Here is a 71,280-nt window from a genome sequence, read left to right as displayed (position 1 = left end):
TGCGTCTCAGTAGGAGGGGATTTTCCCAGGGTAAAAGAGACATTTCCAGGAGTGCGAACACCCAGCTGGAGTGGGGAGCTGCTAAATATACTGGGAATCTGCCTTCTCCATCCTCCAGGCTGGGGTTTAAACCAGGAAAGCCTCTATTCCCAAAGGATTTCCCTCTGCCCTGGGGACTTTACCCCAGAGCTGTGCTGTGCCTCTCCCCACAGCGCTGCTGGAGGTCACTTGGCTGAGAAACATCATCCCCCCAAGACTCCCGCGCTGAATTTATGGTAGAAAGGCACTTGGCAGAGAAAGCGAGAAAGTAGTGAACTAGCAGTGGGGAAAGACCCTCCAAATACTTTAAACCTGCCAAATTGAAGGGATTGAGGAGGTAGGTCTTGGTGGGAGTTTCGGGGACCAGAGCAGCAGTTTCCCTCGCATGGTGAGGGAACGATGAACGATGTGTGGCCTTGGCAGAAACATGATGCGTGGCATGGGCAGAAACAGGGCTCATGGCATGGACAGGAACATGATGCATGGCACAGACAGAAGCAGGGTGCACGGCACAGGTCGTGCCTGGCCCCAGGGACGTGTCACCCCATGGTCACTGATGTCCTGCACCCACCGCCCGCCGGCAGAGAGCCACAGGGGATTTCACTTCGCAGTGCCGGTCCCACCGCCAGCACCAAGCCACAAGGGATTCACGCTTCGCAGCGCAGAGGCTGTTTGCATCTGATCTGCCTTTTTATTTACCACCTGGGAGTCCCCAAGCAGGGCAAGAGTGGTGGGACAGATGGGAAGGATGAGACATGGGACTGCACCTTCCCATCCAGTTTTGAGCTATTTGCCTTATTTTTAATTTTTTTTTTCTCCTGAAACTCAGCTCTCTTGTCAGAGCTAGAAGTCACAATCATCTTCCCTGATACCAGTGTAATCACGTTTGATGAGTCACTTGTTTAACGGGAAGAGGCTGCTGGTTGCTATAGGGATGGCACCAGAGGGGAGAGGATCCCTTCGTTACCCTAATCACTGCTTGTGACAGAAAAAACACAACTCCAAACAATTCCCGGCCAAACTCCCCTTCACTCTTAACTTTTTGACACAGTTTGATATGCCCGGTTATTTCCCCAGCCGTGGAGGTGCAGGGATGCCCGGGCAGATCCCCGAGTGTGGGACAAGCTTGAGTTTGGGGACATCACAGGGCTGGGAGGTGGCGGGGACCAGGGAGGGATACAGATGAGTGCAGTGCTTGACATTGGGCTTGGGTACCACGGGGAAATGGGGAGCTGCAGGGGCTGTGGTGGCTTTGCAGTGATGGAAGGAGACACTGATGAGCTCCCTGCCACCAGCTCGTTAAATACCCATCCCTCCCGGGGCCCTCTATATCCTAGGAAAACATGCGGCTCCTGGGAGTGCCAGGGCTGATCCCTTTGCAACGCAGCCGGTGCCCTCACTTGCAAAAGTGCGATATTGGCAGCGCCGGGGGAGCTGTGGCTTTGTCCCCTTTGGAAATGAGGCCACCGGGTCACCAAGGCCAGCTGCCAAGGTCCCTGGGACCCATCTCCTCCCGGCTCGGTGCTTGCCAGCCTTTCTCCCCGCTGCATGTCATTGCTGAGGGGCATCCCCGTCCCACAGTCAGGCACCTCCCAGGGGTGCCCGCTCGGACCCTTGGCCCTTTGCTTCACCTTCCTCTCTCCCGTGCTGGATGGGGGGATTTATTCCCTGGTTCAGTCCCAGAGGAGGCTCCCGGCCACTTCTACAGGGGTGATGGGGGGAATTCTGCCAGGCCCATCCCTGCAGACCCCTGCTGCCATCGGTAACCCCCCACCATTTGCACAATGCTTGGCAGAGGCGCTGCTCTCCCCCGGGACACCCCCTGCTTTCCCAGTTCTTCATTAGGGAACTGCTAATTACCACCATAGCGCTCATCGATGCTGTTTCACCGCAACGCTCTCATTCTGTGTAAATGGGCTATATTTAGCCCCGCGGCTCCTGCTGGGGATGCAGCTTGCCCACTCACACTTTTTCCTTTGAATCAAGAGAATTTGGTGCCTCTTAATGGTGGGAAGGAGAGAGGGGAGAAACCTCCGGCCCTCAGCCATGCTCTCCAGAAAGGGTCGTACTTGTTCTCTCCTGCAAGAGTGGGGTTTGAAGAGCTCCTTAATGGGCTCCCAGCAGCGCTGGGTTTCAGAAAGGAGCATCCTTTCCCCTTCACAAATCCCACCGTGAAATATAAAAGGAGGATGGCACCGGGGGAGCCCCGAATCTGCTGGGTACCAGCCTGCCGCCTCTCGGCAGGCATTGCAGAAGAGCATGGTTTTGGGTGCCCTCCTGCCACCGTTGCACTGACAGCACCAGGAAGGCTCCCTCCTGCCATCCCTGTGCCCTCCAAGCAGCCATGGCTCCATCAAGCCCAACCACACAAGCTCCCCAAGTGTTTGGGAATTATTCATGCTGGCAACACTATGCCCTTGAAGAGGGAATTACGGGGCCATCGCGCCCTCTGCTCCGTCGGCCGCTTGGCACAAGCCTTGTGGGTCCCACGGCTTCCTCCATGCCAGAAACCCTCTAACACAGCTGGTCCTGGAGCAGCTCCAGGGACATCGGGGGGCACGGCTGTCACCGGAGGAGATGCAATGGGGAAAACCTGCATGAGGCAACATGCTGGCCCCACGGTCACAGCGATGTGGCTCTGCCCCACCACCCCCACGCCCAGGTGTGACACAGGGGCCAGCGCAGACACCCCCATTTTGCTGTCATCCTCAGCGTGTTGGTCTCTGGTGGCACGGCTCTGGCTTCAGGAGGAGACCCCAGACCCTGCGCCACTGCTGGGGGGGCTTCCTGGGGCCCCCATCCCGCCGACCCCCGCGGTGCCGCTTCCCAGGCAGCGGCTCTCAGCCTCTCTGTTTGCAAACAGGCTGACGGGGATGGCAGCGTGTGCTGAGCTGCAGCATGACTCACGATGGCTCGGTGGCTCGGGGACCCGGTGATGCTGCTGGTGCAATACGGCACCTGGGAGCAGGGATGGGCACTGCTCCGCTTGCTCTGGGGCTCAGCAGGGAGCTGGGGCTGGCTGTCCTGGGCATGACCGCCCCACACAGGGGGGACACCCATCCCACCTGCACTGAGCGATGAGGGGTACAAGGGGCAAACCTGGGACATCCCCTTTGCTTGGGAGACATCCCTTTCCTCCCACACTTGCTGCCTCTGACCCAGCAGAAACAACCGGGAGGTATTAAGGAGGCAGGAAGAGGCTAAGCCGGCGTCACGGCTGTGCAGCAGCCTGGAGCCCACAATTTATTTATTTCCAGGCACAGTTTACACGGGTGAAAACTGCTGCAGAGATGACGGCAGAGAGCACGGGCTGGGGGTGAGCTGCAGAGCCGTAAGCAGCAGCGCTGGGCACCCCGCAGCACCCAGCACCTGGTGCCAGCAGCCCCAGCACGGTTTGTCCTCATGAAACCCACACCGGGCATTGCAGGGTGGCCATGTGCCAGAGCAGCTACCTGCTGTCTCAACTGCAGAAACCAGTGCCAAGGTCATTTTTATGTTTTACACACTACATATGCCTTAGTGCTACACACAACCTCCCGGCAATGTTTCCAGACAGCTTGGGGAGGAGGATGCAGGCCAATCCCCTTAACTCGGCCTGATGCGGTGCTGCTCCTGCATCCATGCTCCTCCTCTGCAGACCCCACTGTCCCCGGGGCCGGGAGGGCTGCTGTGGGTGAAACTGCCCCAGAGAGCCCAAACCTCTGCCCTTTGGGAAGGGATCAGGGTTTCCCCATCTGCTTCATGGGGTGTCCACCCCCAAATCCTGCCCTGTTGGGTGTCTGCATCCCAAATCCTGCCTCAATGCGTTTCTTCCCCCCTAATCCCACCTTGTTGAGACTCAGCCCCTCAGATCCTGCCTCAGCCAGCCCCTGACCCCAAATCCTGCCTTGCTGGGTCCCTGCACCCTGAGGCACACGACCCCAGAGGGGCCAGCCATGCCCACCCCCCTCTGTCCAATGACAAGGGGGAGATGTTATATGGCCATGCGGCCAAATGATCATTATAGCCTGGTGCATAATTAAATCTGATCCAAAATCGCCAGGCTTGGGATAATCTGTGGCCAGGTGGCTGTATCAGCAAGGGAAAAAAAATCACCCTGTTTTCCCCGTCAGGTGTTTCTTGAGACACACAAGAGGCAAAATAGCTGCTTTAAATAGCCGAGCAGAGGCAGCTGGCAGAGGTGGGAGCGGGAGGGAGCCGCTGCTGGAGCTTCGGCTCTGAAGGTCGGCTCCACGCACAGCCTGCGCCGGCTCCATGCTGGGATACCGCAGGCGAGCGAGCAGAGGGCTATTTTTAGCTGCTTGGCTTTTTAAGAAAACAAAACCCCATCCAGGAAAAACACCGCTGATACACTGGGAAAAATAAACCGAGCCCTGATCCCGGTCCTCGGGAGCAAGCTGTGCCCTGCAGGAAGCATCCCTGCAGCCTCCTGCACTCCCAGGTGCTGCGCTGGGGGTTGGAGACTGGACCCCCAGGCCTGGCTTGCTGCAAATGTAGGGACATAGGGGGGATCTCACCCCACGGCACAGGCTGTGTGGATTGCCTGTCTCTGTTTAACTGGAAATAGGGAGGTGAACGCTCTGACCGGGGCCAGAGCTGCTACTCGCTGCGCACTCCAGGTGCCAGGTGGATGCTGCACCATTAACTGGTGCCTCGGCTCATACCTGGGGTGAGTTTCGGGGACCAGAAGAGGAAGGGCAGCAGACAGCAGCAAGGGTTCGTTTGCAAAGCACCCAAGGTCCAGGCATGCCCAGGGCACGGCAAGAGCCCCACCACGGCAGCCTGGCTCAGCCCTTTGGGGCCATTTTGGATTTGGAGCCGTCCCTCGCAGGCTGGACACCCACCTGGCATCTCCGTGCCAGTCTGGCAGCCACGGCGGAGGCACCCCAAGGCATCCCACCCCTGGGCTGCTCACGAGCACCTTCCCCCCTGCTGCTGTACTTACATGACCATGAAAAACCAAGGGCATATTTCTTCCCCCAAATGGCAGTATTTTCATCCTCGAAACCTTCCAAGGTGAGCTTGAACCTGGTGCCCCCAGCAGCATATGGAGTGTGACACAGCCCTGGGGCCAAGTCCTTGCTTTCCCAGTGCCCTGTAGTGGGATGGGGACTGGCCCCTGGTCCCTGCTACCTGGCTCTGGGGGATGGGAAGGAGCATCTTAGGAGAAATGTCCCCAAAACAGGGCATTTTGGCTACCCCAGATGCCCCAGCAGGGGACAAAACCCTGGCAGGGGAGCAGGCTGTGTCTGGACAGCGCAACCCACTCGGCAGGATAAATAAAAGAAAATTAATACACAACAAGAGTTGGCTGGACATCCTCAGCCAGCCCATCCTGCTCATCTCCCCATCTACTGCTCCTGACTCATCGGCAGCTCCACGGCGGCTGCCAACAGCTTCTGAGAGAGCCCCGAGCAATGCTGCAGTGAGGGCAACAGGAGAAAAGGAAAATGTCCGGCTTGTCCCAGCACCCGGGGAAGAGGCGATGCCACTCGAGTGGTGCCGGGGAAAGCAGTGGCTGACGGTGCTGACTGGAGAGCGTTGGCTGCTGAGGGGGCGAGCGGCAGTTTGAATCCATCAAGGATGCACAAGTCAAAGGGAGACCTCCCTAAACGCTTCATCACCAGGCTTGGAGGAAAATCAGGATGGAAATGGATGGGATGAAACCCAAAGCAAGGTGGCATTAATCATGCCTAAACCTACAGAGGCGAGAGGGAGAAGGGGTCTGGGCGCCAGAAGAGTGCCTGCTAGGCCATTTAGGGGCTTCCCAGCCACTCGCAGGGTCGCTCAGAGCAGAGCCAGCTCCCTCCCAGCAGGACTCGTCAGCTCAGTGCGTTATTTTCTTCAGTGCTGAGATATAATTAGTGCCAGTTCTTCAGGAGCTGTCACTCACCATCACGCAAAGTTTGCTTTTCTTAGGAATATGACTAACTGGCAAATAATTAAACATGCTCAGGGAAGGAGGAGGGGGAAGTGAATTTTTTTTTTCCTCCCTGGGAAGATTAAAAAAAAAAAAAAAATCAACTTCAAGAGCCACTTTGCAGTCCCAGAGAATAAACTTTGAGAGTGCTCGAGGAGGGATGCATGAGCCACCCACCAGTCACGCCGGGCAGCACAAGGATGCTCAGAGCCACGGCCGGGGTGGTGCGAGTCACCAAGATGCTCGTAACCACAGCTGCTCTGCAGGGACACAACCACAACAAAAAGTCAAGCCACCTTCCTGCCAACCTCCTGGTTTTCCCTTCCCGTTTCCCTCACCGCTCACACCTACACGGTGCGGCAGGGGATGCTCTCGTTCGCGCTGCCTCCCAGCAGAGCCCTTTGAACACAGCGGGTTTTTCGAAGCTCATCTCATCACCAGCATTGCTTTGAAGAAGGATGCAGCTCCCAGGGACCGAAAGCAGCACCGCTTTAATTACTGCCCTTTAGCCATGACCCGCAGCCTGCGCTGCAGCCGAGAGCTCAGCTGCGGCCCCCGGAGAGCCCAAAATTGGATCCCGCTCTTTCAGATGGGTTATTTCGGAGAGGTTTTATGTTTTGTTGGGAGGTATTTTTAGAAGAAGATAATGCGGTTGCCAGCTCTCACGGGAATCCTCCTGTCCCCGAGTCATTACTGTTGAAGCACGTGGCTCAAATTGTGGAGAAACAGTGCGGAGAAACTGGTTTTCCCAAATCCACTAACCTCCTCCTGTTGGGGGGTGAATGGGAAAACCAGCAAAGCCAAAGCTTGGCCTTACTGCCGGGTCTGAGGCTCAAGAAACTGAGAAGCCCCAAAAAATTAAACCGAAGTTTATATCCAGTTTTATATCACCCACGAGAAACCACGCAAATAAGGGTAAAATCTCTGTTCAACTCTCAACTGCACCTTAGGGATAAGGTAATGAAAATATTTCCATTTTGCTCTGTCTGGTGGCTTCAGACATCCCTTAATGCTCCTTCCTGGCCTGAAGACTCACTCTCTGATCTTCACCACTTGTCCCCACATTTCAGGGGACACCCTGAGCACCTGGCAGGAGGCTTTGAAAGGTGCCAGCGAGCGCCTGCGGCACAGGGGCATGGAGGTGTTGGGGCCGTTCCTCCATCCGCATCGGCAGCAGGTACCACTGTGGTTTGGCTCTTCTATGCTGAAGTGTTGGCAAAGAATTTTGAAGGAATAAACTGGATTTTTTCCAAACTCGTGGCCTTTTGCTTGGAGAAATATTGTGACTCAAAATCTGAAAATGAACAGTTTAACATTAAAAAGAAAAAAAAAAATTCAAAAGGAGGACTTGGAGAGGGTTGCCAAGAATAACACTTCTTTCCCCATCACCACCATGTGCTCTCTCATGCAGTTCACTGGGCCCTTGCCGGGGAGGAGCTGAGGGCTCGCTGGCGCGAGGGTGGGAGCAAAGAGACTGGCAGCAGTTTTGTAACAGAGCAGCCTTTTGGCACTGATGTGTTTTACCTCGGCTTGTCCAGGTAACGGGGAAGGGGGGCCCACTGGTGTGGTTTGGACTTGGAAAACACACGGCAACTCTATGGTGCTCCAGTTTCAGCCAAACAGCCACCCACACGGGCTTCCTCACCCCGGGACCATCCGTGACATGGAGACGTGCTGCTGTGATGACCTGCCGAACACACGGCGCCCCCGCCACCTGCAGAGACACGGCCACACACCTGATGCTTTCAAAACATCAAACGTATTTCACGTTGCCCATCGCTAAGAGAAAAAGGAAGAACAGACCCAATCACAGGGGATGCAAACGAGCGAAGCCAAGGAGGTCTAGCAAGGTCGAAACCTGTGCTGGCGTCGACACGAGGTTCCTGGCCAAATACATCTTTCCTGCTGACTTTGACTGGGGTCTATCACACAAAGACCTCCAAGACACCGACCCTCTGGTCCCAGCTGCCTCCAGGCACAGACCACAGCTGCCAGACGTGGTTTCCCTTCCTTCGGTCCATCCCTTCATGGCACAGTCCCTTCACATCACAGTAGATGCAGGCTGCTTCTCATGGAAGGTAATAAATGCACCAAGAGTGCTAATTAGGATACTTAATTACAAAGTTATTCAGCTCCTGCTGAAAACCGCCTGCTATTTTCTTGTGTGTCTACACCTAGGGGTAGACAGAAGAAATAGCTTCAGCTGCATTTGACTTTGACCTTATCTTCATCCATGGCCACGGTCTGGCGGCCGGTAGCAGCTGAGTTCGCTCGAGCTGGTCAGCTGCAGCTCCTGTCAGTTTGTCCCTCCTCAGTCCAGGCCTTAAAGCCAAGTAAATGTCTCTTTCCAGCTCTCTATTCCTCACACAATATATTTTGCTAAAAGCAGCTACACTCCAGATAAAAATCTCCTTGAAAAGATGAACTCTGGATAGAGCTGGGGCCGCTCCTGACACTGAACACAGCCCTCAGCCCCATCCTTGCCCTCCTCCCCTTCCCTCGCAGGCTTGTACACTGCCCGTGACTTGGACACCACCAGGGCAGACCCAGCTGGGACAATGTGGATGTTTTGGGATACAAATTGCAGCATAACCTGCACCTGCACTGCAGGCCCCAGCTTCGGCGCAGTTCCTGGGGCTGGATCCAGGTGCAGGGGATGCTTCTCAGCAGCGTGGCACCAAACGCGTTTTGCCCTCAATAAATCTGGGCCAGCGAACCTGGAATAATACTTTGGGGGGTCTGATATTATAAGGTTTTATGAAAGCCTTTCTTAGCGTTGCCCCTCAGGTCCAACTCCCCTCTCGGGGTTTCTAAGCTACTCTGCATCCGAAGGCTTCACTCCCTGCCCAAGCTGACACTGGCTCAGGGGCCCAGACCCCATCATGCCACAGGGGTCCCGGAGAGCATCTGCTCCCATCCACACCCATCACCTCCCACATTCCAGATCCACCTCCCCAGACAAACACATCCTGGCATGGCATGAGGTGCCCTGACGAAGGGACAAGTCGCCAACCACAGCTGCCAGGGACTCCTCATCTCCGTCCAGAGCTGGCACGTCCCACGCCAAGGCAGCGCAGCAGCTCACGATCTCCCTCGCCGGAGCCCCCCACAGCTCACTCTTCATCTCCTTCGGGAAGCAGCCAACACACCAGCCTCTAAACAGCATCCAGCAGCTCTGCTGCTCCCTCCGTCATCCCGTTCTTTCCAGGGACCACAGCAGGTCAGATGCCGCCTTCCACCTCGCCAGGCCCAGCTGATCTCTTTACATTTTCTTTTCAAGAAAAAGCTTTGCAGGGTGTAAGCAATTATCTTACAACAAGGTCCTAAAGTCGGACTTCCATAACCTGACACAGTTTTTAGTAGTTTCTGCATGAAAATCCAGCAGATTGTACTGTTTCTGATGAAGGGAGAAACCAGTTACGTACAGTTACTGAAGGACTGACCGCCGCTGCAGCGTTTGTATTTGCATTTGTTGTTTGTCTTAAGGAGCTTTTAAAACAACTGACAACCGCTAAATGTGCTCATTATTCGCAACTCAAATTAACGTGCTGCTACCGTGCAATTCATCCTGCCCTTTCAGGGCTTCCTCCCTCCTGCAGGCGCCGCGCAGCAGCACTGCCCACACCACGACAGCTTCACACCAGCCAGATGGGGCGACAGCTCGGGCCCCTCCGACCCCCGCACGCCGGCTCCAGCGCTGCTACGGGCGCTGCCATGCACGCAGCCTCCAGCAGCGAGACCCTCACCCCAGCCTGGGGCTGCTGGCTCTGCTCAGACACTAAAGCAGCTTCCCCGATGCGCCAGAAGCCAGCACGCGTCCCCCCAACACAGCACACATCCCCCCAACACAGCACGCGTGCCCCAAACACAGCACACATCCCCCCAACACAGCACGCGTCCCCCCAACACAGCACACATCCCCCAAACACAGCACGCGTCCCCCAAACACAGCACACGTCCCCCCAACACAGCACGCGTCCCCCCAACACAGCACGCGTCCCCCAAACACAGCACACGTCCCCCCAACACAGCACGCGTCCCCCCCAAACACAGCACGCATCCCCCCAACACAGCACACATCCCCCAAACACAGCACACATCCCCCCAACACAGCACGCGTCCCCCCAACACAGCACGCGTCCCCCAAACACAGCACACGTCCCCCCAACACAGCACGCGTCCCCCCCAAACACAGCACGCATCCCCCCAAACACAGCACGCATCCCCCCAACACAGCACGCATCCCCTAAACACAGCACGCATCCCCCCCAAACACAGCATGCGTCCCCTAAACACAGCACGCGTCCCCCCAAACACAGCACACGCCCCCCCAACACAGCACGTGTCCCCCCAACACAGCACGCGTCCCCCCAACACAGCACACGTCCCCCCAAACACAGCACGCGTCCCCCCAAACACAGCACGCGTCCCCCCAAACACAGCACGCGTCCCCCCCAACACAGCACACGTTCCCCTGAATGCACGCTGACACAAAGGCGAGCTCAATGAGCAGCCAGATGGCAGAAAGGATCAATCCACTCTCCTTCGCCAACACGTTGTCTTCAGAATAAAAGGACAAGATGACCCCCACGCTGCCCCGCCGATGCGGGTTCAGTTTCAATTTCACACACTCCCAACTCTCACTTACAGACACCGACCCCGCTGCTGCTGCAGGAGCACACAAAGCCGGCTGGCTGGCTCGGGGGGGACAAATTCTGCAGATAGGACTGATTTTGCAGGAGCAGGAGGGAAGCAAACAGAAGTAGCCCAAAGGTTAATTAGTGCAACAACAGCAAATGCTAGCAGGACTTTACACGTAGAGAATTAATTATGTTTCAGGGGATTGTTTCCTTTTGATGAATGCCCAGGACTACAATGGGAAGGTTTTACTTGTCTCAGGGGCTTTTGTTAGTCTATTTTCTTTCTTGTACCAATCACATGCGATTTGTTTTAAACATATACTAAACTGAGCTGGCATGGTGACTTTAAAGCTCCTGCTGGTAAGCAGAACATGCCAAGCACAAACACAGATTCATAAACAACCTCTGTTCCTCCCAAGTCTTCAGGGCAGAGCCTCTCCACAAACAAACTAGGATCTGCCGAATTAGAAGCAAAGCAGCAAAGCGGGGTGCATCCTGCTTGAGCTGCTGCTTAGCAGAGACAAGTAATAATCTCGGAACGGCCTCCCCCCTCCCTCCAGCGCTAGGTTCTGGAGAAGACCTGAAGTGACAAGACCAGCCCCCACACACCAGTCCCACGTTACTGGTTCTCAAAGCTAAACCCGCATTGCTTTCGGACAGTCTGATTTTGGTGGTTTGCCCTCACCAAAATTAATTCTGGGGAATGCTCTTTCTAAAGTGACTGAAAGTCAAACTCACGGTCGGTAGAGTCAAAATTAGCTCCGTTTATTTACTGCTAATGTGTGACCCAGCAGGGCAAGGGCCAGGATTTTGGATTTAAAAACGTGTTTTTACAGAGCAGCCGTCATTCTCGGATCTCATTTGCTTCTATTGCATTCTGACCTAGTCCCATGAAGTCCTGCTCACGGGAGCGGCTGCTGATCACATTTTCCCCCTATAAAAGTGAACTCCAGTGAACCACACAGAAACAAAGACCTGCCCCACAATGAACCTGAAAAGCTCCACGCATACGGTACTATTTTTGCTTTTATGTGTCTCTGTTCCAGATCAGTCAGATAATATCTGCAACAAAGTCTTACAGAGTCCGACAGTAAGGGGTGAAAGAGGGAGAAGGAAAAAGGCAGTCACAGAAAAAGGCAACGGCAGAGCTACAGGGGATGCAGAAGTGATTAAGGAATACCAGAGTGTCAGGCCGAAAGGCCCTGGGTGACCTCTCCTCTATTTACCAGCACACCAGTTATCATCTATGACACCAAATTAATTTCACTGGGTTTAAACCGCTTAAGCACAGGTTATATGCATGCAAACACAAGGCGGGGGGGCAGGGGGCAGAGCCCCTCAGCCAGCCAGCACAGAGGGTGAAGCGCAGGAGAGCAAGGAACTAAGCAACGACTTTCATTTCTGCCTCGGACAGAAATTCAAGGAAAAGCATTTGGGCCATGTGCATTTGATCATACATGACCTTTATTGGAGACAGGTGGGGTCATTTATTATACAGAAGTAACATCACACCATTCTCTTCCAATTTAATTCCTTTTAGTCTCCTTATAAATCTGTAGCAAAAGTGCACTTTTAACAGCTTTTAATCTATAGTATATATCTTTCAATATTATCTCTCAGTCAGGTATTTTATTTGTAAAAATGTATCACCAGATATACAAAATACATGTCTAGTGTACTACATTATTTTTTGTATTTTCTGTTTAGATCATTTTTAACTCAGTGCTCTCTTTTTTTTTTTAATTTTTTGCAAGACCTAGTGATGACAGTCTTCTGGTAGTGCCATCAGGAGAGGACTCACAGCTTGTGTGTGAACAAGGGGAGAAGACTCTTAGCCAGGAACGATTTTTACACAATAGGAACAAGATGACAAGAATGTTTGCTGTTATTGAATATGTCTCTTAAAATGACAGTACTCTGTATAATAAAAAATAATTAAAAAACCCGATGTCCGTATTTTATCTTCTGGAAGAGGAGATGTGCCAGGAGAATGAAAGCTGTACTCAGTTGGAATACAATGGTAATGATTAATTTGCTTTTTGAAGACAGGAGTTAATCGCTAACATTATGTTTCTGGTCATGGTAAGAAGAAACATACATACAGCCACCACTAGAAACTGTTTGTGAAACGCTGCTTTCCTGAGGACAGTATTTTGGTAAAGTATTTTATATCCTGTACAAGCCACAGAATTGCATAAGTTAAATGTCCTCAAGAACAACAAGCGCTGGTTTATACCATGAACGGCTGCGCTGGGAACAACACACGGAGGACAGCTCTTGTGTTGCCTAACAAGACGAGGAAAGGAAAATAGTCATTTCCACTGGTAGTTTAGAGCCAGCTGGGACAAGCTTTGGCACGGCAACAGGACTTTCCAAAAAGAAAATTACAGAAGGTTTTCTGAGATTTCTTACAAACTTCCTTAAGTTTTTCTTTCTAGTTATCCTTGAGATTATAATATATACACAACATAACGGATAATTACTTAATTTCAGTCTTCAAAAGACTAACAATTTCCCCTGTTAAGCAAGGCCTATAGAGGTAAAACAATCAGAAGCATTTTTGGGGGGTGTGTGGGGGGTGTGTGTGTTATGATTCCCGGATCAATACAAACATTACCAACAGATGAGGAGAAACACTTAGCAAGGTAATGCCTGGGTGGGTTGGTTGGTTTTCCTTCTTAAATGTTCGTTATCTTGAAGCTTAAGAACAACTGAATTAGTTACATAAATAATGCTTCCCTTGGTTAACCCTTCACAATTAGTGCTGTTTCTGTGTATTAGCATAGATTCAGAATGCTAGTTGCATCAGTTTACTATGTATCGAATGAAATGTTGAACAGATCCTGTTTCAGAATGAGGGCACTTTTGGTTTATGCAATAGCTCCAAGAAATGCTGTAGCTTCAAACTTTCTACAGCAACTGGTTGCCAGACACGTTCTTCAAAAGGTAAGGGCTTTTCTGCTCCCCTTACATCTGCAGCAATGTGGCTCTGAGTCAAAACATCTGCTTCAAAAGAAATACGCACAATGGACTAGGCTGAATATGCATAAAAGTTCCATACCTTCTGAAGAAGAAACAGAACAGTAAAAATAATATAAAAAAGAAGCAGTGCTGTTAGTGTTATCTAAAACCAAGATAATGCATAATGGCGAAATTTACAATGCTGCAGAGAGAGGTTTTTTTGTCTGGTTTTTTTTTAATAAAAATTACAGACTTGACATTTCCAATATGTCTTAGCTTTGTACTGCTTCTCAAGTCTGAGTCACCAAAAATATCCAGCAACCAGCTGCTGTTCATATCTTAAAATATGCCTTCAGCTGACACTGAATATTGAAATCATTCTGCTAAAATACAGAAAAACGACGATGGTAGAAACCAAGGTATAGCCTCAGGCCAACATTAAATGGTAAAAATTCTACAATGCTACTTTTAAATCTCTTCTTCAGTTCATGAACAAATAAGCAGCCAGGTTTCAAGTAGAGGTAACACAGATTTTGGAAGATAGCACGTAAAAAAAGCCCAGAAAGAAAACTGGAACAAAAGCTCTTCTTGTTACGGCAGTCAGCACTAATCCTCCACAAAACAGCAGGGAGAAACCTTTATTCGCCCTGCGGCATCTGTCCTGGTCCTACAGCAACAATGAGGAACTGCTTCTGCTGTCACAAATATGTTCCATTTGGACATATCTTGATCCCTTTTTTCTTTTATTTGTATACATGTATCTTTTGTCTTAGTCTCTTGACTGGTAGAAGAGGATATATCCAGATTCTGAGTTTTTGGAAATGTCTGATGTTAACCCATAGAATTCTTCAATGGCCTGGGCATCAATTTTCTGAAAATTAATGAGAATTATAATTAGCCTCAGTCAGAACACCACCCTAAGAATCCCTTTCCCAATCAACGCATTATTTTCAGTTCTTGGAGGTGATGCTGGAAAGCCACGCAGTATTAATACAGCGGTATTTCAGTATCACTGAATGCAACCAAATACAACAAAATATTATTTTTTTTCCACTCAAAACCTTATTCACTATTGAAAATAAAAGGAAATCAAGATGAAATAATAAACACCTCAGAAGTGGTGCCCTCTTAAGCTGGGCTACAAAAACACAAGGGATCCATGAAAACATATCCTTAAAAGAGTACAGGATGTTTTTATATTTGCTTTCTCGTTCAGACCAGTGTTATATTACAGACCTCTAGTCAGGAAAGGTAAATGATAAAAAAGCAGTCACTGCTCATCAAAGAATATTTTTGTACAGTTGGGAGTAATAAGGGCATCCTGAGCAGATTTAACATACAGCTAAAATATCTGCAGATTTTGAAGTTCTTGTGACCCTCTTACACAGAGAAGTCCCCCAAGTGCTACTGGTAATCACACCGTGAAACCTGTGGATCTCATCCGATTATGATCTTCTGATCTTAGGAGAGCTTTGTTTCCTTAGGATTTGCTGGTACAATGCATACTGGAATATTATCACAAGGTTTGTGTTTTGAGAGAAGTAAATTATTTGCCATATTAATAGAATTAAATGGTCTGCTTGTATTTAAAGTTGTGAACTATGTGCAGAAGAGCAGTTTTTCATTTTATACTCCAACCAGCAAAGCCTGGCGGGCATTTTAAAGGGCTTTTAAGATGCAAGTGCCACAGTCTTGATCCCGCTCCTGAGAACTGGCTTCACATTACTGAATTTGATTCTGCTGTCAGTGGAGAGCAAGTGTAGAGTCCAAAACACCGAAATAAAATACTCACAATGACCTGTGTTGCTCAGCACTCCACTGTCACTGTGGTTTAGTATTTTAGAATACTTTTAGGAGTCCTGATCCACAGAGACGAGAAACTGAAGTAGCCTGAATTTGTTGTGGAGGACCAAAGGGAGACTAGGCTGAAATCTCCCTCTATTCCCCAAGGAAAAAAAGATGAGAAAGCATAGAAATGCTCAGAATACAAGAAGCTCTGGGTTGAACGTCTGCTTTGATCATGAGAAGGAGTAGCAGAGACCAACTTGCGCTTACATCTTAAGAGAAAGGGACCACACTATACCTCATCAAAGAGCCTCCTCAGCTACAGAATCTATTTGGCAATGTGATCCATCACTGCTCACTGAACAGACTTCAGCATCATGGGCAAACACAAAAGCACTGGTTTCTCTAAGCGGCACTGTCAAACGCCCTGCAAGCCTAGGCCATCCTTTTCCCAGACGTTTTGAAGCACAGGAAAAACAGACACGATCAGTAAGTTTCCAGAAGATGCATCAAGGGCAGGACAGAGCTGCAGAAATTCTCTCTTGAATAGATTTGTTAAACGCTTTTCTGTTAAAAAAAATAATAGAGGGGGAGAGGAAACTCCAAATAGATGTTTCATCTTTCTTCTCCATTCAAGGACTTCAGAGAAGCTGAAATACTGTACTGAGAGCTTTTGCATTTGCACACAATTTATTAACATAATGTCTACTACAAACCGTTAGATACACATTTTAACAGAATAAACAGCAAAAGAACATTCTTCAGTCCTTGTAATATATTTAGCAGAGAACTCAAACATGTTTTATTTTAAGCGCCAACTAACTTGCCATGCAATCAAGTCTATTTCCACTACTCATTTTGAATGCAACTCAAACATTCGATACAGATTAATTCATTCCACAGATATTTTTAGTTTTATCACAGCAAAACTGACTTCCTTTTTTAATTTCACTATACACAGAAAACACAGTGGAACTGAAAAAGGATTATATAGGCTCTATTCCTCCCATTGTTAGCTGACCACATATATTGTGGATAGCAAAGTTTTACCCAGTTGCAGCTTTAAAGCAACAACCAATAATCGATGGTTTCACAACTACTTTTAGGATTCTGCAGCCTCACCTGGCATGAAGATGATTTTTCCTGTTAACTGATCTTAAATATCCTCGGCTCGTTTCCAGACAACTATTCTGGCTCCCCAAACCAAATCCTTTTCTTGCTTACCATTCATAGCATTTAACTGAATGCTGCAAATCTCCAAACAAAACATTTGACATACAACCATGCTCCCCCTCTTCTCGATTTGGAGAACTCCCTGGAAGAACACTTTTCCCTCTCTGTTTCAGACAAACATTGTCACTGTGATGTCACCTAGCTGCTCTAATGACAACGTGTCAAATTAGCCAGAGATAATTTACTTAGGTTTCTCAATTAATTTTGCTTGGTGCAGTATCCCATTTGGACTGATCTGCCTGCTGGATTTGATGCAGTTGCTTTTCACATATGTTGTAGTATGTTTGATTATCATCTATCTTCAATTTAATTGAAAGTTGGCCTTCCAACCAAATCCAAATAGATAAATAAATATGACCTCACTGCTTCTGACATTTAGTGAGCAATAAGGATGAACTACTTCCCACTGACAGTTCAGAGCTATTAATTCATACCTACCACTTGCCAAAAATGCATCACACCTTTTCAAATGTATTTAAGGGAGGAAAGCTCTCTCCTGTGCTCTTTCAGTTGCAGTTATCTGCACACAGGTACAAGGGCTCTGGAGTCACCTTGGGAAGGCTGCTGACTAATATCTGTTTTGTTATGTAGACAGTTCACACCTAGAATGGTAAGTCTCCAAAGCTTAAAAAAAAAATATTTTAAAAAAATCTGCTTTCAGGTTTTTAAGTGTCTCTGAAGAGTAGAAGGCTCCTGTGGTTAGCCCTAAAACCAAAAACTTATGTAGAGTTGCCATTTCAGGGGATTTGGGGCTTTAGGGTTGGTTTTTTTTTTGGCCACTCCATTTTTGAGGACAGGCTCTGTAATGTCATACATACAACATATATTTCCTGTAGTGTCACCTTATGGCCAACCACAAGCGGTTTGAAAATAGCACTTGGTCAAGTTCAGAGTAGAGATTTAAATCTCTTTAGGCAGCAGATGGAACTGACAAAAGTAGTTGCGGCTTTGCTTTACTTTTTCAGTGAATAGCCTAGAGCACTACTAAGGCACTAATCCTCAAGAGCTGATGACTGAGGAGAGAGACCAGAGCAGTAAAACTGCCTACTTCCCCCAGCAGCCCGCAGAAAGCAGAGCAGCAGCAGGAGAGGAAGAGCAGTCTCAGCTATCCTGTTCTCCTTGATCACCGAGCTGCCAAAAATTCAGGCGAGTTCTAGAAGGCTGAGGAAAGAGAAAGGGTGGCAAGTCCTAGACAGAGGGAGGTGAGAGGTAAGCTTCATGTTCATCACGCACTCAGAAGGCAGGAGCAGCTACAATAGATAGTGAAGAGATCCTCCGGGACAAAGCCAGCAGGAAACCCTGTGCTACACTCCTCAAAGCAGGTCAAGCGGCAACTGTTCATCTGAAAGGGGCAACGATCTCAAATGACTTGTGCAAAACTCCCATGTGCAGTTTTTCATGCCCTCCACTCCACCGGTAGGAAAAACAAAGCATAAATTTAACAGAAACCAAACACCACGTGCAGACACCAGCCAGGGAGAATCTTCTAGCAGGAAAAGGAATCTTAAACTTCCGGATCCGCAGCTGCGGCAGAGGTAGGCTACAGGACGGGGCTACATTGCTAATCCTGATCAAGACAGTGAAAACTCAAAGAACCAGGGAAAACACAAAAAGTAGACATTTCAGATCAAAGAGTTTTATTTTTACAGCATTTTAGATAAACTCTGTAAAAGAAGATGAACTTAAAAAGAGAAAGCCATGATTAAAGTTAGAAAAGCAACTTAAAGGAAAAAAGAAAAAGCATCCCTCCAGGAGAGAGGAGCTACATTCTAGCTTCCTTGTGACAGCTGCTTGAATTTACTGTCCAATAACAGACAGTGCATATTTAAAAGCTATGTTTTGGCACACCTATAAAAGTGCCAACAGTGTTTGCAGATAAAAAGAAATTCTGCTTTGACCTAAAAACTAAGATACAACATAGAAGTGACTGATAGAAAACAAATATAGAACAACAAGATGGTTATTTTACATCTACTTTTAAAATGTAAAGTTTATGTCCTGGATGGAAAAGACAGTGAATACTTGCATCTAAAAATATTGAAGTGATCCCTATTTCCAAAACTAGCTGACACAGCAACGTACTTCGTCCACGACAGAAACAGAAGAAAACAACCCTCAAAATATGATAATGGGAGAAAGGCACCTGTTCATATTGTCACCTCTGATATTCAACACTAACCAAAAATTAAAAGAGGAAAAAAAAAAAAAAAACCTGGAGAATGTATTGCATCTTTATTTCAACACCAGCAAGGATTTGGTGGTACCGATTTAGGCACTTAGCATCAAGCTTTAACCTTGACATCTCAGATGCAAGCAGTACATTTTCATCTTTACAAAAAGCAGTTCTACTGTGGTATTTGCTGTTTGATATTTGCTTAATAATCATGTGAAATACATGGATATAGAAATATTTTGGATATTAGCCTTTACAGATAGGTTAGTAGAAAAGTTAAGGAAAAATTTGCCTGGTGAGACTGTCTAAACATTACCACAAACAAACCAAATGTCTTTGTATACTCTCAGGACCTTACTACAGTCTCCCAGATTTTTTGTACAGATTTTCTACACTTCAATTTGTTGAGGAAAACTGCCTACAGGAAAAAAATAAAAATAAAAAAAAGGTTGGAAGTTCTTAAATGCAACAATGAAACGCAGCTAGCACAAAGCAAGTCAGCAACAAAAAGGAGCGCAGAAAGGTGGGTGGAATAAGAGCATTTCAGACCTCAAATAAGACCATTATGGTATTTCAGCCCAAGCAGGTGCACACCACCTGAGGTGTCAACACAGCCCTCGTGGCTTTTGCCCTTCTCCATACTCCTTCTATAACGAAGACACACAAACATGCTGAAGTTTACTTTTGAAACTTCCAGAATGATTCTGTGCACAAGTTTTGCTGAGATACTTTCACAGATGCAAAAGCGAAATCTTGGACATAAAAACAGAGCTGGAGAGTGATTGCTGCCTACACTTGTTTTCGCCACGTAACAGCATACCTACCTCCACAATGTCATCATCAAACAGCAACCAAAAGCCATGGCTCTTCACAATGGTGATATAATGTCCACGATTTGGACCACTGTCAGAAAAACAGGATTGAAGACTTATTACTCTTGAGCCTACCAAGGCAGGACCACTGCTCTCCCATGTGATTCTAGCTATCACCAGCAGAGTTACATTTCCCAGCTCTTAATACTCTCTAATATTATTCATAACATTGTTTAGGTTCTTAAGACTTTGCCAAATTGCTTGAATTAAAATTTCTGTCTTTGCTACTTGCCAAATACAATATATTCAAAATACACAATTTTGTAAATATTTCATATAGTCTCATATGTTTCACAAAACAAAATTAAAAGCCAGTTAATTTTAATCAGTGTTTTATTGCATTCACCACTACTGAGTGTTTTGACCACTCTTCCAAAAATCGTAATAACCGTTTGAAATATTTTATTTGCACGGGAAGTATTTTTTTAATTCTTAGTGTGGTTTAGCCTATGGCTGGCTGCAGACTAGCTGGCTGCTGCTGCTGTTCCCACTTTTCTGGTGCCAGTTTCCCAGTTGATTCTATCACCTATATCCCGAACGCTTACCTTGAAGGGAAGGGACAACAAAACGACCTAGTTCAAAGGGAGACAGATCTGCAGAGTGAGCAAGGGCAGGCAGACTGCCCTGAAAAGGTAGTGGTTTGAGACAATAAACTATACGGATGGAAACCTATGGTTGGAAATCTACTAATCTCAAATTCTGAGAACAGTCCAGAGACACAGTAAAAAAAAAAATAAAAAATAGCCCCCCCTCCCTTTAATTTTCACTTAGGATCTACATAAGGCTTTAAACCAACCTATATTCATATCAGCTTTAGGCAAAAGAAAGTACTTCTCCAGTCCTTCCAGAACTACTGATACACTTAAACACATTACCTGTATCACAGAATGAAACTTTGTTTAGAGCAACTAAGCGAAAAGTAAAACTATAAGGGCAAAATATTTAAAAAAGTTCTGAGAACTCAAATATTTAGAAAATAATAGTTTATCTTAAGCCTTTGGCAAGGTCCTAGTAAGAAGTGAAACCAGAAGAGTCACAGGACTCCTAAAAACCCCATGTGAGACAACAGGTTTGAGAAAAAAAAGCAAAGCCATTTAATATATCTGAATTATTAGTCACCATTGTTAAAACATTTAAGTGTAGTTACAGGTATAACGAATTAATAATCTACAGAAGAAAATGCATAAAACGAGAACCTAAAAAGATAAAAATAAATAAAAAAAATAGCACAACTGTACCACAACAGAAATCACCTAGAATTCCGTGTGGTTTCTTTATACTGAATCTATGCAGTATTATTGTGTTAATTACATTGTCTTGCTCCTCACACTGCCTTATGAATTCAAACTTCACACTTCCAAAAGGCAGTTTTAAATACTTATTTTGCCTTCCATGGCTGCTTTTTTCCTAAAAGTGCTTAAATTTTTTCCTCTTTCCTTTTAAAAACAGAATTAAAGCCACAACAACAAAAATATAAAAGAGTAAGGACCTTTCAAAAAAACAGCAGTACAAAGTTGATTCCACATGGTGGCACCAGCTTCTAAAAAAACTTCAATGGTTTAAGCAAGTAGCAACGCGAGAACTGTAACTTAATTGTATTTTAGTAAGTGGTTTTCCAAGTTTTGTTTTTATTTCATTTAGCTTTCCTGGAAAGTAGGGGTGGGGTTTTTTTGTTGTTTCTGTTTTTCAAAAGACTGCTCTTACATTGCTACAGTTCAAAGAAACAACTTGTCTGAATAGCTACCACATTTGAAAGCTGATAAAAGATCAAACTTCTGTACTCAGAAAGCAAGATCTGTAACAGTAGAAGTAGTAGTAAAAAGACTGAAACACTTTTTTAAAAAAATACTTTGATAGCTAGCTCTGACGCTGCTTAGCATGCTCCCATACTGTCAGCTGCAGTACTGCTACAAAAGGGCACAGAGATGACACTTTATATTTAAAATACGAATTTTAAATCTAAATTTCAAGGAAAGGCATTTAAGGTTGAGAAAGCACAATACCAACATACCTGCCACAGTGAACAACTACAGCCACCAGGTCATACATTCTGTCAGGATTTGTAGCGTCTCCTGAAGTGTTAAAGAGCCGGAGCTCCAAGGGAAAGACTACACGGTAGGAGAGTTTGGTGTATCGATGCAGCTGGTCCATGTATTTGAACCTTTTTAAGTGCAGAGCTAGAATCATGGGCAACTTTTTCACTCTCATTCTGAGCCACAAAAATATGTTAAACAAAGAACAAGGTATTAGCAGATCACCTAAACCAAACCTTTGTTCAAGAACAATTTCAATACGGAGAAGCCTCTTAAATGATGAATACCTTCAAAAGGCTGCTTTTCTCATGTATATTCCAACAAGAACAGACAATATTTATTCTGAATGATTAACTACACAACTGACATTTGAATGCAGGAGAACTGTCTATGCTGAAAGCATCATATTTTTTATCACATCGACGGGAAAAAGAAGAGATGGAATAAATCTGTCTTGCTACTCTGGCTAGGACCGAGTATGAGGTGAGAAATAAGATTTTTGTATATAGTATTCATAGTGAAAGCAGATGGGATGGTTTTCAGTGGCTTTAAGCTGATTAATGCTAACTGGGGAAAATGTGAATATCTGGAAGCACCAGATATAAGCTCTTCTGGGAGGAATACAAAATTAATCTCTTAATGTCCCTCTGATAAGGTTGCCACAAAGTTATTTGGTCTCTCCACTCTTCCTCACTCCCCCGCCAAACACAAACCTAAACGGTCTTACATTTTCTTTTTACTGAATCCACAAGGTGTAATTTTCCCACAGCTACCCATTTTAAGAGAACATTTACATTAGCCTGAATATTTGAACCTCACCTCTTCTGTGCTTCCTGTTTACTGCGGCACTGCTCACAATAGTATTTATATTCACTGCATAGAGTTTCAGTATTACTAAATCCTCTGTGGAAATGAAAGAAAAGTCAGATAAGCAGGGATATTCAGTCAGACCACACAGTTAAAAGTTACTGCTAATAATGCTGAAAAAACCCAATGTACACACAGAAGATGAAATTCCTCTTATTCGTATTGCTCATAGCTCCCCAACACATTTTGGGTGTATTTGTCCCAGTCTTCAGATGTAGTATCAATGTTCAGCTGGAAAATTCTGGAAATTACACCCTCAAGTATTAACTGCATACTTTCTGGGCAGGAATCAAACACAATAGGTAATAAACAGCAATAAGGTGACTGCGTTTTGTTTCCAGAGGTAGACACTCCATCTTTTCTTTTGTGGCAAACTGCATGTTAAGAATTACAGCCACTAGCCACCGACTAGCCAAAGTCTGGATCATCTTCCAGCTCCTAGCAATTATACAGCCATTATCAGCTATTAAAAAGCCAGATGCTATATGCAGCCTGCAGTATCCTAGCAGCTGATAAGCCCTGGATCTAGCAGTCAAATACATGCAGCAAATTTCTATCAGAAAAAGAAATATCTGACCTCAAACATCAGGATCAGACAGCTGAAATGCAGTAACAATATTAAAACAAGCAAGAATTTGTTATGAAACCAAACATACCATGTTTAGTTTTGATAAAATCTAACTATATGATGTAACAATTTTAAATTCCCGTAAAAGAAAGGGGGGGGGTGATCAATCTTACATACCACTAAGAAATCATCATAGTAATTAGCTACTAAAATACACTAAGAAAGTAGCAGCTTCAAAAACCCACAATAAAGGTAAAATGAACAGCTCTCTGAACAGAACATATCTTACCATAAGACAAAGCCTACAACTGTTGCACAACAGAGCAGCTAAGCTAGGCTCCTTCCTTCTGACCAAAGGCAGGTATTGTTTCCATTCCCAATTATTTTCATTTACCTTAGACAGTGTGTAATTGATGTATTTTGTTCCACATCAACCGACAGATCCAGAAAGTCCTCATCTTTGCTACTAACCTTGAAAAAAATAAGAAGAAATATTTCATAACAGTTTGGAACTGGCAGATTTCTTTTAACCATTTCTGGAATGGTGCAATGTCCTTGTTGCAAGTAGACAGCTTCATGATAAATATAAATATACACACACACACAGAGGCCCTTTCTTGAGGTAAACTAACACTGAAAAAATAATCTGATGTGTTGTAACAATCCAGAGGGGAGTATTAAAAAACAAATTCAAACCTAAAACCCCAGAAAAACACCCACCAAAAAAAATCCAAAAACAACCAAACCAAACAAAAACCTTTCTTGCAAAACATCTCTCCCCCTTGAGACTTCAAGACACATCTGCTTACTTCACTGGCAAAACTAAGTTTTTAACCACTCAGAGCTGCAGAAGCTTTAACCATATTCCAGTCTGTTTTGTAGACTGATACAGCTTTCTGCTGCATTTCAGAGTTTAGCAGTAAACACTTGTAGGAAATGCAAAAACAGGCAGATGGGTTTTCAATTAAATGGGTTAGCAGCTAGAAAAACTATCTTTCCATCTGTGGAACAGTCACATTTAATTTTTCTTGAGACAGAAGCTTATTAATGTCATTTTTAAAGCTTCTGTTCACCACATAGCCATAACTTTAGATGTAAAATGCCAAGAGCAGTTGTAATCACTTCTCTTTTTTTTTTTCTCCCCATCTGGGTTTTCTTTGTTGTTTTTTTTTTTTTTTTAAGAAATATTAAGTCAGACATAGCACATGACTAACTACAAATTCGTGGTCTGAAGGTGGTGTGGTTCTTCTAATTCTAGTCTTTGTGGCACTTCTTTTGCTCTCAAATAGAGCAGCTATGGACTAGCACCAAGAAGCACACACTTCCAGTTCAAAAAATTCAGTTAATCCAAGAGTTAAATAAATAGTGAGCAATTCTCATGTAGAAACACAACATAAACTATCAATCACTGACACAGGAAATAACATGAAGACAAAAAGGCAGCTTATATCAGCCAGGTGCAGGCTGCCTTGATGGAAACAGGGAGGAAGAACAGAAAAAACACTACGCTTTTTCTGAGAAACATACCTTAATGAGTATTGGTTTGAACATAGAGGTGATACAGTCATAAAATAGTCTATGCTCCATATTTTAATAGAGAGAGTGCAATTTCATCTATCCTAATAAATGAAAAAGTGTGCTTAGTATTAGGGAAAACGATCCAGAACCTGTGAAAAAAAAATCTAAGAGGTTTTGTTTTGTTTTAAACGTACAGCCTCACAGTTAAGACATCTGGTTTCATTGGTTAGTGTTCCTTGGAAGATTTCATGGACCCACGTCAGATCAGTCTTGTCTCCTTCTTCACTCTCAATGCTGCCATTCTGGAGTTTGCCATTCTGCTTCTCCTGCTTTTTCTCTTCTTGTAGTAAGTCAGCAATAGTGTTAAGTAGGTAGTTTAGGAATTCATGTGCATCCTGCTGCATATAATTATCAAATAATTCTGGAAAGGAAGAGATCAAGGAGAATGAAAAAACACAGATATTTCATAATATCGAGTTACTATGCTTTTAGCAATCCAAGCCGTGACCTTCCCCCTTCTCTACCCTATTATACAATTGTGGGTTACACTGTTAAGAGTCTTTGAAGAATTGTACTTTGTTGTTCTCACAATGGATATTAGGTTACAGTCACCTATTCCTCAGGTTGCAAGAAAAAGGCAGTTGAAAAACAACACAAAGGAAATTTAGTTTGGGCATTTCTCAGAACTGAAGAAAACCATGTTTGGTTTGGTTTTGGGGTTTTTTTTGTTTTGTTTTGTTTGGTTTTGGTTTTTTCTTTGGGGAGGGAGAGAAATAAAGAAAGTCAGATGTGTTGCCTTGGGCCATTAGTTCATTAAGTCCAGCATCAAGGGGCAAAAATCCCCTACTATAAGTCTGTTATCTTTTCAAGTTCAAACAGAGATGATAAACCAACATACAGAACTTTTCCTCACAAAGTAGCCCTGGGAAATAACGACTAGTTCTCATCATAAGGAATTTATCCTACCGCAAATATTAAGAAAGCAAGCTGAGAGTGGTTAAGTCTCCATTGAGAATTCAACTTTGACCAATTCCATGATGTTTGTTTAGCCCACGACAATTTCTAGCAGCAACCTGAAGCGTGCTGACTGGCAGCAGCCCTCTACAGAACACGATGCCAGTGTGGAATAAATGGAATCCTGAAACTTGTGTATGCGCTCTGTACTTGGTCTAAGCAAGCACAGAACCAGATATCTAGATAATCCTCTTATGACACTGCACAATTCTGATATAATCTTTGTTCCTATACTACAGAGGTTGCGAAATTAACACCACAATCTGGAGATCAAAAATCTTCCAGAAATCTGTTAAAACTTGACAATCTGGACGCACTTAAAAAGCAAGTTGTGTTTACATTTTATATTCTTAAATCTCCAGCACTTAAATCTGCATAAAAATTTAATTTATTCATTTACCATTTTCTTTCCTCAATCGGGAAATAAATTTCTTGGGTGGGATGACTCCCACCTTCTTCTTTTGCGTAGCAATACTGTTGAAGAGATCAGAGAGGCATGTCAGGAGGCTTTCCTTCTTTCGAGGCTGCACTTTGTATGCCAAAACTTTTTCCCGAAATGGACGACAAAAATAAAGTGCCTGTAAGACTGAGTTGCAGTAGCAGGTATTGCCGAACTGGTTAAAACAGAAGAAAAACAAATATTTTCATATTAGGTCTGTTAAAAAGTAGTAACAGAAAGAGGTTGCTCATTAAGAATGTCACATACTGAAAATGGAAAAGTCATCTGCCAGAGTTCATTTACTGGGGAAATACTAGCAGGCATGGTGTAAAAGACTCATCCTTGTATCGTCACAGCTGGTAACAGCAAGAAAAGAAAAGACAACAGTCCCAGTGATACTGAGTGCGCACACACAAAAAAAGCAGGAATCCACTGACAGAAAAAAAAATCCAGCCGAAGACTCATCACAATATCAAAACTTCTGGAGACACAGCAGGCTACTAATCCTGACAGGGGAGATGCTGCTGATACTGATGTGGAGACTTGAGTGCCAATGACACAGCAGCACAGAGGGACAAGAAAACAGAAAGAGAGAGCATCCATCAGCATCCTGTGTCTCAACCATGTTATAGTCACAACGGCTCAACCCATGAACTCATACGTTAGATTTGCCTGTGTCATAGACACAAAGTACTTTTTGGAGATAGTTAGCAAGGTACACATTAAATATTTCCTGTTTATAATGAAATATGATGAGAAGTACATGATGCCGGCAAATTCAAACAGCAGCTGGTTTACATCTGCCATATCTGAAGGCACTGTCATTTCAGAGAAAGGAGGACAGTGATAACTTCCAGAGGCAGTGTTCCACATTGCTTAGCAAGAAGAAATAGACCATTGAGATACTAGCATATCATCCACAAGAAATACACCTTGCATTTTTCAGTTGTTTCTTCGCAATTTCTTGTGCAATTTTTTAATGTATTGTACGATGCTGATGCTCAAAAAAAGTGAAACAAATTCTGGGTTTGCCAGTCCCTAGGTATTCTGGTAATGGGATTCTGCATCTCAAGAGAACTGAGAGCAAAATATTTTAAATAAACAAAATAAGCATACAAATCTGACTGCAGAATACAGACTATTTTAAGTGCTACTCAGAGATCATGGCCACTACTATTCACCAAAATACAGTGTGATTACTGCAGCAGAATGGTTTCAAGTTAATAATCAGTGTCCTGACCAAAACAGAAGATTAACTGTTTAAGTCATACAGCTAAAAAGGTTACAGAGCTTACAGTTACATTAATTTATACCATATGCAAACAACACGGAACAACAGTTAAAACTTACTGACATGAGGAAGACAAATATGTAAGCTGAACATACACGTGAATTAGGATAGAACCTAACTCATATTCTTGTTAGTGACCTAGTAAAACAAATAAGCATCATGCTAACTAAATTTGCATAGAAGACAAAACAGGCAAGAGAACTACCAAAAGTCTGATTAAATATTACTGCTTTCAGATAAGGTATCAAATATATTTGCCTATAATAATCCAGAAAATTAAGAGACATAAGAAACTAGAAATTAGCAATCTTAAAAAAGAAGGTCATGGTGCATCTGAAGTCAAAAAAGTTTACAAAGCAAGTAGTTAATGAGATTTCAGGACTGCATTCATGAAGAAATCACGTCAAAAACATAAAGTCAACTGGTTATACAAGTCCTCTTTTGATGCTACCCACACAGAAAGAAATTATTAGAACTAAACTAAATGGAAGAGCTAAAGGAGTTAAAGAATTAAAACTCCATCCAACCAGCTTTAAAAATTCCTGACAATAAGATGCAAGATGCTTTGCAGTAGACAAAATGACACAATGAAAAATTCCCTTTATGGCATGCTTTAGGTTTCAAAAACGAAATTCTAAACAGTATTTAAACTTTGTTTGCTACCACATTTACATAAAGTAATGTGGAAGAACTTTTATTCCTGAAATCAGTATCTTGCATGTTAGCATTTTAGCTATTTTATTCCATGCCAAGTACTTCACAAAAAGACCATGTGATGCATTTTATTCCAGTAATTCTAACTCTTTTTCATGTTAGAACAAAATCCTTCCAACTCTAAGCAATTCAGGGCCTTGGGAAACCTCTGAATATCTCAGTTATTGATCTACACTTTCCTGCAGTAGAAGAAGCATTATTACATAGTGGTGTCACTTTTAAACTGCAATTGGTTTGTGTTTAGAAGTACAAAGCAGTAGTCGGTCTTTCCAACCATTACTAACTTTGCTAGAAATTCTGCCAAAAAAACCCAAAATAAATAAAAATAGAGGGCTCTAACCATTTGCCTTCGACAGAACCCCAAAAACCAGGTTGGCAAGGCAGTTCACAATGGGCTGATGAATACATCCAAACCTGGAGCTACATGCACAGATCAAATACACAAATAGCGTGTAGTCTAATGTGACCTAAAACACAGATGAAAAACAGGTACAAACACGTAGGTTTTTAATTTTTTTGTCATGGTTTCTCTGGTATAAATAAATATTTTTAATAGATGCCAAAACCTCGGGGGGGTTGCCTAAAACTGATTATATTTAGAGTCAACATTATCTAACTTCAGAAGAACTTGTAAAATTTTACACTTTCAATGTAAAAAATGAAGGCTTAGTTTAAGGTAAAAGCTCTTAAAATGAAAGCCAAGATGAAATTTTGGAATGAAAATGTTGTTTCATCCCTCTTGCACTTCAACATTACCCGTAACCTATTCTAACAGGCTGCCAGAGGAGCAGTCAGACCCTTCTCTCGTAAATTCTGCAGTAACTTTAGCAATAATTTGACTGCAGACAAGCTGGTTCAGCTCACTGAGCCAAGGAGAAAATAACTACTACAAAAAATAATTTTAAAGCCTCCAATGTCCATGGGTTCAACACCTGATTCTATTTGCAGTGCAGCCACATATTCACTAGTATTGGTGCTGAAGCCGAGAAATTGCCCTCTTTAAAGCACTCCAATTAACTTCCAATCATGAAAGAACTAGAAATAACTTAGGAAAAAGCTCTGCAGAACAGCAGCATGAAAACCATCACCCTAAAGAAATCAGTTGCAAGGAATAAAGCACAACAGTATTAGTCATATTTTGTCCTTCAAAACAGAGAATGGATATAGTTATAATAATTCTGGTTATTTTTAGAATGCTATTTTTCCTCTTCATGCTATTCATCACTCTGCTATTTATGTTACAACTGGAGATGCCTTCCATTTTTCTCATTATGGTGCAAACCTCAGCAGCTTTGGAATGGCCATTAACACCATACTTAAGAAATATAACTCAATGTGTTTAGATAGTTTGGTGTCTGAGAACACAAACAGCTAGAAACCCACACAGAAGTCAATTAGATGAGTTTATAATGAGCTGCAACAAATAACACTTTAGTAGCTACATTAACCTTATTTGGTGTGTAAAAAGATAGATAATTTTTCGATTCAACAAAACGTACCTAGGTAGCCAGCAACCAGAAGTATACTTCTGTTTCTAATGAGTTTTGCCAAAACTGTATTTTCACATCATAAATATGATGCCACAGAACCGCTGTTTCTATTAAGTAATTTCCTATATTTGCTGGTAAAACATGTCACAGGCACAACAGCCGCCTTTTCTCCTCCGGAACCACTGGCAAGATCAACATCAATGCTCCATTCTCTCCACAGTTAATTTAGGTAGACAATTGCTTATTGCCCAACAGATCCCAGTCAAGTCAGATCTACACAAACTGACAGATGCAAAAATACATCTTTTTAGAAGGATTCGCTATTACACAAGGCTGCCAAAATATAAACAAAGGGAGTATTACTACACGTAAGAAAATTATTGACCAAGTCAATGTCATTCATGTGGCCACATCCTTGCACAGACGAACTTCCACTAATCCCATGAGTAATATGTTTTTTAAAAACTATCACATTTTCATTTTAAAACCTCCAGGCTTCCATACACTGCATATCAGTGTAAAATCAAATCTCTCTGTTCTAGAAGACCATATGAACAATATACAGACCTTATTAGTTATTGTCCTTTCCAGCTAAATATTAAAATGCTATAATTAGGAACATACCTGAGCAGGAAGGTCTACCTTATTTTGAGATTTATTTTTCTGTATTTAAGGTGAAATTTATATGTTGCTCAGTAACAAGGCACAGCACCATACTGCAGAATGTGGTGTCTATGCAGAGTCCCACTTTAAGTTTGAAGTGCCCATTGATAAAATTCTAACAGAGAATCCCATTAAATTCAAAATCAGGATATGAATGAAAAAACAGCATTTCAACCATAGAAAATTCACTTACATTGACCAAACCAAAATAATGCTCATTCACAGGGAACTGTTCAGGACCAATCTCTTTCTCCAAAGCAGAGGCATTGGCGCCCTACAAAGAAACAGTATGTTTGTTAGAGAAAAAAAAAAAAACTTCCTAAAAAAATCCAGCAGAATTCATACTACTCCGATAAAAACAAAGGAGCTAAGAAAGTAAGTTAATTCCATTGAGAATTAGCATCTCACGTTTCCCATGTTCTTCAAAATTAAATCAATATGATGCTTTATTATTATAAAAAGTACCATGGTTTCATTAAAAACTCAACTTCGTCAGCTAGGATCAGAGCTCTCTGATCTAAGAGAACTTTTTTTTGCATTTGAATTTATTTGAACGTTAACATCAAGAAATTTGTTCTTACTTGAGACTTCAGGTTAGTCACAGTGACCTAGAATTACCAATTTAAATTTAGCCAAGAATGCATTGTAAAAATAAACTCACAACACACAGAGAACTTCTAAACCCAAAGGAGAGAAACCATATGGGCTACAAATCCCATGAAATAAGAAACGTCTTTTTGTGATGTGGACTGCACAAAAAGTTTGATGTGGCTGTTTATTATCTGCAGTACATATAAAGAATTCTTGAAAAAATCTTGCCACACTTACATAAGAAATACTATAATTTCCTAACTTTTGTTTCTGGAAAGTACTATGAACAAGTAAGGCATGATTACAAAAAAAAAAAAAAAAAAAACCAAAAAAAAACCCCAAACCAAAAAGAACAGAAAGAACAATTTTATCAGACATTCCTCAAACTCAGATCACCTAGAAGTGCTTTGGCTTTCCGACCCTTAATTTCAGGACGATGTATTAAGCTTACACTGCATTTTGATATATGCTTGAGTCTCCAGCAATATAATGAGGATAGAACGTATTCTTTTAGACACAACTGGAAAATACCACTACACATCCATATGGTCTTACTTGTCACATAAAAGAACTATAGCATACCAACATTTTTTGCTTCAATTTTAACTTTGCCCACTTAAAATCCAAAGTGGTTTATGCATTTCATTCCATTTTTTGCCTTCTTTTAAATCCACCAATACCTCATAGCTGAGCTCCCACTTGGGATTTGGTACCTCCTCTCATACCACTACATCTTGTCCTCTAATGTTTCTTGCTGATCTTCCAACAGCCCTTAGCTGCATCTGTGCTGTTACCTAAGGAGGTATCATAATTCAGTGCGGAATCCAAACGCTTTGGATTCTTGACTTCTGTTTTAAATATCCAAGTCACTCCACCTATAACCTTCTACAAACAGTAAACAGAAATTATTCTGTACAGGTGAGCCATCTTAAAACACCTCTGAAAAGTGCTAAACAAACAAAAATTACAGTCCAGCAAAATTCATCTATTTCCCTGAAGCCAGTAATGTTTTTAATTGCTGAGCAAACATTTCAATGATTTCCCTCAGCATTCTGCTATTAATATAAACCGCAGACAAGTCGAGACTGTATATACAGTTCCAGCTAGAATGTCTTTAACAAGAAATAACTAAAAATTTTCCAAGAAACAGAAAAGAAACCAAGAAATAAGTTAGTTTAACAGGAGGAATGGAAACTTTGTAGATGGATCTCCCGCACCAGATTTACAGTGAACTACATATATCAAAAAAGACAGAAAATTAGGAAGGCTCAAAATTGGGTACTATAAAAAACACAAAAACATTCACTAGACGCCGACAGATTTACAAGCAAGACTCTTCACAAGCAGCAATTACACAGAAATTTTTTGAGGCATCAGTGCCAGTTCAAGCAGCTCCTCTCATTTATTTCCCTACATCCATCCCCTGCTTCCAAGTACCTCTTCTTCCCCCCACTATCTCCCCTCAAAACACCCAAACCAAACCTATACACGAGCATAGCTATCTGTAAGGAAGATCTGCTGATACAGCACTCTCCAAACGCTACTTCAGCTCTTCACTTACATCATTTTGATCAACACTGACTTTGGGTAATAGCATAATAGGAGATTATAACCTACATACTATGTAAATACGCAAGAAGAGGTGGTGCTGGTTTTGAAAAATTGTCGGTCTTGAAATCAGAACTGACTGCTAAGAGTGAGGTTCCTCTACTCTTACATTATGCGTGTTTCGAGACTAAGGAAGGGATGTGCGTAAAATCTGCAAGCTTGTGAAGTTCAGTTTAAATTTCTCTGAACAGTCTTCTCACCTCCCCCATGATCTCCAATATGGTATTAGAGAAACACTGGAGAAACAGACAACTAAGGCACCACAACTTGCAAAACTAGTGAAACTAGACAACCTGAATACTCCTGTCTGTAAAGCAACATATGGAATAAATGTCTGAATAAAGAAATGAAAGCATAAGAATTGTAATTTTTACTAAAATTATGCTATAGAGAATTTAATAACCTATCATAAACCATGTTGCAATTCAACTAAACCACAACCTGTATCCACATGTATCTACCCATTTAAGCTAACAGGTGACACATGTCTTTTTTCAAGGGCTTCGTTGTATCTTCTGCCCAAACTTTGTAAAACCAAGGTTTCCTGAATAAATCAAATGCTAAAGTTAAAGTCAATCAGCTATAGAAGCTAAATTAACCTAACATTTAGTTGCAATGTTTCTGAAATTTCTTGTCAGAGAACATTTCAAATTAGCGTATCAAAATCATAAACACCAAAACAGGACTCAAATTGTGGGAGGAATCAAAAATCACAAACTAGTCAAAAATAGTTCTGAAGATGCAAACTTGCAGATTAGTAATACAGAACACATTGAAGTAGCGCTAGAAAATGCACATGCCTAGCATACCACCATAAAATAACGACATTGCAAACAGTATAGAGTGACTTATCACAGGAGTCAATGTGGGGGGGAGGGGGAAGGAAAAAAAAAAAAAAAAAAAAAAAGCACTTTACGGTGACAGCACAAACTGGCCTTGGTCACGTTTCAGGATAGAAATACATGACATGTTCATGAGTGAGGCTGCATAACTGCAGTCAAAGTCCAGCTACTCACAACCCGTGATCTTTGCAACTAAATTCACAAAGAGCAAATTAACCAACTGGGGATCAAATCTAGAGCAGCATTAACTGTGTCTTGCTGTCACATTTTCCCACTGCCACTAAAAGATTTTTGTACCTGGACAAATACTTTTGCCTCTGATCACACAAATATTTGCTCATAAGAAACAACACACACTTCATAGTTTTGGAAACATAAAAGTCACATTTCTCATCTAGAAATAAAATCTAACCAAAGTGGCAAGTGTCCCAAGTATGAAAATTTATATTTAATTATTTGGGGAATCAAGAGAGATGCATTTCTCCTGGGGTGCCACAAACTATTCAGCATTTTACAGGACTTTACACACCTACAAACATAAGAAAAGCAATAGTTTTGCTCAACTATGACATACACTGTGGAAGCAATTAAAAAATTACAAGAAAAAAAATCACTAACACATACCAACTGAGTTTGCCTGGCATATAAAAACTAAGCAAATAATGTACACTAAATACAGCTAAATATAAAGCTTAATGCATGGGATTAGAATTGATTTCTCAGTGCTCGTGCAAGACAAATAAACACATCTTTTAAAACCCCAGAATTACATCCTTGAGACTTCTAGGAGGTCCAAGAAAATGCTCTCAAGGAACTGCTCTGCTACTCCAGTTTAGGAAGAAATGATCAAACGTTCAGAACACAGCTCTCTGAGCAGGAACAAAACACAAATTTATACAGTCAACACATAATTACCCAAGGAGGAAAACATCCCCCTAGTTTAACTAAAGTGGCAATACTGGTTTACTTACATAATTACACTCTCCAAGAGATGCGAATTTAACACTTCCATATTGGTGGGGGTGGTGACAACTAAAGTTTCTGCAACTCGTAATCAGGATTTGTAATTTTCTAGAAACTACTGTGACTTAAAATGTTGTCTCAGAGGTTGGTTGCACTTTTCAAGAGCTCCCCTATTCTGTTCACAACCCCGCTAGCAGAACTGACTGAATCTCGACAGCGAGCAAGCTTAGCTTGGTGCATTTCCACAGTGTCGGCACTAATAGCCAAACAGAAAAATGGGAAGCTGCCTGGCCTAGCTGAACTATCGCCATTTCAGCGGTTCGGAATAATAGACACAGCTAACACTGGCCAAGATGAGCCCAACAGACCAGCAATAAAATATTTTCTGTCATAGCTGCAGTAATTTTACTTTATACATAATAGCTAATTAAAAAAAAAAAGGACCTATCCAAGAACATTTGTGCTCACTGATTTCCATCAGAAAAGACAAAGAAAACGCTTTTAAAAAATGTTTTAAAACGCTTTTTAAAAAATAGCGAATTTTAAAGTATCAAACAAAGCACAGTGAATTGTTAGTATTACAAGTTTTCTTCCACTTTCCATACCAACTCAGTGAGGGACATCACACCAACACTAGATGTGTATGAGATTAATTGAGTAAAGTTTGTATTTACCCAAAGAACACCAAAAGGTCTCTAAGGCAGATTTTGTAGAGTTCAATAAAGCAGAAAGGGACAGTAAAGTAAAAAGCGATGTGAAAAGACCAGTTTCAAAAACTCTTACCTGAGGTAGCTGTCTAGCCAAGTCATCACAGATGAAGTGATCCCACAGTATAGCTGAAAATTTAACTGAATAACCCATCAAAATCAGAACAGAGATCTTATCAAGTCCTCCAGCCTCTAGGTTGTGAGTCCTTTTTGCTCAATAGAGAAGTCTTAAAGATTTATTTCCAGTTCAATACACCATGCAAGTGGAAAGAATAGTAGAAGACTTCTCTTTTTTAGCCAGGTTACACTGCTAACTCATTGCATCACCAACACAACGTACGAAAGATGTATGCTTAGGCGTTATGGCCTCTTATAAGCTCTGCAGTGTGACTATTCCTGCAAAGAAAATTAGTATTTTGCCTGGTTTAGATTTAACTGATTTCAGAAACTGCAAATTTATCAACAGTTTCCAGGGGCTTAAATACTTCTATGCCCTTAAACTTAATTGAATTTGTAATTATTGTTATAGACAAACGGCTTATAGATTGCATTCACTTATCTGACAGGAATTGTAAGAATAATTACTGTTGGAAGATGAAGAAAAGCTATCACTTTCCTGTTCACTGTACATAAACAGCATTACAGTAGAAATTATAATAAGGTGCAGAGCTGAAGAGTTCTTCCGAAGCTATCGATGAACAGAACAGCTGGGAGTGATTAATAGCAACTACATAGCTCAGAACATGAACTGATGAGAGAAATCCATGTCTGGCATTCACATGGTTCTTGCTTCAAGTTAAAATTTTTTCCCTTTTTAGTGCTACAAATTTTACTAAGTTTCAGTGAAATCCTGATCCTCTGCAAAACTTGGCTGAGAATAAGTATTATTACAGACCAAAGCTATCAGTCAAATTTTTTTTATCCTGAACTAACACTTTCACACTTTGAAGAAATTCACACTTCCACTTATAACTATCTGCTTTCTGCTGCTACGAAGGTAACTTTGCAGACGTGGGAATGGTTTTAAGAGCAACGTCGTACTACTTCGATAAGCATTCAAGCAGACCTTATGAGCATGAAGCAGCTGCTGCTGTAGCTTCAGTAAGAAAAGGACCAAATTAGCACAACACTGGGTCAGTATCCTTGCTGTTATTCAGAGCTCTTGTCAAAAATAATCAGGTCAGTGCTGTACTGCTGCTTGAGCAAACAGTGAGCAGAGAGACACTGAAGCTATAGAACGGGGGTTGGGGGGACGGATGACACAAAGCAGATGATGGGGAAGGGTTACGAGTGGGGAGATCCCACCGTCCTCTTTGCAGCAGCCTTCAGAACTGGCGAGGGGAAGCAGAGGAGTTTATGGCATTTTCCATTGCTAAAGCTGCAATTCTACCAAGGATTAAGACAGCACGCAAGCAGGGCTCGGGCAGCTGTCCCACACGTTTTCAAGGGCGCTGGTTTCACATCTGCTTTGACTGGATGTTGGAGCGTCTCACATTAGCACAATCCATTAGCTATTAGCAACTGGATGTATTTTCTAAACCGTAGAGGGGGATGTGTGACATATAGGATAGGCTGGAAGAGAGAAAGAAGTACAGTAAGACAATGACAAGAAACTATGGTGAAAGAAGAGGGACAGTAAGTGCAGATACAAAACCATAACCATTAAAATAGACATTAAAGATGGCTATAGCACAAGCAGCATTTCTGAGGTGCTCTAATTATATACTGGTTTTGAAATTATGCAGGAAAATCCATGCCACAGCAGATTGTCAATGGATTTATAATCATTCTATAACCACTCATTACTAGCTCAACATAATGAGATAAAATACTAAAGATTTGTTTAGTTTCTTAGTAGTACATGGAAATTTAGAGACACCAAAACAGGCAGTGCACTCGTCAAATAAATGCTACTAGTGTTTTTCAAATGCTGAAAAGGATGAAGCAGTTGCTTAAAGTACAAGAAAAGGAAGTAACTAGAAGCACCAAGCCCTTACCTTTTCAAAAAAATACAAACTTGCAGTTTGTTTCTTTTTTTTAATACTAATGATCCTGACAGAATCTACAAGAAGTCTAAGTAAGTCAATTGCTGTGCTTATTTTGGGGTGCTCTGCCATTTTAGATGTTCCATTTACAGTTCATTTGCAGACAGCAGAAGATTTTCAGAAGAGAACTCTTAAAATCCGGATGCATATGTGTTACTGCTCCCAAAGTTCCAGAAATATTCCTAACTGTATACTGTATAATGTTTAAACTGTAGTTTCCTGTGCTTGCCTATATACTTCAGCTGCTTTAGCCCCATCTAAAATACACACAAGACTAATTGCATCAGCAGATTACTTTCAATGAGCCAGAAAGAATCAGATAATTTAAAACACTCTCTATACAGTTCATGGAAATCTGAAGATACAGCCTTTCTTCAAGGATAAATTACTATTTTGTAGCTCAGTGCAAAATACTAATTTCCACATCATATGCTTTTTACACAAGCCTTTTAGCCTTCTCCCATCGCAATTAATATCATTCTGTTCAAACAAAGTAGCTAAAGCACTACAACTTAGGCTATCTCTACACTTATTACAGCTGCATGCACACTCAGAAGCCACGGAGCATGGCTAATATAATAGCCTGATGAAATAAAAATCTCTTACGATATACTACCTCGGGTTCAACACCATACCAAACTCGGCTTCTGGACTGGAACCAGCTTACTCACACTGAGCGCACAGCATGCACCTGCCTGCAAAAGACATTTCCCTTAAAGAAAGGCAAAAAAGGGAAAGATATCTAGGGAGGTATTTCAGTGTCCAGAACACAACTGGTACACAAGTCTTGCTGAAGTCTTTACTCATTTGAATCTTCCTTTTTAACAAATTAAGAGTGGGATAGGATTTAGCATTTGAAAAAAGCTGGGAAGCAGCTTTCAGGGTGTGCAAAAAGGCTTCAAGGGACAGCAGCCCTCAAGATCAGAAAAGCTGGTTAAATATACTACATAACTGAAGAGTGATTTTTAAAAAGTGAACAAACAAACCAAACTACAACAACAACAAAAAAGGGGGGGGGGGGGGGGGGGGGGGGGGGGAGGGAGGACAGAGAGGGAGCAGGGGAAGAACAAGTAGGCCAAGCCAGAGCTACTTACAACCTTTCAGGAAAAAAATCTGAATGAGATGATGCATTTCATAAAGTCTGCCTGCACTTACTTTACTGTATTGGTCATGATAATGGTTCCAGCTTCAGGACTAATAAAATTACCATGTGGGGGAGTGCTGAAAGGAACAGAACTGGGGTTGTATTTCTGAAAGTTTACAGAACATACCGTCAGGATTTTCTAAACACAGAATCAGACGTTGCTTCCCTGTCTTAAAACTCCTTGGCTGCGTAGCACTGAAGTCAGATAAAAAAAGCTGTCAGCTCAGCTATCACTCACTATGCTTTAGGGTTTGAAATTATCCCTTTTCATGCATCCAGGAAGGCTGCTGTTCTAGGCATAACAAATTACGGTAAATTGAACTTTGGATTCCAGCACTTAGCGTGCTTATGCAGGCAAAACAAACTGATAATCTTGAAAGGAGCAGGTATAACAGTGTCACAGACTTTCTAAGACTCCAATTCTGCCAAATACTATAGAATCTTCTTGATCTGCACCATCCTTCAGTGCACACAGGAAAAGCTGGCTTTGCCCACTCTTCAGTAGGCAATGAAGCCTACAAAGCACTCTGGCTACTGCCGATATCACGGAGACCACAGTGAAATTAGAAAATGCTTATTCCAAAATAAGCTTACTACTATGAAGTGTTTAAAACACAACATCTCAATTACAGTGTTTTTACATAAATTAATACAGAAGGCATTGTTAAGCGTTGCATATAAATGTTTATTCAATTAGGAGCTGGTCTTGCAAGGTCCACAGCACCTATGCCACACAAAGGTAAAGCAAGTCATGCAGTCTTGTGCAATTCTGTAAGTTTATGCTCTTTAAAATTAGATAGCAAAGCTAGGCTCCCATACAAAGAACATACGGAAACAATGCTGGATTAAGGGTAGGAAGTACAGAAACTACTGCTTAAGAGTCTCACCCTTTGTAATGTGATACTGTAAGCAGCCGATCTCCCCCTTCTCAGCCACTGCCTCTGAGATTACCAAAGTGTTCACAGCGAGTTCATTCACTTGAGAAGAGCTCCACAAGACTACTCTTGACCTTGGGTTTCTCGCAAATGACCTAGTAACACACATAAGTGTAGCTGTCTTGCTAGTACAGCTCTCTGATATTTGACAGCTTTTTGGCCCCCTACAAGAACAAACACAAACAGATCTACAGGTGTACTCAGTGCCCAGCGTTCACCAGTATTGTTCTTTTGTGAGTTGGAAATAAGATTTTATCATGGCCTTCACTTCAAACAGTGGAGGAACAATACTGTAAGAAGCGAGGAAGTGGATGCTGATGGAAAGCAAAACATAACACTACAGATTTATTAATAGGCTGCAACTTCAGACATTACACATGTACAAGTTAAACAGGCACAGAGGTAGGGCAGTAAAATTCAAACACAGGGCCCATCAACAGCTCTCAATGTGTATATATTCACAACTCTGTGCACAAGAGGTTAAGTGGATAGAATGGTTTGGGTGGGAAGGGCCCTTTAAAGGCCATCTAGCCCAATTCCCCTGCCATGGGCAGGGACATTATCAGGTTGCTCAGAGCTGCATCCAACCTGACCTTGAATGTTTCCAGGGATGGGGCATCTACCATTTCTCTGGGCAACCTGTGCCAGCGTTTCACCACTCTCATCGTAACAAATGTCTTGCTTGTATCTAGTCTGAATCTACCCTCTTTTAGTTTAAATCCATTACCTCTTATCCTATCACAACAGGCCCTACACAAAAATTTGTCCCATATTTCTTACAAGCCCCCTTTGATTATTCACTAGAAAAGGAGCTGAAAATTTGAAACATGACATAACAAACGAAACATAATGACCTACAGTGCAGGCCTTAATTTCGGCAACAAGTCCAGGAATCTCACAAATTGACATCTGTAAGAGCAAATACTGAAAGCCATTTATTTTTTAATAGGAACAAGATATATGAATGCATATAAACACAGATGAATTCAATGTATTAAAAGCATTTGCTCTAAATACTGATTAAAGAACAAAACAAGAGAGATTCAATAATGTAGAGCACCTCTTGAACTATCTACACTCTGCTACCTTAACATATTTCCCCAGGTATTCATACCTCATTTTTAAATTGTAACAGTTCTGTAGTAGAGGTCCCATAGTACAATTAATACCTAGTTTCAACTAATGAACCATATACTGCTCATAGTTTCCTCAGTACTCCATGGCACAACACAGCTAGGATCTTGCATTTTCTCAGGGACAGCTAAGTCATGAAATCTCCAAAGTTTATGGACAATCTGGGATCAAAACAGATACCAGAACAGCAGAAAAAACTCATCTGTGAGGCAGTCCAGGACTCTTGTAAAATCCTAAAAGTCATTCAAAGGAAATCTGTGTACTGCACACCTAAGCCAGTTGTTAACTGCAGGCTGGCTGGCTGGCTGCTTTGCAGAGGCTTACATCTCCAAACTGTTACAAGTCCAAAATCTGGAGAACGCATCAATAACTACACATCAGACAGTACTAACCAGAGTACAAACGGCACACAGAAAAACCTTTCACAAAGCGACCTGCTAACTGATTTGCAGAGGGTCACATACGTTTTTTTCCGCTTAAAACAAAACAGTTTATTCTCAAACTGGGTTTCATGTGCAAAGATAAATATTTGTTTCCTTCAGCTTAACAAGTCAATCAAGAAGCAGAGCACTGCTGGCAACAGAAGTCTGCTTAGCTAGCTCTACTTTTATCCTCCCTTTCCACTTCCTCAGTGACACCATCCCAGCTATAAATGCTAGTTCTCTGACAAAGCTAAAACAAGGTTCTACAAATACAGGTGAAACAGCAGTACAGCAAACATTATACATCAGTGACACAAAAGCCTGGCTTGACCTGAACAGTGTACATTAGTACATTTTCATTTGCCACCTGAATACTTACAAATGATTCAGTTGTCTCTTCTCTAGCACTGAAATTAATAATTATGTCCACGCTATACTGATTCAAAGGAGACTAATAACACTACCACCAATCTGTACACTGGATTTGAGTTCTTCAGGCATGTCTTACTGGTTTAGCTAACAATTAGACATGAATCTAGGGGAAGTGTCCCTAATTAGCCTACTAAGAAACACCAAGATTTCTGCTAACAGCTTACTACAGACCTTTCACAAAATCAGCTGTCAAGAGAGGAAAACATCAGACCTATGCTTCACACCTTGCTCCATTCTAGTGTTCTGTGTTAACTTCTCCAACCAAAAAAAAAGTTACTATCAATGCAACAAAAAAACCTGACTCTTGACTCAAAAACTTAGTTCTACAAGTGATTGTCTCAGCCCAGCAGAGCGCAGCAGGCATATTCTGGATTAGATGAGCCAGTCAAACCCATGGAAATTCAGCCCTCTTTGCTTTGTCTCCTCCGTCAAGAGGAACTGCATCCATCCATGACCATGCATATGCCACAGAACTACAAAGATACTACTTTTAAATATTTCTGAAACAGGAGTTATGCATTTTTCATGAAGGGTAACAAAATGCATCAATAGTGCTTTCTATTTCACTCTGCTGGTTAATTTCGCAGTTGCTGTCAAAAAGAAAACAAAATCTCCTAGAGTCCACAGTAAAGATAAGGGCTGGGAAACAAAATTAAGTCAAAGGGACACAGCATAGAACCAGACCTCTAGTTGGTAGCTCTTGCCTGTGGATGTGTTTTGCCATATGGCGTCAGCAGCCTTACCAAGCAATGAATCATATTCAAATTAACAAGTATTTTCCTACGAGTTTCCGATCTTTGCAATGCTATAGCTGCCACGTGAATGTTATGCAATCGCTGAAAAAGGGACCGTGCTCACATCAAGGAAATTCGACCATCATGAGGCATGAGAGAGCTGAACCACACTACAAAAACCTGGAAGTTATTCTAGGGAAGGAGATATGATTAAATTATAACTGCATTACTGTCTACTAATGAGCTCGGGCATTGAATTTAATTTTTAAAGAGATACTGCAGAACAGTGGAGTGTCTGAGATAAAAAGTCAGAAATACCAGCCCCTGTGATACTGCCTGATTGAGGAGCATGAGAACGTCATAAACCCGTGTTTCAGTTTTCCAGCCTGAAGCACAAATGATGGCTAGAAGTGCTGGTAAAAACTGCATCTTTTACTAAAAAAAAGTAGGGGTTTTTTATTCATTCAGTAGTTTTTACATTATTCACTACACATTAGCATAATCCTGAAGAAAGTAGTTTCCCAAAAAGACTTTTTAGATGTAATGCAATGTTTTTATAAAGAAGGCTTAGGTTTTTCATATTCACATTATGACAAAGCAAACAGCATTCTAACTTACTGCACATTAATTGAAGCAGATGCAAATAAGCTGATTCAATTTTAGAATATAGCATCCCAGACCTTAATTTTCCTGGGCTAGCTAAACAAAAAATAGTAAGACTGACAGCAAATTTAGCTAAACTATACACACACCTAAAATACTGATGCTGAAAAATTCCACAGCATTTGATTAAATAGCTATATAAGAAATTTGGAAGCAAGTTTTATACAATTATTTAGGGCTAGTAGCACTGCTCAACATTTTCTGCAGAGAAATGAAACAGTAAGTTCTCCACTTGAAATAAAACAGTAAGGAGAACCTGCTTCCCCAAAGTTGCAGCACTGTGAAAAGTCCCCTCTTGAAAAAAACCACAGTACTTCAGAAGGGACATTTGCAGGCTACAAGTACCTGCTTAGCTTTCATCTATCATCCCAACCAAAATCAAGGTAAGTACAGGCGCAAAACTAAATTCAAGATTGAGTACGTATAGCCAAAGTCTCAAAAAACAAATCATAAACACTGGAATGGCTGTTTTCAGGTTTGGCTACGCGCTCACAGGAAAATGCACTGCCTTACATGTGCCCTCTTAATCTGAGGCACAGTCAGCTGATCTCAGGAATGCATCCAAAATATTATATGGGATTGAGTCAATCACTTGCCTCTGGGGTGCAGAACTCCACAATGAAGTCATGATTCAGCCACCTCGCATGACCTTAATTTCACCTGCGTTTGTGATGGGCAATTAAAAAATACAAATTGTGTTTTAAAAAAAAAAAATCTGGTGAGATTAGTGAAGTATGAAGTTCTGGGAAGTGCAATGCCAAAAACTTAAGAGATCAGGTATCCATTGCCAGAAATTAAAAAAATAATAATAATAATCTCTCTTGTTAAAGAGTATTACTTAGGAAACTCCAAACATGTGGCCTTGTACAGCACCACTGTGGTTCAGTTCAACTGGATCTCAGGTTGATCAAAATTGGTAGTCAGCACCTATATGGAAAAGAAACAGAAAACCCTGCTCCCTTTATACGCAGGTGAAATCAGTCTGGGCAGGTTGGTATATGCAAGAGTCCTCTCTGACCCTGCAGCCGACTCTCTGGTTTGCTACTGTTTCAAATGAGATCTAAACCTGAAGGTTGACACCTGGAACATTAATTGTTGGCAACACTGGAACGCTGATGTGGGACTATGAAAAACAAATTACTGAAACTGAATACCCTCAGCCTGATTCTACGCTGGATTTTGGCGCTTCAAACGCCTCTTACAGCTTATACTGATTAAACTCCTTACAGGAAGGATCTTTGTCAAATGTTTAGATGGCATATCGTTAATAAGATGCAGTATTTTATTATGAGTCAGCTGCGCTTTGATGCTAGACAAACTACTTGCTGGCCTCTATTTATGCAGCACTGTAACTTCATTAAAAATTCTGCATATTCATGCAATTATCAGTCCCCCTCTTGCTAAATTTTCATTAATATGGATGATACCCTGTTACATACACACACGTGAAATGATTACAGAGCTTTTCTAAACTAGTATAACAACCTTTAAACTGAGCCTAGTTATCACAACAAACGACGGTGATCCGAGCCAGAAAAAGAATTCGGGTTCAGTATTCCCTCCCTGATGGGGGGCAGCCCCTGCCCAGGAGGTGTTCCGGCGGGCACTGGCACACCCCCAGCAGCCGGGGGGTCTCCTCTCCGCAGGGGGCTCTGCGGCCCCCCAGCCCCCCCTCCCCACCCGCAGTCGGGGCCTAATTCCTCCAACCACGCCAGAAGGGCGCGGAACCGCCAGGCCGGCGCCCCCTCCCCGCCCGCCGGGCCCAGCTCCGCCGGCCCCTCGCTCTTCCCCGGCCCCTGCCAGGCCTTCCCGGGGGTACGGGCAGCGGGGCGCCCTGCTGACCCCACAGACACCCCCTACCTATACAGGCGACGGGGCCACCCATAAACCCCAGGGGTTTAGGTATTAATTCTTGTTGCGGCCGGGCCCCCCTCAGCGCGGGGCCGGGGCCGCTCCCGTCGCTGGGGCCGCCAGCGGGGCCCCCGGCCGGCCGCCCCCCGCCGGGCCCCGGCACGGCCCGGGCGCGGCTCTCACCATGGTACAGATGGAGGCGAGTCTCCGGACCGTCATCAGTATTTCCATCCGCCCGACGCGGCCCCGCGCCCCGCGGCCGCCCCCGCTGCCGCCGGCGCCATGTTGGGACGCAGCCGCCCAACTGACAGCGGCAGCCGGAGCCGCAGGTGGAGCAACGGCCAAATGGGGCCGGGCGCCGGCGGTGCGGCGCCCAAATGGCTCCGGGGGCTCCCCGCGCCGCGCCGCGGGGGGTTCCCCCGCCTGTCCACCCCCTCCCCCTCCCAGCCCCGCTCACCTCCCCTCGGCCCCGGAGGGCAGGACGGTGCGGGGTCCCCTCGCTGCGGGGGCCCGGAGGGCGGTGTGTGGCGGGCCGGCATGGCGGCGGCCCTCAGGGTGACGGCAGGGCAGGGCTGCGGCTCCCCCCGGCGGGGGCTGGGGACGCCCTGGTCCGTGCGGCTGCGGGGACGGCGCGGGCCGAGGCTGCTTCGGGGCCTCGGTGGGGCGGGAGCTGCGTGCGGCACCGGCGGGACGGGAGGAGGGCGCCGGACCCGCAGTGATGGGGCTGGGGGGCTGGGGGAGGCCGCCAGGCCCCCAGCAAGGGAAGGCGCGGCGTGCTGAGCCCTGCCTGCCCCCCGGCCCCGCTAGCGGGTGCGAGCTCCCGCAAAAACGGGGCTCGGGACGATGCCCGGCGGGACAGTGGGTTTGCGCCAGGGGGTCCCTCGGCTGCTCTGCACCGCACACCCCTGCTTCAGCAAAATCGGAGAAGGGGCGCTTTCAGAGCAGGGCGCTGCGAGGGACGGCGGCGGCCGCTGTAAACCCGGGGAGACGGGCAGTGGGAAGTGCCGCCAGGTCGCCGTGCAGCGCTGCACGCCCGGCTACCGAAAGCAAATACGCGTGGGGGACCCGTCCCTCGGGAAGCCAGGGCTGGGCAGAAACGTTCGCCATCCGGCTGATCGAGACCCTCAGGTTTGTGTCCAGCCTGGAAGGAGCCTGGCTCGTATTTCACCTTAGCTCTAAGCGGAGCGCTGTGGGAGAGCGCTGAGGCAGGTGGCTGGAAGCCCCCGTTCAGGCTGGCCATGAAGCACACCGCCAGCCGTGGCACGGCCCTTCCCACACACCGCCCCTTGCTCCAGCCCTGACCTTGTGGGAATAAGTGCAGGGAAGGGAGGCCAGTTCAGTTTCCAAAGCACTAACTTTTTTATGAGGCCAAGATGTTTCCATTCTATTTGAGTTGCTCGCCTGCAGTGATGTTCTCTTACACGCATTGTACTTTCCACATCGTCTACTACGGGCTCCCAAGGGAGACTATTCAGCAACCTAAAAAAAAATCTTTATATACTAAAAGTGAAAAAGGACACGTGCTCCTTACAGGGTTTCCATGAATGGCAATGCAACAAAATTAGCAACAGGAAATACAGAAATAGTGGAATCTGTACAGTGTTTAACTAAACTGAACTATATACTTTAAATTATTGCCTCCCTTACAGCCCAAAATAGAATCAAATATGATTTATCATAGCTGTCACAATAGCATCTGAGGATGCTTCCTTCCCTTTTGGCCTCAGGATCAGAACAACTTTGTGCTGGGTACAATTATGGTGCTAAAATGGCAGTCTTGTCCCCAGAAAACATCTTCCAAGGTTAGTGCTAAAGCACACGGCTGAATTTGTAATGCATTTTACCCATGATGGGGCTCTGCACAAGGTGAAGTTGCAAGCACACAGAGAAAGGCTAGTTCCTCATGCACATCACATTCCGTTCTGTTCCTTTCTTATCTCCCGCAAAGAAGCTTTTTATTTGCCTTTCCCAACTATGAGAGTATTTAGTTACCGGGAGCAAAAAGGTGGTTAAAACACTACTTTTGTTTAGCGCAGTGTGAGAACTGGCCTTTGGGCCTCAAGTTTGCAACAAACAAAGATGGTCAGACAAAGCTGCGAAGATCAGTCTGTTGTTTGGAATACATTCAGGAGTGGGGGATGTGCACACGAGCCACTAGCTACGAGTTTTATCACAGCATCTGCCAAAGCGACCAGCATTTCCCCAGCACCACATTTAGCATTTCTACTCAGAAATGAGCTGTACTTCTCCAGCCATGTCGCCAGAATCTCAATAGACTGTACAAAAACGTCTAAGAGAGACTGGAGGCAAATGGTAACCATTACAAATAGACTTTTAGAAGAAATCGCTTTTGCCAGTGCTAGGCAGAAGGGGAAAGGGTGACAACAGTCAGCTTTTCCCCAGCTTGCTGAGACCTTAGCAAGATTGCTCTGTCTCCACTCAACTGTTACTCACTTTGTAAAAAATATGAGGAATAATTATCTCCAGTTTTTAAAGCAATTTGACATCCTTATATGAAAAGCACTACGGTAATGAAAAATATTTTTATTTTTAGAATGCGTCATCTCTGAAGATGTGTAGGAGTGCCAACAAAAATAAAAATAGAAAATCTTATAAAAAACATAGCCAAAAGCAACATAGACCAATAAATAAATCTGAAAAAAATTTGGTGTCAAAATAACATAATCTCTGTGCAGCATGCAAAGGCACGTATCTTTGCATGGAGCAACCCAAGGAGTAGTTAATGAAATCTCCAGAATCATCCAAATGTTTTCAGAGTTGTTCTGAGTTTTACAAACATTCTCCCTCTAATTTAAGCTATTGTTTTTCCAAGAGAATTTGAATTTAAAACATGGTTTTCTTAGCTAAATATAAGTCCATTGTGCACAAACAATGAAAATCTCTTTTTAAAAACAATTCTTATTCTACATGCCAAGGGTTATACAATCTCAAATAGTGTGAATCCTCCTGCATGGTTTCACTTAGGCAAAAGACTTCTGACAATCTAGAAAATCAGATAAGGATCAGAGTTTAAAACCTCTGGCTTTGATTCTGTATCTTGAATTCTTTCAGAAATAGAGCCTAAAAGTTATGATTTGGGGGATGGGGGGTGGGGGTCGGGTGTGCAGGGGGAAGACAGGAGCTTGAGAATAGATTTAAAACTTTTGGAGAATACGCTGCTTTTTTGTTAATTCTACAAGCCATTCTCTCCAGACAGGTATTTCTGCACATGGTGGAAATGAGCTTTGGTTAGAAGCATGAGAAGCCTGGGTTAGTGCATAAGAGATTTAGATTGAACTGTATTAGCAAAGGAACTAGAAATCGATTGGCCTGCTTCCAAGATGCAGTCTAAAACTGCTTGCACATTTGTTTTAAGCAACCAGAAGCAATCACAGCTGCCAAATGAAGCAGTTCAACATTTCCTCCACCACTGGTCTTTCATTCCTGCCCCCACACATCTCCTCTCTTGTGTCAGCACCAGCATCCGTAAAAGCACATGGTAAACAGCTTTTCCAGTCTGTCCTCACACAGCAGCTGCTCCACGCCCCTGATCGGTTTGGGTGCCCTGCTCTGTGCCTTTGCAGCCCTCGCTTTGTTTTTGAGATGCAGAGAACTGCATGCCATACTGGCGACAGGGATGCTTCCAGGGTTTATTCAAGCAGCAAAATGCTACCCTATGTGTCCTTCTCCATTCCCCTCCTGAGGATACCCAACATTTTGTTGGCTATTTTTGCTGCTGTTGCACACTAAGGTGACCGTGAACTGCCAGTGCTGACTCTGAGGTCTCTTTCCTACTTTATGAGTGCCACATGCCAGTTCAGCACCATCTAAGCATAGTTAATATTCTTTCTCTCTAGATGCATTATCTTACATTTATCTAGACTAAAGTTCACCTGCCGATTTTATGTGCACTCACTCACTTATGTGAGATCCTTCTGGAGTTCCTCAGCACTGCACAACTTTTGGTTACCTAAAAGGACTTAACTTTTGTTTCTGCTGATTTGTATTGCCTTTCTTTTGGAGCAAGCCAGCAGATCCATATTCTTCTAGAAATGTCTTTGCCCATGTAGAATATTCTCCACGAACTTACTTAACTTACCTGGCTTTTTTTGCCTGGGCTGAAACTCTTCCAGCCACCTAGAAGCTGATAGATATATTATTATTTGTTTTTATAGGACGACTATTGTGATGAATACTTTTATATTACTCACTAACACATGTTTTTAATAGCAAATGCTTACAAAGGTTCCAACATCCCACACTTAGAGAGGTGAACAGCTACGTACTGCTGCTAGCTAATCCCAAAGTTTATAATGTGTCTAGCTCAACAACACATTTTGAAGTGCCCTGTTAACTGACCACAAGATTTTGAGCATTTTCCTGTTCCTCCTCTCATTTTGCCTGTTCTTACAAAACTTGTGTGAAATTAAAGCACCCTGGTAAAGAAATTTCCTGGGAGATATTTTTCAGTGTTTGTGTGTTTGCAAAAATCTGGAAGCAAATTTACCCTGGAAGATTTGAAAATCGTTCACATACGAGCCATATCCCAAAAGACACACGACCTGGCAACTCCCTCCCAGTACCATGTGCTGTGTAGCCCTCCAGACATTTTGTTCCACCTCTTCATCAGCTGACTCTCATGATGGTCAAAGTAATAATACTCGGTGCTAACACAGCAACTCTGCTTTTAGAGAGGAAACAGGGCCTTAGAAAAATGACACATCCATAAATCTTCTGAATCTCGTGCTTATTTCACTGGATTGCTGTGCACCAAAGCTGGATTCTTCTGAAGCCTGTTCACACTCAGGCTGTCCTCCGTGATGCCAGCATGGAAATTGAGATCATTTGACAACCTGGCTGCCAGTGCTTTGGGAAGGGTAGTAATCTAGAGACCTGACCTGATTTCCCATCCTCTTGTGCTAGATCACAACCATATCCCTGGCCTCTAAAACCTGTTTGGGAGAACTCGAGTGTATGCTGCAATTGAAAGCAGCGGCATGAAAGCAGCTGGGCAGAAAAAGTCTTTTGGGTGGCTGCAGCCTCTATGTAATGAGCCATGCTTGCCTTCTGCCTGCTAGGAGCATACAGAAGACAGGAAAAATCTGCATCCTCAGGTCTCCATGATCTGTGGGTCGATTAGCTTGCAGTACCACCTTCCATTAATATCCATGTCTCCCACACAGCGTGACAGAGTACATGTCTCAGAAGTGTGCTGCCTGCACCAGGCTCGCCTCTTGCCACTGCTGCCTAAAGCTTCTCCTGCCCCTTGCAGACCTCTTCTGAAAAGTTTTTCAAAGATGAATGCTCTAACTATATTTTCTGTAGTTTAATTTACATCTGGTTTATATTATTTGCAGTTTTGCTTTATCTGGGTCATTCCCTCCCCACTGCTCTTCCCTTTTTCTTCCCTCCCCATTATCCTTGAGAACTGAGAGCTGATTGTAGCTAGTGTACGGTTACATGCTGTCATCCCAACAGACCTTGCAGCCGCCAGCTGTCTTAAAACTACACTGTGTTTTCCTATAGAAGTCATTCTTTCTTCATTCCCTCTCTCTGGCTCACCCCACTGAGGGATACCAAGTCCTTCCCAAGTCTGTCGCCAGCCCTGAATTCACTTTTCCATGTTTGGAGAAACTGCAGTGTCCCAACCCAATGCTAACCCACATTCCAGAGGGCCATTAAGACTAACAACATGTATAAACCAGCAGATTAAATGTGTCCTGTAGGATACATACGTGAGCTAGTATTTTGGAATAACCCACAGCTGCCTGCAAACCACGGCAGGGGGTGTGGGGGGGAAAGTGTTTGTTTTCCTGAAGAGGAGTGTCCCATCAGCTTCGGGGCTCTGAAGGGGCCCAACTGCAGGACACAATAGGACAGGGAGAACAACAAAGCATGGAGCTGGAGCCAACTGAAAATGCAAAGAAACTAGACAGGCAGAACGGGATTATTCAAAGTGGTGTTGGAGCAGAGCATGGGGGTGGCTGTACCTCGCTGAAAACGCTGCTGTGATGACTGTAAACCAGAAGAATCTCGGTTTAGCCAAGAGCCAAGGGACAGCAGACGGAGCAGGAGGTGGGAGATAACCGGAGGGGGCTGGTGGGGCACGCGGTGCCCGGCTGCAGGAATGTCGCGGATGCAGTCCCGATTGGCTGCGCGCGGAGGAGTCAGCTTGCACGGGGGCTGATCAAAAAGTTCCCTCCTGCTTTCCAGAGTTGCTGTCTGAGCAGAGGCATCGGGCAGAGGAGGCCAGTCGCTCTAACGTTCCCCAGGAAAGCTACTTCAATGAAATGAGAAGGCTCCTCCATCCAAGGATATACTGCCAAGAACAGACACCGAGACGCTGTTTTCCTTCTTTTCTCTCCCAACTCCTACTGGAGTTGAACAGCTCTCACTTCTGGCATGCGTCTCATCTCTCAGGATACTATGTCACAGTATTCCACTAACTTTCTCTTGCTCCCCATACCAGAGTATCCTGTATTAGACTGCGTGCCCAACAAAATCATCAAGCTCGTGGTACTGGGTGGCAGTAGCGTTGGCAAGACAGGTAAGTCCACAGGTGTAGTTCCACGCTTTTTCTTGCTGCTTTATTTACGAGCTCATATGCAGCTCAGACAGTAGAACCAAGGCTGTAAAAACTCTTATCTGTTGCATTACTTTTTTTTTTTTTAAAGTGCACTGAATAATTTGTGAGGCAGATTTGCCGTAGCTCTGTGTGAACAGCCAACAGGAGGTGGCAGTTGAGAGGAGAGGGCACTTGTGTTAGTTGCGCCATACTCACAAATTATTCCACCTGGTCTTGTGCAAATTATTTAACTGTGTCTAAATTTCCACAGCCCAAAAATGGGGCTAATCATTTTTACTCTCCTGTTGCAAATGTTTTATGCTCTGTGTACAAATAACAATGTACAAGATGTGTCTTCCTGTATTATCCTTCAAGGGGGAGAAGAGGGTAAAGCAAGCACTATTGTATGGTACATGATTTCAGAAGTTATTAAGGCCAGATCTGTTTTACTACATCTGAGGTTCCACGGGACTCAAGTAAAATGTTTGATTGTTTTGGATTTGAAGCAGCCACATTTTCATCCTATTTTTAAATAGTTTGTTGAAGATAACTGCATAGTCAGTTTTACTTAATAGTGCTAAAGAGGTGACCTAGTATCTACTGTGAAAAAAAATGTTATTTTAAATGAAATCTATGATAGAGTTGCTTGCAGAACAAATCCTTTCGTTTAGGTATTAACTAAATGGTTTTGCAAATGATTAGGAATCTGCTAAGATGAAAGCACTACAGGAATATAAGTTACTGTTGCCACAACAGGATGTAATCAAGATCAAGAAAAAGGAAAATGTTCTCATCCAACAGTGTAAGAAAGCACACAGGTTAAGGTGAATAAGAAGGCCCAGGGTGCTGCAGCATGACCCACGTGTGCAGAATGCATGGAGTTTGTTAGTTGGATGTGATTAGGTATCACAAATGGGTTTCATGAGGAGGACTGAGGATTATTAAGGCTGGGAAGAACCATTGCATTCATCAGCCTCACTTATTATAAGACACAGAGGTCTTACATTTGGTATTGGGATTAGTTTCAGTTTACTGACTTGTTACTCTTTTTCTAAACTATTTCAAACCAAAGGTCAGATTGTTATACCTGCAATCCCAACAAACAAACCTCCGTATCCTACACTGAATAGCCACACTGAATCTAAGTTGCAAAAAACTCTGCATCAGGTATAACAGTCTGGCCCCAGATCTTTTCCTGTGAGTGCTGAGAGAAGCATTTGCAGAATAATCTTTGAGCAATTCAGAGATTAACTTGGTTTCATATTATACTAACTTTTCCAGTAAGATATTATGTGTTCTGCAAAGATTGATTTTGGTTCACGTTAAAGGCCCATATTTTTTTCATTGTTTTACAGCCCTGGTTGTGCGCTTTCTCACAAAGAGATTTATTGGAGACTATGAAGCTAATACTGGTGAGTCTGCTTTCTACTGCAGTACTGCAGATAGCTTGAAATGTACTCTATTTTGTGACTGGTGCATATTACAGGAAAGCCAAGCAGTGTTAGATGTCCATAAGGTGCATATTTTCAGTTAATAGCCTCAAGCTATGAAAGCAGTAAATCAAAGCTTCATTATTTATGATCCTTTTAGCTATTTTTTTCCAAACTTGATGGAAAAGGATCAGAATAAAAGGTTTGCTTGGGGACATACCTATACTAAAATGCAGACTCAAGGAACAACGTGCCTATTGACAAAACCACAGAAACCCAATGCTGCTCTCTCTGCAAGCCCAGAGAAGCCAGAGGAATTCCAAAGTGCGTAAAAGGCACTTCAGATCCTTTTTTCAGTGGCTTTTATGACAAGGCAGATTTCCAAATTGAAATCTTCTTTTTGTAAGATAAGCAAAGTGACCATACAAGCTGCTTATTTCTTGTTTATTCCTGACACCTCAGAGGATGTGTTCGTGTGAACTGTTTAATTCACAGCCTCTATTCCAAGGAAGTGCCAACTGTATTGGCCAGTGTTGTAGAAAGGATCTATGTACACCATGCTCATACCTACTAGCACATCCCCAAAATAGGCCACCTCACAGTTTTTGCTAAAGGACAGGATTCTAAGCAGTGATCGCTTCACTTTGGAGATGCATACTGAATTTAGAATAATGAGTTAGGAAAGGAGATGTCAGTACAAGACACCTTTGATCTCTGCCTGTCTGATGAAATACAATCTGAAAAGCTCCTCCTTACAGCTCCCTCTCACTGACCCTAAGTAACCTTGATGGTTGACTGCCCTATTTCTCTCTCTTCTCTTTCATCTCTTCTATGGGAGACTGTACATCAAGTTAGACTTCTGAGCTTTGCAATGGATTGCTGCCAGAGACATTGCTGAGAACCACATGCTTTTCTCATTAAGCTACCAGCCCAACAGCCATGCTGTAGATGAAAGAAATATGCCAGAAATAAGAAACAGGTGGCAGTGTATTTGTGATCATTCAACCATGCTTCTCCTTCAACTGAGTATAAGGCAGAGCACAGTCAGTATCTGAAAGTACCTGCTCCTTTTTGTGCAGTGCATTACAGAACAGGAAAAGTAACATTGTCTGGTCTTGGTTCACGGTTGGGTAGTATCTCCCCTTAAAACAGTATCTTTTCCGCTTAAAATCTGGTCTGTTTTTAAAAAAAAAAATCTTAGAAGGGCTAGATCACCTCAGTCAGTATTAAAGCATAATATGATAATGTTGGCTTCAGCTGCAAACTTTGCCATACTAAATTCCCATGTATTGCAAATGTTCCTGTGAGCTAATTCTTTTTCACTGGAATAAAAAGACCTGTTCCGTGGAACCAAAGATGAATTTCAGAAGTGATGGCATTATTGTCACTGACTGACTGACTTCCCTCTTAATCTGAATTCCATACTCTGAATTCCCTCCAATAGATGGGATTTCTCTGTGTTTGAGATGAAGTGCCTTGTTTTAGATGCTGCAGTGACAATTGCATTTGGATAAGGCTGAAAGGCGATAGAATACAGCTGTGGATATAGCATTTCTTCACATATCCATGTATCTTGTATTAAGTCCTCAAGAAAACTGATGATGGCATCAGTCTCTGAAGCTGTCCTTATCACAACCACAGATAGTTCATAAGATCAAAACTTAAGTTTTAATTGTCACTTAACCCGCACTCCAGTAACAAAATAAAGTTCAAACCCAGAATAGCAATGGTTTTATTAGAGCTGGATCAGTCCTAAATGGTTTGAACTAGCACTTGGCCCTGAATATGTGTCATTCAGAACCAGAAGTCAGATTCAAAATGTCCAGTCTTTGGGGATTTCAACCAAACTTTGTACGGCTAAGGTCACACAAATCCCAAAGAGCAACTGGGTGATTTGTATATAGTCACTTACTCTGCATCCAAAACTAGAATGCTTTCCTTTTTTAAAAGCTTTCAGAAAACTGCAATAGGAAACAGCTCACTCCTTTTACAGACAACACCTGGATATCCTGGTTTGAGATTAAGAATATATGCAGTCCACATTTTAATAAGTTAACAATATGGATTGAAAACCTGAATGGGATTTATGCACCCCACTTTGACTATTTGATTCAATATAAAGTGCCACCTTTCCCAGGTACCATCCTAGGAACACATTTAAAACATCCTTTACTTAAGTAACCAGCCACACAGCCACTCTGGTGCCATTCACTTTTCTATAACCAACTACCTACCATAAGCCTCAAAAATCTGGATTTTGACAGCTCCACTTTGCCTTTATGTACTCTTTCTTTGCTACAGTCACTCACTCTCATAATCTTACTTTTCCCCCAGGTGCATTGTATTCAAGGAAGTTCACCATAGATGGGGAACAGATCTCTCTGCAGGTGCAGGATACTCCCTTTGTTTCATTGGAGGTAAAACATCTGCTCAGTGCATTAGTGCTTTACCACACAATTCTTGTCTCTTGTTTGTTGCCAGCACTTCCATCTGTAACTCACTCCACTTACTGGCAGAAAAATACCTGGGCTCAAACCCAAATGAAGACTAATGGGGTACCTTAAGCCCCACCAAAATGAGCCCTTGAAAAGGTTACATCAGGCTCCTTTAAGAGTAAATAAAAATTAACATAAATCCATTTCAAACACATTACTGCATCCCAAGCCTAAATAGCAGTAAAATCCTAATCTGGCTTGTTCCTGCCAACTACCTAATAATTTTATTTCCTGTCAAATGGTTTCTGTCCCTGCATGGCAGAAAACCCACCTGCCTAGAGGCCCAGCTGACTCAGACCATTCCACAGACCCAGAATCTGCCTTCTCTAGAAAGCTGTTTCTTTCCAAAGGGACAGGCCTCCAAGCAGTTGTATTTCCAAGTAGGGTGCTTTTCTGTGGTTTCCGTAGGTGTGTGATTTAAATTGTTTCATTAATTCCTTATTTTTAAGGTGTTAGCATTTATCCACACCCCTCTTTCTATCAGTATTTTAGATATTTTAGATTTAATATTTGACTAGGAACCTGTTTCTAGAAATATTTTTCCAAGCAGGATTTAAGATTAAGATGTCTTTTTTTTTTTTTTTGGAAGATCTGCTTCACATGTGGAACAAGAGGGTGAAAGTAGTGTCAAAGCAGCAGGAAATGCAATGAACTTTATTTTTACATGAATGGTGGAAATCTCATGAGGGTAATAATTCCTATAGAATAACCGAGAAATCATGATAAGATTAGGTATGCTCTTGTCACCATCAAACCTAAAGTTCTAGGTTTGGCCTTAACCTCAGCCTAAGCTGAGACTTGGCCAAAGATATGTCTGGATGGGAACCCCACCTTCACCCATCCTCTTTCAGGCTAGCCCTGCAGAGCTTTATATACAGTGTTTTGTCTGCACAGACCCATGTGTGCATGGGTTCATTTCTGTGCTGTAGACCTGCTTTATCCTGAGTTTACAGGACAGGCTAAGCAAAGCTCCCACAGCCTCAGTTTCCATTTCCATCTTCTCTGATGACTGGAAGTAGATTTAAGGGGAAAACTTTGACAAAGTTCCGCGCTCTTTGCTGCTGCTGGGGGTGCACAGAGCAGAGGAGAGGACCCCTCGTTTACTCTGGACACTAAAAAGCAAACAAAAGCTGCTATGGAAGCCCTCCAAATATTCAAGTGGGACTTAAAAGTACAAAGGCCCTGTGCCAGCTTGCTCAGAGAGGACAGGCAAAGAGCAGCTGTGGGTGGTGATTAGGTACAATTGGGACTGCCTGATAAACACTTAACAAAGGGAATCCCCTCTCTCTTCTGTCCCAGTGGAGAAAGGAGGGCGTGAAAGAATTTAATTCCCTCTTTCACACCAGATATGTTTATTTTCTAATTTCCCTGTTTTAAGACTGTGCACTATAGTTCTGTGACTGTAGCCAGAGGTCCGCAAAATTTAGTAATGCCAACAGCTGAGGTTTCTTAGTTAGCAATGATTTTTATTTAGTTAGGAAGGAGCTTCATTTTCTTTGTCCCAGTCAAAGGTCTGTCTTGTTTCAGTAGTTCCCAGAGACACACTTATCTTGGACTGTATGTCTGTTTGCATCAAATGATGTATCTGAAATAATTTGAAGGAACTGTTCCTTAACAGGCCTTGCTAAGACTGAGAATAGGTTGGATTTTCTGTTAAAATCCTTAAGGAAGAGAATTTCTTACACTCTGCAGGCTGAGTATAGTGTTTCTGGAGGAACTCATGTGGAATCACTCGGGATTCCAGCCACGCTGGAAATGTTAATATTTAAGAGAGAAACAGAAGCAAACAGATAACTGGTTTTGTTAGGTGATTCATCACTGCTTGGTCTACACATGGCAAATGACAGTGTGTTTCAAAATTCATTCTAGAGCAGAGATTTCCATTTTAAAAGTAGCCCATTAGCCTTTGATTTTCCTGAATAAAGCATTCCGTTGGGGATTATCCGTAGGTCTCACTACTGGGTGGGCCTAGCTGGAGTAACTGAGAATTTCTGCTCATTAAGGCTCTCTGAATGTACACCTTCTCCAAAAACATTTTCAAACGCTTGCCAGAGCAATTAGTTCTTTTTCTCCATGAAAGGAGTTTGCTGGTGAAAAGAGGCTAGCAGGACATGAAGGCTGGCTAATTATCTACAGATTGGATACAACCCAGACACCAACAGTGCAAATTGCCCTTCTTCCCACAGCCTGCCCTGTCCTGGTTTGAGTTTGCTCTCATTAACCTTATAAACAAGGCTGCTAGGAAGGATCGCTCTTCATTCCATGTGCAACTCTGTTGGGTTTTTGGGTTTGAGGGTTTTGAGGAGGGAAAGGAGTGATAAGAGCATCTGTTAAACCATTTCACTGCTAACAGGATTTAGCATTACTGTAAGCAGGCAAGGGCAAAGAACTACTAGGTATGATAAGCCCATGTCTCTATGGGCAATATTGAAATATTTGCAAAGGGCAGTGAGTTAGCAGAACTCCTGTTGAAAGCCGTAAGCCTAATTTATACTCTGAGCCTTCAGAAATCCTGCTTCTTTCTCCTCACCTTGACCCTTGACAGTAGTCCTTTTTTTATTGTTTGATCTATCATAAACGAACTGATCAGTTTTAATCATTCTTTTCCACCACTGTTTCCTGAAGTTAGGCTTTATGATTCATATTTAGGTGTCTAAATAAAAGTGATCTGTTTCGAGAGATTGCTGAGCACATGCAAATTCTGTTAAAATGAATGTGAATGGCAGATACATGTTCTATAGATAGATAATGGAACATAAGTTCTAATAGTCTTACTGAAGTTGATGAAGTTTTCTTGAATAGAATTTAGCAATAATAATAATAAAAGTTTGAGCTCCCCCTAAAATGCACAAAAGCCTCTAATTCCTACCAATTTCATCAAGAGCTGAATACTGAATATGCTTAGTGCCTTGATGGATATGAAAGAAATTACAAAGTTCCAGAAAGCCTGTAATAGTGACAGGAATGTCAGTTCTTACAAACCAAGCATACTGGCAATAACTGCAGAGTGATCTCCCTATCTGGTTGGGTTGCACACCAGCATGGATAAGAGTAGTGGATTAGCTGAAAATAGCTTCATCTTGAAAAGTGAGCTGATCCCTCTTCCAGCCCCACAGCATTGTATTCGGTTTTATATTCCCAACAGTGGTGATTGCTATGGCTGTCCGAGTAGGAGTGGTGGTAATGGACTGAACAAACAAAAGAATAATACAAATGCAATGCTGCTCTACAAATGAGCAATAAGATTCCACCTCATTTTTGGTTCCAATAATAGGTTATTTGTAACAAATGGCTTTTTTGAAGTAACTTTGCCTTTGACTATCTGGAGACCTACATGGCAGAAAAACCTGTCAGACTTCACCAAACACAGTTAGTGAGAATCCCCATGCATGGAGACATTGAATGCAGGATTGGAAAAAGCCCTGAAAAAACACTTTGGGGGACAACCGTTTGCTTGCAGTAGTGTGACTAGCCTGCTGAATTTTATAATGCTCTTACCATTCCCATCACAATTTTATCCACAGTAAAATCACGGGTTTCTGTCACACTGGTTTAGTACAACAGAATACAGAACAAACTTTTCAATATCAGTATTTTGGTTGTTTAATTTTTAACCACTTTGCTCTGAGCCCTCTCTACTCCACATTAATGCTTACCTGTAATATGTTACTGACACAGTGGAAATTTCTCCTCTGTCTGGTACATTCCTCGGCAGTCAGAGGTGTCTGCCTGTACACCAAGAAACAGCCACACATTAAAACAAAGCTGCGAGTAGCTAACAGTGCTGTTTGACTGTTTGCTCTGTCTGCTCCCTATTCTCAGTTTTCTAATCTCACACCTCTTGGTTTTGACGGCAGGATGACACTGACAGCATATGCTGCCAAGAGCAGATAAACCGTTCAATCTACTGGGCAGATGGCTTCGTTTTTGTTTACTCCATCACAGACTATGAGAGCTACCGAGTCATCCGTCCCCTACACCAGCACATCCGCAAGATTCACCCAAATGCTAACATTCCCCTGCTTCTGATGGCGAACAAAGGAGACCTCCTGCGAGCCAGGCAGGTGTCCTCCAAAGAAGGGCTCCAGCTGGCCAGTGAACTGGGAGGTACTTACTATGAAGTCTCAGCCCGGGAGAACTGTGAGGGAGTGCATGAAGCCTTCCAGCAGCTTTGCCAGGAGGTCAGCAGGATAATTGGGAGCTGCAATGGAGAGAAACGAAGAGGCCTCCACCTTGTCCGACCCAAGTCTCCAAATATGCAGGACTTAAAGAGACGTTTGAAACAGGCTCTGACTTCCAAAGGGAAATCTGCCACTACACTTTGACATAGCCTACAGAAATTGTTTTCCACAGCCCTGAAAAAAAGGCAAGAAAATAAGCTGGTAATAAGGGGCATCGCCGAAATTCAGCAATCAGGTTGTGTGAGAGGCCTTTTGATTTTGTCTTTACATCTTCCTTAAAAATCCCATGTTCATTCAGCAAAGGAACTGACAGAATTTGTTCTTAGGGGCAAGAATTTAGAAACTGTGATTTAAAAAATAGATTGTCCCAAATTATTTCCTTTTTGAAAAGGACACAGTCAAATAGTTTAAGCTTAAAATGTGGATTTTATTAATAAAAATACTTAAATCCCACTTTTAAGAGAAGAGACTTATCTTGGGGATGATTGTATTCCAAACATAGGCAACAAGCTATAGCAAGACATGAGGAAAGCAATCTGGGCTATACTGAGCAAGAAAAAATTACCAAATTTGCTTAGTCACAAGATTGGAAAATAAAGGCAAAAAGTAAATGAAGAGCACAAATAGTGAAAAGCAGTAACTGAAAGCTTTTAAATTGCAGCTTTGAAAGTGTTCTCAGCAACCTGGTGAGAGATTTGTTCATATGCAAGCTTCGCCTTAGTGTCTCTTTAAAGGGAGGGTTGGTTTTTTTTAAATCACTATTTTTTCAGATTATTTTTCTTTAAACACGTTGACTGTTTCTGAAAGTGTTTATATGGGCAAAATACATACTTATAGCAGCATTTTGTAGTCAGTTTCTCAATGGCATACTTCTCATTTTCCTGTAGCTTTCCTACATGGTAATGAGAGAGGAAGAAACAGAGAAGGGTGGTTTAAAACCTGCAAAAAAATGGACTGTGTTAATCAAGAGCAAGGAGGTGACCTAAAACTATGTAATTTTTTTTCTTTCAAACTAGTTAGGTTTCAAGTTCAAGATGCTGTTTTAAAGAAACAAGGCCTTTGCATAAAGTATATTTAATTAATCAGATTTTTTTAAATCACTTAATTTTTTTTAAGAAGAAAACGGTTTATGATGCCTGAAATTTCTGGCTTCAGGAATTCGTCAATTTGTTATTTGCCTTAAGAACAGACTTTATCAATACCTCGCAATGCATCCAAATCACCAGTCTATCAACACATATTTCACTGGCAGCATCTCAAAGCATTGTGTCTCAGCAAGTACAAAGGGATTTGAAGCTGTATCCTGTGAGCTGGCCTGTTTTATGGTAGCAATAACAACGACCGAAACATCCATCATTCTAGTCTCAATTACAGTGGAAAGAAACTGGGTTGGACCATGTAAAAGTCATGATGCAACAATCTTCTTTAAACAGACCATATGAGCAATTCACAGGACCATGAAATGAAGTAAAGCTCAATGATTTGCACTCAGGAATACAGAAGGGGAAAACCCTGGTCTGATGGATTTAGAAAAATATGCCCAGCTGCAGTTTCAGCTGTCAATACTGAGCTAAATCAACATTTTACTCATTATGAGCAGCAAATAGCTCAGGGCTTGAAAATGTATTTTCTATTTTTCTTATCCCTGTGTTAGACAACTCTAGCCATGATTTTCTTTATCACTTGGATTTGCTCTATCTACAGCTCACTTTCTGTTTTATTTATTGTTTTCCACAGCTGGTCATCTGAGAATGTCTTTTGTTCTGATTAATTTAAAATTCTTCTATTCACACAAAAGAACTGCACCTTTTTTTAAAATTAGTTTCAAGTAGTAGTAGGAAGGGAAAAGGAAAATTAGATCATCCAAACAGGGACTCAATATCAGAGGATTTCTACTTTAGCTTATGGTTAAGTAACAATTTCATGTTTGAGCCGTGTCATTATTCATTGCAGGCACTTTGGTATGACATTTATTAGCATAGAATTGCAGTATTTTAAATTACTAATACCATAGCTCAAATATTGAATCTAAAGATTCAATAACATGAAATAGAGCAGTTTGTGAGACACAAACTGAAAATTGTTTACATTGGAAAAATAATCACTGATTTTGAATAACAATTCAATATTTTACTATCCCAGTATTGTATAACAATGGCTAAATTTGCTGAAGACAATTTGCTGACAACATTTGTTTTCATAAAAGCCTAAGAGAATTAGGTATTCTAGCTTGTTAAATTTGTTTGCAACTTACTCTTTCAGATCGATTCCTTTCTTATTTGGGAAGAATGTTCAACAATTTTCAAACCTGTCAGTGTTTTATTTTTAACAGTGATTAATAAAAACATGCAAGGTCTTTCCTGAGTGCTGTATAAAATGGCTCCTTTATATCTCACATCTTTAAATGTTCCTTGTTTATACTAGACTAAAAATATATTTTTTTCCCCTTCTTATAACCGTATAGACCCTGTATACACAAGTATTCCTACATTTGTACTCCTACAAAAGTAAGTATTCCCACATTCCTGCGGCACTAGTGGGGGAAAAAAAGAGTCTACATTTTAACTAAGGCCAAAAAATATTGAAACATTTAAGTCTTCTCCTAAATGCTAACATGTGGCAAACATTTATTCTGCTACAGAAACTTTAGTATTTCCTTTGTTCATTGACCAACAATACAAATCCTGTACTAGCTTTGATACTGGTTTTAAGCCAGGACATACCATCTACAGAACACAATAGAGCTCAGCAGTGTTATTAGCAGTGCAGTACTCAAGCACCAGAACAATCCACTGCACCGCTGAAGCTAAGCAAGGCTGAGGAAGGAGAATGGTAGCATGAAAAGCAGGGAGAAGAGAATGCTATAGAATTAAGTGCCTAAAAATAATCATGTAAAAATCAAAGATTAGTCATGTAAAACCTGATCCTGAATTAGAATCTTCAGGCTGCCAGGGAAAAACATGTATTCTACTGAAGGTTTAAAATTAAACCTCTAGAGAGAAGGTACTTGACATTAAGTTAAAAGCAAAAAGGAAAAAAAGTTCTGAGAGTGGGGGTTTTTTTGAATGTCAAGGCAAATTCTCTTCTCAGTTGTACTGGTTAAATCCAGGTTAACTCCACTAGAAGCAGCACCAACAACCTGTAAAATTCACTTCCCTACCCCCATCCTTTTTCATTCTCTAAAGCGTTTAAATCTTGTGCACCATCTGGTTTTCAAGATGGTTTACAGCTGGGTTTACTTGGGCACAAAGCAGTTGAGTGATTTGCCCCAAGGTTACACAGCTGAGCAAGTACTTGAGAGGAGCTCAAAAATTGTGTCCTTTGTAATTAATTCCTAACTCTTTACAACAGCTACCAGACCATACCACCTCCCTCAAGGTATGCACAAAGCACAGTGAGTTGTATTACACCAGAATGTAATTAAAAGTTGGAAAAAGTTACTTAAATTACAAGCTATGTTAGGAACTGACTGAGCAAAGTATTACTGACATGCTGGCACTGTGCAGAATTATAGTAATACCAAGACTGGCTTATGAGTTATTGAAGATATTTGTAAATGTTTATTTTCTGCAGTATTTCTGTCAGTTGCATTTCTCACACATTTCCAGTGGTTCCCCATGGAAATACAGTGTGACTTGGGAGATGGGAAAATCAGGTTCCGTTTTTAACTTTTCCTGTGACTTGCTTGATGATCTTGGCCAGATCTCTTAATTGAAGTTACTGTGTCTACAAGTAAGAGGAAGGATATCAACATGTACTGCCAAGGTATCTGCCATGTACTTCAGCATCCACAGGAGAGAATCATCAATGAGAAATAAAAGAATCACCCGCATATGCAGTAGGGATGGCTTAAATCTTAACATCTGAATTCAGATCTTGATTCCGGATTCCTTAAACTCAGAGTTGTTTGAATCTCACATTTATACTTGACACATAGGAACAAAATGGAAAATTCAGATCCGGATTTGAAGGAACAGCTTAGACAGAAATATTTGTATCCAGGGTACTCAGCTACTCACAGGATTTATGTCAGGTGTACAAAAGAAGACGAAAGAGTAACTTTGTGAGACATCAAAAGAAACTTAGTCTGTACCAGAAAATGGTTTTCTAATTGTTTCACAAGGCAAACTGGAAGGCTGCCAGCTTATTGTTACTGCTGGATTTCCCTCTGCCCACTGGCAAGCTAGAAGACTTTGACCCAAAAAGTCATACTGATGCTGCTAGAGCTGCAGCTATGTTTGCATTTGCAGAACCAGCACATGACCCTGAAGCAGCAGAACATGATGACATATTTGCTGGTCTTTAGTTGTTCATGTATTTTCAGAGTTCTTATGAGCTGTCACCGTATTGTTTGGGGCTAGCACAGGAAAACCATGCAATTAAAAGTTAGAAGAGAACTCCAGTTTCACTCTAAAAACCTCAAAAGCAGGGACAATGGTGCTAGAAAAGATGATCCAATCTATTACCTCTGGAGACAAAGCAAGACTCTTCTTTTGCTTATTTTTCATCCATTCTCACTGTCTCTTCCCTTTCTTGTCCCTCTCCATTCATGCCTTTGTTCTTGTTTTATGTAGCAAGCAAAACCTGCAATTGTTCTTCCTTAGGCTTAGAAATACATTTTTTGCTGTTTAGTTTAAAATGTATTTCCAAGTATTTCAACTCCAGACATGGTTTATAGCAAAAGAAGTGTCTACTTATCCTTTTGACCTTATTTACCTAAAGCATTTTAAAGCATGTCTAAATGAAGTCAGTACAACTCTGTATTTAGACAAACTTTTGAATTCATGCCATTTCTTCCCAAGTGCTCTCACTGGCTTAGCCCAATATTTCCTTCCCTTGCTTTGTGCTTGCAGTGTTGAGCTCACTTGTGCAGTGTAGTCATTGCTTGCTTAAACCTGTCTTGCAAAGTTCTTGTAAAGTTTTGCTGCTCTTCTCTCAAACTTCTTTGGTTTAATCAAGCAAGTTCTCTTCTCTAAGCAGCTGTGCAAGTGGTAGATGAGCTCAGAACAGCTGGTAATTTTCTGCTCTGTCAGATTTTTGCCCATTATTGAAGATTTTGGAATAAACAGTAGCAAAGTGAGCAATACAGCAAACCCAGTTCTAGTCTCCCTTCATCTGTCAACCTCCTTTGGCGACAGTAATTTTAACCATCACAAAGGGGACAAAGTTTATCCTAAATTATAGTGTATCAGCACGGGTTCCTACAGATGGAAAAAACACCAGATATGAAGCAGAGAGACGAGTTGATAGGCTCTGTAAACCCCAGGATCCAATTCATTCAGGAGCTGTCATACCAATCTTCTTTTCCTTAGAAGATACATTTTTTACATTTTCCTTTTTATCCAAATGGGTTTCAAGACACAGCCTCTGGATCTCATCACACAGACACTTACCGTCTCCTCTGTGGCAGGTCGAGGGGAAGCTGCACATTTTCTAAATATGATGGGTGAAAGTATGCATGCCTTGTGCTGTTATTATGGATGATTGTGGAAACTGTTCCTAAGGATAATGTTTTTCCTCTTTCTGGGCATTAATGCAGAACACTAGCAATCAGTAACTGGTCATTTTGAAAAGACATTAGTTTTCTCTGCTGAGTCTGGAGACACACCGTACCTTCTCTGCTGGTTGGAAAGCTCACCAGATAAGCAGGGGTTGGGCTTTTTCTGATGTAGCCTTTGAACTCTCACAAAGAGCGTTGAATTATGTCACTTTTTGACTGTGATCCAGGTTTCCAGATGCTTGCAGGAGCCACCACTTTTCGCAGTGTTCTGCATTGTATTTCACTTCAAAACTCAGTATTTTCTTATGCCATGATGAAACAGTGAAACAACTTTGGAATTTCACACTGAAATGCAACAGCCTGTTCTCTTGCCTCCCTATTTTTGATGAAGATCATGGGTGTCTGAGCTGGTTTTACATTTGTTGGGCACTAGAACTCATACTCATGCTCTGTAAGCAAAGGTATTAATCATTTCAAAATGGACAAGACTCTTCTTAACTAGCAGAACAATGTATACTATTGTACACCTCAGCAGTTCTGTGACTGTCAGTAAAGACTGGTGAGACAGGGAGATGAGAGGTGTGAAATCTTTAAATTAAGCTGCTGTTTGCATTTGACTTTCAATAAGAGAGACTGAATCTCCTTCAAGCACTGGGAAAGGTAATAGGCTGGTGGCAGTGCTGAGTATAGAGAAAGTGGTGATGGCAATTCTGGCTGAACAGTCTGTGCTCCAGTCCCTCCATTTGGGGATGGTGGGGCAGGTCAACATTTGTGAGAAGCACCTCCCAAGCGCACCAAAGGGGGTTACTGGGAAACCATGGGTTCTATGAGGCAGAACCAAAACGACGTTTCTGTGAACTACACATCTGGAGGGGCTCTGCTGGAATGGAAAACCAGAATCCAGGCCTTGGAGAGCCATTAGCATTTCCCCTCTACATCTGTTCAGAGCAGTGGTGAAAGCCTCACGTCTTTGTCACATTCCAGCCCACGTGGTCACATTATGCTTATGTCAAAGTCACTTCTTCTAAAAGATGACAGTAGTACTGCTGGTCCCAGTGTAGATACTGGTACAGCTCCAGCAATGAACGGAGGGTTTGAGTTACCATTCTTATCCACTCTTTTAACTGCCAAGACCACCTATGATGTCCAGAGTCCATGAGCTAGTACCAAATACCAAATATATCTGAGTAGTGTTCATCAGTCTGTACTGGAGAGCAGTAACTGCCTCTCAGGAGAGCCATAATCTGCCAAAAGACCAGCTTTTAAACCTCAGAAATACATATGTGTGTCAGGACTGTGAAATGATACATTTTATATGTAAGTGCTATTCTGCTATCATTAATATATTAGACAGCTTTAAAGAAAGCAAGAGGTTTCGTTTCTAAATCCCAAGTGTTAATCATTGAGATTCCCCATTTTATCTATTTTTGTATTTTTAATTTTAGCTATTTGTACTTATGAACCTCGCACTGGGGAATGAAGGGAAACAAATGGAGCCAAAGGTTCATCTCTTTATACATTTGGCAATGCACATTTTCCTCACACTGCAAATGCGTCTCCACACTGGAAGAACCAAGAATCATGAATAGTGCTGAGAGAATAACTTCAGTTTGCAAAGCCCAGACACCCCTCAATCCCCGTTGCTGTGGCTACTGGTAAGAGCCACTGGTAAGACAAGAACACAAATCTAAAAAGCATCAGTGCTCACCACCTATTTACACATGGTTTACAAGGAGCTTTAAAGCCAAGGCTTCACGGGATGAGGGGAGAAGGCTGTCAAAGGGTTAAATGTTTCCTGCCTTTAATCTAGAATCACGTAATGTGGAATGAATGTTTCAGCTCAAACTGCTTCCTCACTCTGACAGTTTCATGGTGTGAGGTCAAAGTCTGGGAGAGATGGGGAGGAAAGAGGGGGAGCTTGGAGTGGTGAGCGAATAAACCCAGAGAAACACACAGACACCCAGAGAAAGAATAAGGATGGTTTCTCAGTCAGCCTCAACCCAGCAGGAATGGCTGTGGTGGAGCCATAGGCAAAGTGTGTATGACTTTAAGGACTTCCTGCTCCAGGCTGTCTCTGCTTCTCCCATGTGTGCGTGCTTCTGCTCTGGGCACAGTTCCCACGCTACATTGCAAAATGCGCCTTGAGTTTCTCACAGTATCTCTGCCCAGACACAAACTGCAGCTTCAGTCCTTCCTGCACCCTGCAAATTCAAGAGGTGGGACTCCTTTGGGGGTACTGCTTGCTATATTTATTTTTCCAGCCTGTGTGGATCTTTTCCTATACTATCAGATTTGTTCTGTACACCAAAGGGCTCTACCCAATATGGCAAACTTCAATTTAAAACCTCATCAGATTTCAAATTAATCTGATTTTTCGGACCAACCTCATCTCAGATCCCTTCTTACACAAAGAGAGACTGGCCTGGTTTGATTTAATTTGCAGGCTTTCCTACAAGGACAAAGTAATCACTCATTTATGACTATCACAATGTCAAAATATATTTCTACACATCAGTGTGTCACATGTTTGTCTGTTTCACTTGTAGTTTTCCCCTCATCTGCCACAGGCAAAAATTCCTATTTGGGGAATTTTTACTTATTTAATTTCTTGCCAATTAACATAAACTGATACAGGGATTAAGAAAAAAAGAAAACATAAACAATTACACAAACACTTAAGTAAACACTTTTCGTTACCTCTCTCCCTTAAGCCAAACACAACAGTCTTGACCTCCCTGTTTTCCCCTGGGTAACACTCAGACCACCCCAATTCCTTGCTTCTGTTCCTTAAACACATCTGAGCAAGGGCACCACGTGCTCCTTTGGTGGGCTGTTTTTTTGCCATGCAGTGGGGTGTTGTGTGGGTGTCAGAGCTGCCGGTGATAGGCCCATGGCACTTCACTGTCTTCTCCCTCATGGGTCGCCTCTGCAGTCCCAGGCATGCACTAACTGGGTGCTTACACATCAATGCCATAAACTCTACAATTTATACCCAACACAGTCCTCCCAAGTAGCAAAGGTAAGGACACCCCCCTCCCCAAATGATGGCAGTAACACAAAGAGATTTGGTAGATCAGACTGCTGCTGAGAATAGTGAATTCTGCATCTTCCCACCAAATGATAACAAACGTCTGAAGGAAATCAGCTGACAAATCCTCTTGCTCAACACCACTGGCCCCTAAGCTGCATGAAAAAAACAAACTCCTTTCATGGCAGGAAATCCTCAGGACAGTTTGTCACCAGGATTCAGAAAGATTTAAATAACAGAGCTGCTAACAGTAGATTTTGAGTGGTGAATGATACAGCCAGAAAAGCTGGTCAGTGAGCATTTCTGTGGGCTGATAGATGCAAACCCTATTTTAAGGTTATCAGGCAAACGTGGGTTCTAATGCTTTCAGGCTAAAGATGCAGGCTCTTCCAAGGAGGAGGACTCTAGAACTCTTTTTAGGAGTTCTACATTAAAACAATTTCTTATGATTTAGGAAAAGGTCAAACTCCTGCCCACAGCTCCAAACTTTTAATTTCTAAAACTGGCCACATGAAAATTCCCTAGGTCAGACCTGCCAGTTTTCAGCATGCTGTTTCAGCCTTCAAACTGAACTAAAAGATCCTAATTTAAGTCTCTCTTTTAATGCTAATATATGTATTTTGGAACATCCTTTGTGGGACACTACCAGTTCCTCTAGTCCCATACCTTCACACTCCCTGCCCATCAGGCATGTTTTCCTGCTAGTGCAAGACATACTGTAATCTAAGGGACCAAAAACCTTGTAGGGTGTTGCTCAGGTTGTCCCACCCCCATGCTTCAGTTCCAATAAAATTTAAATGATACTTCCTTCCTTTGTAAAGTGTTTTGAGATTTATTGATTAAAACTCCTAAGTGTAAGCCAGGTGTCATACTGTTTTCAAATTCTATTGCTGCTCCCTTCTGTGGAGAAGAGCTGACGGTTTGTTATTAATAGAGCAGGAAGTGGGGATTAAACTTTGCTCTCTAATTACAAACAAAAGCTACAAGAGCTCTGTAGCTTCTGGGTAAACCTAGGAATGAACAACTGTTTCTAAGGAAAGTGAATCCCAGAAGTAGAAACCCAGATTGATGTCTCACAGGGAGCTGAATTAAAACAAGGTCAGGCTTGGCAGCCTGCCTCCTCTTCACCTTGTGAGTATTCTCCAAGGGATGGATCTGGAACATAACTGTTTTGACACAGGGTTTCCTGTTGCAAATGCTCTGTGCAGGCTCCACATCAAGCAACTGGGATTTTTTTTTATATGTGCCTAAGCCACATCTCCAAGTGGTGTAAATTGCCACAGCACTATGAGAGTCTTCTGGATCAAAAGAAATCCAGCTGTCAGTTTTTATTAGCTGAGGATTCAACCCTGCCTAAAAATCACTCAGAGCAGAAACCATTTCTGAGGCTAGGAAGGTAGTTTCACATATGCAGACAAAATAGGACAGCCGTCTTTTCAAAGCCCAGATTACCTCTGCAATTGCACAGAAAGCTTTGCAGAGGTAGCCTTTGTGTCTACTGGTTGTCTCCATGAAGTCACATGGAAAAAGTTTTGAGTTGTGTAAACAAAAGCTCTGCATGTTTAGTGGCCCTCTGATTTGCTTTAAACTCCTCATAGAAATTTTGCATTCATTTTCCAGAATAGCCCAGTGAGATTCATCCTGGCACAAGGGTTCCTAGTGGCTAGGATTGATGTCATTAGGGTCAGCTACCCAGTTGTGCAGCATCAAGGCATGCGGGAGTCCTGATCCACCTGTGAGCTACCAGACTATCATAAACCAAATATGATATTACAGCAACAACCAAATAGATTAATTATAGATGCACCAGTGCCTTCTAGCATGGTACAGAAGGTCATGAGCTACCACTGGCCATGCTGGTACATCCAGATAGCACGGCAATCGCCTCCCCTGCCATGAAAGACCCAGGCCTGAAAGCAGCGTAACTGTTCACACAGAGCTGCATTCTAGCTAATAATCCCTGCTTAACTACAAAAATGTAGCACTATGCTAACACAGCTCTGCTGCTTCCAGTTTTGGAGCTGGTTTCGTTGGCATTATCTGAGGACTCACTGCCCCACACACTATTGTGTGATGTGAACAAGCCTTTAGAGTTATACAGCTGGGTATTTGTTCTGGAAATGCTTGTACGCTCACCCACTCGGCACACAAACAATGCAATGTGATTTTTTTCTAAGTGGTCATAATTAACAAAGAATAACCCATATAATCATACAGCACTGCTCAACATCATTGGAGAAATACACAGGAAAAGAATTACCGCTCTACTGCTTTTGAATAGCACAAAAAAGTAAATAATCTTACCACAAGAATTCAGTGAACAAAACAAAGCCTAAATTCATCAACAGCATCACCTCCCTGCCTTTAAAGTTCAAGTACTGTTTAAGAAATGCTTTATGGTATGAGCAGCCTTTTCAATTGCTGCACGCTCACTGTGCTGTGAATTGGAGATTTGACAGACACAGTGTTCTGTAAAGGTCTAAACTCACCAAAGCATGTTCATTTATTGTAACATCAGTGGTGGCAGTAGCTATGCCACTGTGGTGCAGGCCCAGAAATCCAGGTCTAAGAAAGAGCTACCACATAAAAATAAACAGGACTTTCATCTAGTTATTTAGCAGGGAATAAAAGCAATTAAAGAGATACTGAGGAAACCAGTCATGGAAAATTTAGGTCATGCTATTTAAATTCAGTTTTATGGTTATGTTCCTTCTTTAGTGTGTTTCTTGCCCTATGCTTTACTGTTGTTTCCAATGGTGATGGCAGCTACACAAGCATCAAGGTCTTGTGAGTGCTCTTCTGAATGTCAATGCCCAATTTACCTTTCAATGTTCCAGTAAATCCAGATGCCCCAATAAAGATATCATCACTACCTGTAAAGTAAGCAGCAAGAAATAAAATGAACTATAAGGAGCCACTCAGCCTAGGTCCATTACACGAGTTCTATAAAGTCCAAAAATTTAAAAAACAAAACATAAATTTAGTGCCAGCATATTTCAAGCAAATATAAAACAAAAAAAAGAGCCTTGCCATTGCAAACCTGTTTTCCTATTACTAGTACATCTGTGTGCATAAGATTTTTTGTTTGATTTCAGTGGATCAGCTTGTTGGATAACTTTTTTTGCCTTGAAATTCTAGACTCTTTTAAGGAAGATACTTTAACCTCAATTTTAAGAAGCAGGGAAAAGGAGCTTAAGCACTGTCTAGCACTATAGCTGTGGTTCCTGGATCACTATTGGTTTGCAAAGCCATTAAAGACCTGCAGCTGCCCTGCAGAACCACATTGTCTTTCTCAAATTTTCAGCTGAAAATGCATGGCATTCTGCAGCCATTTCTTCATGGCTGACAGCGCTCTATTGCCCCACAAGCCTGGGAACTGGTAGTCTAGGCTAGATTAGATTTTAAAGGAAAGATAATGACAATTTATTTTTGCATTCTACTAAGCCAGTTAATATACTATATAATAAATTATTAATTTTGGTTATTCATTTGTACCTCATTTCTTTAACATCCTCTCTACATACTCTATGAAGGCAGTTATGTGTGACTGAAAAGTCAGTTTTATATTGTGCTGCTTTTGAGTGACAGAAGGGCTGTGTGAAGGGGTATGCTTTACGCCAGACTTTAGGGCCAACATTTTCCACTGCTGAAGTCCCAGACTATGTGCTTTAGCTGCCCCCACTCAGGCATCCAAACAAGCATCTGGGGATTTAATGAAAGAGGGTGGCTGCTCACCAGATGTCCATGGACATATAATTGACCTAGGCTATATGGATATCATTGTAGAATT

The 71,280-nt window shown here is 42.6% G+C and overlaps 2 protein-coding genes across 7 annotated transcripts; one reads left to right on the top strand and one right to left on the bottom strand.

Annotated features, from left to right (window-relative positions):
- Positions 1–12,041: 12,041 nt before the first annotated feature.
- On the bottom strand, positions 12,042–45,543 carry LOC119157201 (ubiquitin carboxyl-terminal hydrolase 12-like). Of its 6 annotated transcripts, none has more exons than XM_037407831.1 (9): positions 45,460–45,543; positions 30,414–30,494; positions 26,024–26,237; positions 24,804–25,030; positions 23,486–23,562; positions 22,476–22,559; positions 21,635–21,832; positions 19,576–19,654; positions 12,042–14,431 (listed from the first exon to the last, which is right to left on the bottom strand). In XM_037407831.1, the coding sequence occupies exons 1-9, from the start codon at positions 45,529–45,531 to the stop codon at positions 14,330–14,332; spliced, it is 1,134 nt and encodes a 377-aa protein (XP_037263728.1). In that variant the 5' UTR covers positions 45,532–45,543; the 3' UTR covers positions 12,042–14,329. The 6 variants fall into 6 exon arrangements, with proteins under 6 accessions (XP_037263728.1, XP_037263732.1, XP_037263734.1 ...); XM_037407835.1 differs by having other exon boundaries at positions 26,024–26,097; positions 45,460–45,520; XM_037407837.1 differs by lacking the exon at positions 45,460–45,543 and adding an exon at positions 44,749–44,765 and having other exon boundaries at positions 26,024–26,097.
- Positions 45,544–50,498: 4,955 nt separating this feature from the next.
- LOC119157202 (ras-like protein family member 11A-like) lies at positions 50,499–61,326 on the top strand. Its single transcript, XM_037407838.1, has 4 exons — positions 50,499–50,838; positions 52,212–52,268; positions 54,621–54,703; positions 58,639–61,326. The coding sequence occupies exons 1-4, from the start codon at positions 50,694–50,696 to the stop codon at positions 59,104–59,106; spliced, it is 753 nt and encodes a 250-aa protein (XP_037263735.1). The 5' UTR covers positions 50,499–50,693; the 3' UTR covers positions 59,107–61,326.
- Positions 61,327–71,280: the final 9,954 nt, after the last annotated feature.

Source organism: Falco rusticolus, chromosome 14, assembly GCF_015220075.1.
Source record: "Falco rusticolus isolate bFalRus1 chromosome 14, bFalRus1.pri, whole genome shotgun sequence".
NCBI lineage: Eukaryota > Metazoa > Chordata > Aves > Falconiformes > Falconidae > Falco > Falco rusticolus.
Note: the sequence above shows the minus strand (reverse complement) of the source record. Positions and strands in the feature narration are given on the sequence as shown.

Excerpts from the sequence above, each read along its gene's own strand:
- LOC119157201 (XM_037407831.1), bottom strand. The coding sequence starts at position 45,531 with ATGGCCAGCCTGAACGGGGGCTTCCAGCCACCTGCCTCAGCGCTCTCC. Across the intron at positions 19,655-21,634 it reads GTAGTTGTTCACTGTGGCAG|TGGTCCAAATCGTGGACATT; the intron begins GTATGTTGGTAT and ends TTTTTCTGACAG. Across the intron at positions 14,432-19,575 it reads TTGATGATGACATTGTGGAG|AAAATTGATGCCCAGGCCAT; the intron begins GTAGGTATGCTG and ends ATTAATTTTCAG.
- LOC119157202 (XM_037407838.1), top strand. The coding sequence starts at position 50,694 with ATGCGTCTCATCTCTCAGGATACTATGTCACAGTATTCCACTAACTTT. Across the intron at positions 52,269-54,620 it reads AGACTATGAAGCTAATACTG|GTGCATTGTATTCAAGGAAG; the intron begins GTGAGTCTGCTT and ends CTTTTCCCCCAG. Across the intron at positions 54,704-58,638 it reads CTCCCTTTGTTTCATTGGAG|GATGACACTGACAGCATATG; the intron begins GTAAAACATCTG and ends TTTTGACGGCAG.